Source organism: Choristoneura fumiferana, chromosome 16 (genome assembly GCF_025370935.1).
Source record: "Choristoneura fumiferana chromosome 16, NRCan_CFum_1, whole genome shotgun sequence".
NCBI lineage: Eukaryota > Metazoa > Arthropoda > Insecta > Lepidoptera > Tortricidae > Choristoneura > Choristoneura fumiferana.
This window is the reverse complement of record NC_133487.1, coordinates 4,055,182-4,125,807: the sequence shown is the minus strand read 5'-3', so window position 1 is coordinate 4,125,807 and position 70,626 is coordinate 4,055,182. Positions and strand designations below refer to the sequence as shown.

Genomic DNA, 70,626 nt, shown 5'->3' with positions numbered 1-70,626 from the left:
CTACGCTACTAAGCAAGCTGCTTCCAACCGAAGCAACTGGTCTTTGGGGGAGGCCCACAGATATAGATTACACTAGATAACTCAAACACCTCAATCTGTATGAAAACCAACCGTGTCACTTTTTTATATCTACTGTGACGTCTCAAGAGCGAATTAGCGATGTGAATTAGCGATCGATTGAAATGCGCCGCCCGCCCGCGCCGTGGGGCTCGAGTCAGTCACTAGTCAGGATTAGTCAGCGGTCAGTCTTTGTATGGGGCCAACCCCGACGTTTGGTCGGAGTTCGGGCACGCGAAGTAGGTACATTTGCGTAATCTAGTGTAATCTATATCTGTGGGGAGGCCTATGTCCAAACGTGGACATTCTATGGCTGAGACGATGATGATGATGTCATGAGTCAAAATTGTTTTTTTTTAACAAAATTTTATCACAGTGAAAATTTATGCTTGAACTACCGTCAACAGCGGCTCTAAGGGACACCTTTGCATCTTTGGACCTGAACGCCTTCATATCTGTCAAAAGCTCATTCCCTGAACGCGTCATTTTTCACTGCCTTGACCCACTCGGCGCACCTATTAATCTTGTTCTCATATTTCCTGCGGGAAAAAGGGGATTCCTTTTGTTTTACTCGAGATTTTTTTGGGAAAATGCCGGGGACAGGTAATTCCGGTTCTGTATGCGTGACGTTTTTGTGCTGTAATTAGTTTTTGCGGGGTGTAATGGAACGCGAATTATTGTGGAAGGGTCGGTAATAAAACGACTGAATGTGCAAAATGACCGTTCTGTACAAGGACTAAAAAAAACGACCAGCACGCACAGATGCAGAAGCGTATCTCAAAATGACAAAGCGTTTAAGATTTTGTTTTCAAATTGCATTAGTTTATTTTTATTTAACCCTGTCTCAGAAATGCGTAGAATTAACAAGCTGAAATAAAAACGAAATAAGTACCTACTCTAAATCAACGCAATCAAAAAATGAAGTCATTCAAAAGAGTGTTTCTATAAAAACTAAAGTAGGTGACCGAAAAACCTATAGGGTAGGTACTTCCGGTTGTTGTAGAAACTTCAAATGTGGTAGCAGGGGCAAAGCAATAAAAAAACACTTGGAATCTTATTTTTTTATGTCTGCCTTTCTAATGTCAGTAGCCATTTTAACCATACCTAAACTAACCCACAAAAAATTGGAATACTTTGTCACTTCAAAGTTCAATATCTCAAAAATGGCTAAACCGATTTTGATGAAACATGTCTAAGAACCATCGCTAGAAAACCTGATTTAAAAAAAAACTGCATTAAAATCGGTCCACCCGTTTAAGAGCTACGGTGCCACAGACAGACTCACAGACAGACACACAAACAGCCACACAGACAAACAGACACACATAGCGGTCAATCTTATAACACCCCTCTTTTTGCGTCGTGGGTTAAAAATTACCCCACATGGCATACATGCTTAGGAGAGCGCCTCTGCTAACACTGGATATTCTGCGGTGTGCGAATCCGACTCGCACTTGGACGATTTATTTGTCACTGTCATTAAATTATAATAAATAATATTTAAAATCGACCCAACAACAACAATTATTATTTATCGTGACAAAGTTCTATGTGTTTAGCTGCTTTTCAGTTTAACTTTACCTATAGTCTTAAAATGTATCGTTTCTATATTAAACAACACCTATTATCCTAGAGCTAATAAAAAAATATACTATTTAAATTACTTAAAATGAACTTGGATGCACTAACAAAAAAAAAGTCTCACTTTTTTCATTAAAATTTTAATATTTTACTTAAACAGCAAAAGCCTACTAAAACAGCAAATTGAAGGGAAAAAGCAGAATAATGNCTACTTCATACATTTAGCGGGTGCAAATGTATATTACATTTTAAAGGGAGCATAAACTTTGATATTGCAAATGTTTTTCGAGTAAAAGTGGAGTAAAAGTTACATCGGTAAGGTTCCTGACTTAAATACAAAATGCTCTTGTACAGTAAGCGTCAGAGAAAGGATCCCCCTTTGGCAATGACATCAAAGCGTTCAATATTTTTGTCATGATGCGTAGAGAGCGAGTTTGGTCTAGTGGATAGTGAGTTGGCCTCGACATGCTATGGTTCGCAGTTCAAACCCCGCACCTTGAAATCTTTTTTATTAGATTTTATTTATCACCTGTCGTTGATTTATATTATTATATAAGAGATCTTTGTTTAAGTAGGCCTGAGGTATAAAAAAATGATAGACATGTTGCAAACAATATTTGTTTATTTATCCATAGATTTCTAGTTCAGTAGGTATACAGTTTTCTATTTATGTTAAAAATATGATTATTTACTTAGGTTTTGAGCCGAACTAAATTTACTAATAAAACACAATACCTGGGGGTGACGTTTCGCTTATACATCATATTTATAAAAACATTTACAACACTTATTTACATAGACTGTTAATATTAATTGTGCTGTGATTACTGAGAAAGAACCAACATGCTGAACTATTATAGTATAGCAATTTACATCTTTCTCTTTTATCACGGTTTCTGATAACCCTTTTGAAACAACATTAAAAACAATACCTACGTGAGGTCAGATGGTGCATCATTAACACATGAATACTCGTCAACAAGAGTAACTTGACTGATCATAACAAAGGTCTGTTTATTATTAATTAACTACGAAATAATAGTAATAGGAAATATTAACACTTGCTCTTTCGTTCCAATGCTGCTTTATTGGTGGTGGTTTATCTTACTTTTAGTAACGGAGAGGATAGCCCTCACTATCTATTACTTTCTTGAAGCCGAGTTTTTCATGCTCGAAACCATATTGAAACACGTATCACTATTACGCAACAGTTCCCATGTTTTGTTTACCTCATTATCCAAATTCTTTTTAGACCTTATCTCACTGGAGTCCCAATTCAATACCATCTGACCCCACAAGTTTTCTATTGGATTTAGGTCCGGACTTTTAGCCGGCCATTCAAATACCGTTATGTCTTTTGGCTATTTAGCCAGTCTTTTGACGTTTTTGGACTTATGCACTGAAGAATTATCGTGAACCAGGTAAATTTGTCCTTCAGGATATGCCACACGCACTGACGGTAGCATTACGTCCTTCAACATTCGAGGTATCGCTCACTGTTCATGCGGCCGCCTATTTTCCACTAGCTCGCCTGGGCCATTGAAGACATCCATCCCCAGTAACCTAAAAACAGTTTACCTTTTAAAATCTGTTGCAACATGTGATCTAAGAAAACTTCAAAAGAATATTAAATACACGCCTTGCACGTGATTTAAATAAATGTGATAGTTACACAAAAATAGTAAAAAAGATTTATTATTACTTCTGTGGTTATTTACCTAGTGTTAAACGCCCGCTTGTTCTGAGATCTAATACGTTGTTGGGTTATACCTCTCCCCACTTCTTCTCCACAAAATTTTTCGCCCATCCTTATCTGACTTAAAGCACTTTTCGTCGAAAATTTAAGTAACGAGTGGCAAAGTTTACTCTGTTGGTTCGGTGATCGTCAGTAAGCTTAATTTTTCTGGCGGGTTTATAATTATGGATGTTCGCCGCGTGTAGATGTCGTCGAACCTTGCTAAGAGACACCCAAAAGTTTCAGCACTTGAACGTGTAGATTTGAAGGGTGCCACTGAGTGAACTTGTCACTATATTACGGTGTCGTTCTGATTCATCGGTGTAAGCCACTGGGCGAGGACCTTGGCGATCACATTTCACATCACCCGTCGCTTGATACCTTTGTATCCATCTTCGAACTGTTTTTCTCTGTATAAAAGAAAACAATAACATTAGAAATACATGAAACGTGCTATTTGTGAGATATATTTCAACAATAAATATATTATTAAAAACTTACCGTTACACCCATATCTCGTGCTATTTTCTTTATAGGTTGTTTTTGTTCCCAGAGAACAACAATTTTAGCCTTCAAAAAGTTGTTAATCGAACCATAATAAAAGCTTTTCGTGAACTTTTAAATCGGATAATATTACGACGTGGAGATATTCACACAAGGAGATCGACACGAAACGTAAAGATTTGTAAATTTCGTTATAAATATACCTCAGTTAAGTAAATGAGGCTCATAAAGTATATTATCCTACATTCAACCTTAAGTCGCAGTTTAATACAGCAGTCTTTGATACTTCCTGAAGTTACATTACGGTAGTGCAACAATCGGCATTAAACGCAATCTATCTATTCATATCTATACGCATTAGCTAGAACAGGATGCAAAGATTAAGTAAATATCTGCCACCCTCAAAGTCTCAATATGAAAATAAGTTAGAACCCAGTATATCTACAGTCGCTGCTTCTTTGAAAGTCTCTTTTACTATGCAAGAAGGTTGTGTTTGCTTTGGCGCTTTATCTACTAAGTAAATACTAATGGCACGCAACTAGCATCTATTAATTTTGCAACTATCGTTAAGTATTCAAATGGCCTAGCGGCAAATCGAAGTATTCGACCTGTGCACTACCTGCAGTGAATCGAGTTCGATTCCGAGGATTTCGATATGAGAAATTTGTGAAAAACGATATTTTTGAAAGTTGTTATTCACCGCTTGGAGAAGATTGACTGTGAGCATGAATGTAACTTGCAATGCGAGTATTGAATATTGAATTATAAGTTGTTGTCCGCTCGTGGAATAATAATAAAACAATTATTACCTACACAATTCGGATCGTATTCGGATATTATTACTCAGGTTCTCTTGTCTCACTCACACCTGCGAAGATCGTATCAATTCGAATGTGGTTAAAAAATATATTATCAATGATCAATGCCTTTTTAATTTTTTTTTACTTATTTAATTGATCAGGAAAATACTACAAAAAATAAATAAACCAAAACATAAATAAAACAAAAAGTGGATTTGAACCCGAGATCTCCCTATGAGCACTTGTCTCAGAGCTCGTGATAGTTAACCGCAGGGCCAGACAGTTCTGTCACGTGTCACACAGGGGGTTCCTTTTCTCTGACGCTTACTGTACAGTCGGCGGGTGCCCTAACATAACATATACAACCTAACATAAGTATTCTCTGGGTGCGCGGTTGGTTCCGAAAGAGTGTGACGTCTGTCGACGCAACATAGATGTCGCTAGTGCTGCTGCTTAAGTAGCAAAGTAGAAATAAGCAACCTGAGATATGTATGCATAGGAAAAATTCGTGTCTAGATTCCTGTCCAGCAGTGGTGTAGGGGTTATAGCACGCAGCACGGAATGCTAGGGACCTGGGTTCGATTCCCAGTGCTGTGTCTTTTTCTGGTTTTTCTGTGCATCCATGTCTCAGTTTGTATTTTCGATATAAGTATCCACTTTTCTATGCAACTAGTATGAAAAACTGTATGTATATAAGTAAGAGAACCGACCGTATATGCGTTATATAGACAATCATTTACTTAATGAACTAAAAGAATTTCTTTGCTCACCCGCGACCTAATGAATGCAATAGTTTAATGTCAACTGCACGTCAACTTTTAGAAAAGATTGCTTTTTCCGATGCAGAGACGTTTATTATTGAGGAGTCCTAGTGCTTCACTACCCATTCCATTCCACCATATGCATTACGAGGAGCATAAATTGCTTAGCAACTGTGATAAAGTAATTGAAATTCAACCCGTGACATATTTGTTATTGAGTAATAGCTCCGATGGTCAACTGTGGTCTTCATCATCAGTTCCAATTCACCAAATAATGATTTTCAAAAGCAAATGCACGAGTTACTACTAAATATATCAAAATTACCATAGGCGTCGCTACAACATTTGAAGAGTTCCCTCGATTCCCTTGGGATCCAATCATCAGATCCTGATTTGGTGGTTATGGGATTAGGTGAAAACATTCCTAGACGAACGCAAAAAATAATAATTCAAATCGGTTCATAAATGGCGAAGTTCTGAGGTAACAAACATAAAAAAATGCAACCGAATTGATAACCTCCTCCTTTTTTGAAGTCTGTTAAAAAGTTGGAAAACACCCCGACTTTGTCACTACAAAATTTAATATCTCAAAAACAGCTGAACTGATTTTAATAAAACATGTCTAAGAACCATCGCTATAAAACTGCTTTCAAATAAATAAAAAACGCATTCAAATCGGCCCACCCGTTTAAGAACTACGGTGCCACTGACAGACATACAGACACACATAGCGGTCAAATTTTTAACACCCCTCTTTTTGCGTCGGGGGTTAATTAAACGGTTCAACTCACGAAAATAAGACAGATATATTACGAACTGAAAAAATCGAACTTCGTATGTTGCCGTCCCGCTGACACTTATATAATTTAATACGAGAAAGAGAGGGACGGTACGATACAAATTTCGATTTTCTAATTTGATAGTAACCACCCCAGAACCGGTGCGACTAGTTTCGATGTTTTCGAAACATCTTAAAGGCTAGTGCTTTCACGACGGATATGAAGTTTACAAATTTATTTTAGTTAGCGGGCGTTTAAATTAACTACGCGAGTAGGTTTGAACTTGGTCGATTTTTACATAGCGTTGTTATACTCAACCGCATAAACTCGCAAGCCACGCCAGAAAACTTTTTATCAAAACGGGGGGTGATTCCGCTCGGATGTCTGGCCTAATGAATTTCTGAAGTGAGCCCAATCAAACTTTCCTCGTTTGCTGTGATGTATTCCGTCAGGCTTAGATCATGTGCGGTACCAGTTGGTGTGATAGATTGTCTAAAAGGTCACTTTTTTGCAAAGAAATGTGTCTGATTTAGAGTTTGAGAAATGGATTACATTGAATGAACTAAAAGAATTTCTCAAAAAAAAAGAAAAAGAACTAGAAGAAGAACACAACTCTTTTGCTCTGAAGATGAGAACTGGTTGAGTTCGAAACGCATCAGTGTAGTGTGGTGTTCTTACAGTGTGGAGGTGGAGGAACTGCATAAACACGCATATTTTGCATAAAAGCTATCATAAAGTCGCGGGTGAGCAAAGAAATCTCTTGCCGTCCAGTCAAAAAATAAAAAAAAAACATTATCGTATAACCTCGAAAATTCATCGACGTTTCAGCCACATTCCAGAGGCCGTAGTCACAAGCGAGTGGTCTAGTCGTGACTGAAACTATCTTAACTATGTTTCTACTTAACTATTTAATCTATCTACTTAAGTACTATGCTTATCCGTTGCCTAGTACAGTCAGCATCAAAAGTAGCTGCACACTTTCGTTTTTGTCGTTTTACTGCCACGTATTAAACGCCATGTAATATTGCCAATATTTCGATGCGACAGAGTAAAAAATGTTCCACTGGTTTTGATGCCGACTATACCCATAACACTTTGCGTTCTTTGGGATCGGGACTAGGTAAATTGGTATTAATTATCTCGTAATATTTTTTTTTCTAGCTGTTGCCCGCGACTCCGTCCGCGTAGTACTCGTTTATAACTATCCCGCGGGAAGTATGTAATTTTTCGGGATAAAAACTATCCTATGTCCTTCCCCGGGACTCAAACTATCTGTATACCGAATTTCATTGAAATCTAATGTCTTAAACTTTCGTGATTTTCACTCATAGTCAAAATACCACGCACAGGACTTATCACGCTAACACACACGAGTAATATTTACCTCGACGTTTCGGCAACATTACAGTAGCCGTGGTCACGAGTAGACTGAAGTGTGTTTAGTGTTGTGTGTCGGTGTGATAGGGTGACTAATAAAAGTGACCAAGTGCGGGTAGTTCGTGATACGAGTGCCGGCACTATTAGTGATCAAGTGCGGGTAGTTCGAAGAACTCGCGCTGCTAGGCAGACTTGACACCCCACACTTCAGTCTACTCGTGACCACGGCAACTGTAACGTTGCCGAAACGTCGAGGTAAATATTACTTGTGTAATAATAGCGTGATAAGTCCCGTTTCGTAGCGTGATAAGTTCGAAGTTCGAAGTTCGAAGTTAGATTATTTGTTACTCAATCACGTCTAAACCGCTGGACAGATATCAATGAATAGTCAAGATACCACGCACAGGACTTTTCACGCTAACACACACGACTAATATTTACCTCGACGTTTCAGCAACATTACAGTGGCCGTGGTCACGAGTAGAGTCTACTCGTGGTATTTTGACTATTCATTGAAAACTGTTCAGAGGTTTAGACGTGATTGAGTAACAAACATCCAAATATCCTTCAGAAACTTTCACATTTATAATATTAGTAGGATTATTAGAATTGTAAAATTAAAAAGTTAAGACAAACTTAATTAATTAAACAAATTCCAACATTGCACCCATACGTCTAATCAAAATTTCATTTCAAACTCCTGTCTTTAATACAAAGTATTACGAGTATATTGAATTGGAAGTACCTACAGCCAAAGAGCGACCACGTAGGTCGTATGCGTACAGAAATAGACGTTAAAATTGATTGAAACATGTTTACCGAGAAGAATGTTCGTTCCATTTCACGCTTCCTTCTTCATATGTTCGCTAAGAATTTGTAACGGCATAAGTTGAGGGAGAACATGAATAAGGTTGCTAAAACTCGGGATTTAACGGAATGTTTCTTAATTTCAAAGAGTGCTACGAATGTCTAAAAGTGTTTTAAAAAGATATGATGACTGATGATGTAGATCGAGTTCGTTATCTTTAGCTTTTTCCTGCAGCTTCGCTCTTGTAGAAGAATAAATAAAGATAGTTCCCGTTTCGAGAAATACGTATGCCAAATTTCAAGTTAGTTCCATTTTAAGTATTTTATCTAATATAGTTGAAATAGACAGATAAACAAACGATAAAAAGGTTCCGTTGAGCACTTTTTGGAACGGACCCTAAAAATGTCTAAAAAACAGACAACTATAACAATAGCGTTTAAAGTAGTCGATATAATAATTCTCGTAATAATTATTCACTCAAAGATTAAAACGTAACCGCATTATTTAAGTAATGCAAGAGGCACTGGTCTCTAAACTTACATACCGCCATTCTTCATACACCTCATCTGATTATAGTCTGGCGACTGATTTCAGATAAAAAAAAACAAAAAAAAGTGCGTAAGTCTGTTTCACGCAGAACAACCGATCCGGATTTATAGATAAGTAGATAAAACGTTTATTTGTTACTGCAAACACACAATCAAAATTACAGAAATTAAAAAATAACAGTCCTAACTTAAAAGTAAAAAAATATATATATTGTTTGTGGGCCATGGCTCAGTGTAGGTAAGTATGTAAAGTCAGATTCAAAAGTAGCTGCACACTTTCGTACTTTGTCGTTTTACAGCCACGTACTTAACGCCATGCAAGATTGAACGCGACAAAGTAAAAAAGTGATCCTCCACTTTTGATGCTGACTGTACCTACTAAATTCTAGCAAAATCTGTCGATTCATTTTAGCGTGAGAAAAGTAACAAACACATCCAGAACATTATAAACACGCACGCCAAACCTTGCATACGCAATTAGTGATATTAACAGGATATTAGTTAAGAGTTAAAGTCAAAAAATTCTATTTGAAACTCATCTGGTGCAGCGTGCTATTAAACTAATCCACGTTATTAAACAATCTCATCGCGCGCGAGATTGCACATGGGGTTTAAGTGTTACGGATATTGCTTCGCAACTATGCCATGCAGCTGGGGTGCGCTGAAAACTGAGATTTCGAAATCATCACGACTTGAATCAACAGGCTATTAACTAGATTAGCTTAGGTAGGTACAAGTAATAATAATCAAAAATTATATTGCACTAGCTGTGTTGCCCGCGACGCTGTCTGCGCAGAATTCGTTTATCGCTATCCCGCGGGAATTATGCGATTTTCCGGGGTCAAAACTATCCTATGCCCTTCCCCGGGATTCAAACTATCTGTATACCGAATTTCATTTCAATCGGTTCAGCGGTTTAGACGAGAAGTGGTAACAAACAAACAGACAATAATATTAGTGGGATTGTGAAACTGCAATGAGAAACCGATTTACTAAAGCGAACTTATTCAAAAAGTTAACATTTATACAAAAATTGTCCTTTATCCAGTTAGCAGTTGAAATTAACCTATTGGTAAAATTTCCATAGTTTTTTGGCGTCTTTTGTCTGTATAATATTGACAGGGCAAAACCAAATAAAAATTGCAACATCGGCAACCCTGTCCTTGTTTCAAAGACAGGCATTCAACATTTTGCCCTGAGCTAATTAAGGGCAACTTCATTCTGTTTGATGACATGCTATATTTACTAATTAGGGGAGTATGTTGTGTTCAGTTCGCTTAGCATTCCAAGAGTTTGCTACGCTGAGGGCTCCCCAGTCTTTTCAACTTGAATTTGAGTTAATTTTATGAGTGGTATGAAAAAGTTGAGGTTGCGTAGGTAGTTTAATTAATTTTAGGAAGTAACGAGATACGGGAGCCTTGTATTAGTAAATAATTTTATTTGTCTATAATAATGTTCAAATAGTCGATGCGGGGGCAAAGACCGTCAAACTCGAGTGGGACTCGATGGGGCAGGTCTGTTGAACGCATACGGATCGCCGGGCAAAAATTACCATCAATTGGGATTCATGCGCCGGGAGACGGAGCTATGGTAGGCCAAAAGGGAAACAACGGGACGATTGGGAACGTTCCGATCCAAACTGATAAGATTTTATGAAAGGGGTGAAAAGAAAAGGGGGAGAACTTTGCGCATCAGTGGGACCAAGGAGTTTCACAACCAAATAGCCTGAGCAGTAAAAGAGTATTAAGAATTGTAAGAAGAAAAGTTCTAAGAGCATCAAACAGTAGTAACATTTATTATTAAATCGCTCTTTAAGGTAGCATAGATTGATAGCAAAATGATGGAACTCTGAGGGCGTCTTTATAATTATAACTGTTTTTTTTTTTTGTAATATAATAATGTTTCCACAAAATTTTGAATAAACCTAGGTCCTACTATTTAGTTAGTAAATAAACATACCTAGGACCAAATGACTAAACAAATAAGCGCCTAAACAATAAAGTAAGCCTCTTTTGTTATATATTTTAGAACAATACCCAAATTAAATACAGTACTTGCCTGGAACAAGCCCTACCTCACTAGTTACCCGAACAAATATTTGAATAGTGGGCGTGCTACTAAATCTGATGATGAGAATAATAATTGTTGTGATGTAATCCCGGTGGATTCTCTCCAAGAATATTTGTTCAGTTGTATAAACGTTGAGGGAGAAAATTCCTCGAGTGGCAACATAAAACGGATGACAAAGCGTTTCCAGGTCTCCTATTAAGTAAAGTAAGGACATCTTGAGAGTACCAGGCAACCGGTGGATGCAAGTGGCGAGTTGTCGTTCAATGTGGCGTTCTAAGAGCCCAGCTGGATGATGATGAATTTGAATGACGAATATCGTAGGTATAACATTAGCAAACCTAACCTAATAAGAAAAGAGTCTTTTAGCCAATTAGTCAAAAGATTTTGTAGTTAAAATAATGAAAATCCATAATGGTTTACTTTTGATCCTTAAAAATTGCATAGACCTCGCAAGCATCAGCTAGTTACACCATAGACTAGAACATAGAACTAGGTAGAAGTTTTAAGAAACGGTGTAGAACTGAATCGAATTATGCATCATTTGGTTCAATAGTGCGAAATCCCCTCTACACAATCTCCATCGTAAACAGCGGAACTATTTAAGTACCTACTCGTAAACATTTGAATACGACTCTATTGACAATCGAGTATGTGCATGTTCAGGATATTGTTGAACGCCTAGACAGATTTCGCTAGTAATCGAAGTTTATATCTTTAATTATAAAAAAAATAACGACCTATCCTTAATGCACCTTTCAGTAACTCAACTCTTATTTCAAACGTATCTGCATTAACAACTATCTTTACCAAACAAATCCCTTATTTTAAATTTAAAAGTCGTTGTCACGAAGTAAAATTCCTAGCACTTACAACAACACAGTGTGACTATGTATTTAAAGCCTCGAATTCTACAACGTCCGTTTTAAAACAATAATGTTCTGCTGAAAACTACTCGCTTTAAAAACCCGGGCACAAGTCCAAGAGAATTAGGTAAATTGTCCAAAGCGGAACATGCGTTTTTATTCGTGTAGCTAGTCTACTTCAATAGGAAGTCGGAAGTTACAATTTTGACACACCAAAGAGCATTAAAGCTGGTCTTGGTGGAAGTCAGAAGCGTATGGTTCTTGTTCAAAATATTCCTTTAGTTTCAAGGTTGTGTCTATTTTGCCCGTTAATTCGTGACCTAAAGCTTCACTTCTGGTCCGTTCCCAAAAACATACTCGAAGCATATTTTTTACTATTTGAGTGAACTTATGTAGGTAATTATTTGCTGGGCCATCCTTGGGCTCATTTACTTTTAAGGTCGAAAGTCTTTCAGTGTTGTCAGTAAAATGATGTTGCAAAAAAAAACTTTTTGCGGTACGCCATAATCAATTAAATAAAAGCTTGGAATGGAAGTAATATTTATATTGCGAAAAAAGTCACAATCAAAAACTAATTTCTTACAAACACTCTATCACAGGACATAGCTCACTCTTAACAAAACTTCCACTGACAGATTTACAAAACTATTACAAACTTACAAGAAAGTAGGTCTTTCTAACCATTACTATTTGCACACCGCTGCCTGCTGTGTCTTAATACATTGTCAACGTAGCTCCGACTCCCCTACTAGGATGAAGGAACTCATTTGTCCTGGGTCTGATCAATAAACGGAATGTTTTAAGGTTTTATGATGATAAAGTGTACTTTGTTGTCCTCCGCCAAGAACGAGAAGTCATCCATTAAAGAAACGCTTCTGAAGAGGTAATTGAGTTATTTTTGTGATCGTAAAAGAGGAGTAAATATTAAGAAAAAAAAACTGTCTTATGAACAAAAATAAAATATTGTTATTCTTGAAATTTTGGTCAAAAATGCTGTCCGCGTTGAATGTGTTTTGATTTTATTTCGTACTCTTTTAAATCTGTAAAGAATTGGATATTCTTATGTGTATTATGTTTCTGTTTTCAAAAGATGTTAATCAATATTAATTTCACTTTCACTTAAATCAAAAAATAATAACAAATACTCAAAACACTAGTCTAAATAAAAAGTACAAAAAACTTCTGCACCCAAAAACTAGTCTAAATACAAAGCTAGGTAAAGTTATTTGTAAAAGGAGATCTTTAAATGGCTCGTACATTAAATAAGCGTCAAACAGAAAATAAAAAACGTTAGTTTTGAAATCATAGTAATAAAATACAAGTTATTATTTTGAATAAATAATTGTGTAATTCAGATAAAAAACCACCCGGTCCCACTGTATCAACCTGTAACGTAGTATCTCTGCCACCACTCTCTGCTAAAAGATGCTCATGAATGTCTCTTTATTTGATACTCTTCCAAACGTCATGCCTTTTCATTTCGGTCTGCCTTTACTACGACGGCCATTCTGTAGAACCCAATACGTAGCAACTTGAACCCATCTTAACTGGTGCATAAAGGGAGTCATTTTTCTGAACAAAAAGTAGCTTCCTAGTGCCAGCATCTACCCGTATTGCTTTTTTAATCCCTTATTCAGGGGCGAGGACCGGTGTGCAAATCCAATTTCCATACAAATACCCTGCAGCGCTGGCCGACAAAGTTACTTCAAACTGAGGCTGGCACCAGCTGTAATCAAGTTACCTGGGTCACATTTTCAGAATTGGTACGTAGTCGGTGACAGCTGGTCATTTAAAGAACCAATGTATCTATTGGAATTGGGGAATTATGATTATAAAATATGCATAATGTCACATGGGTGTAGCTGTGTTTCCTACGTGGTTAAAGAGCGCAAGTTTTAGTGCAATAACACCCACCATTTAGGTAAATACTTTACAATTTTTTAGAGTTTCATACCCCAAAAGGAAAAAGGAATGTATCACTTCGTTGTATTCTGTGTGCCCGTCTGTTTTTTGAAACTCTAAACTCTCTTTGTTATTTATTTCAACCGTCAACATTTTTATATACTCGTAGTTTATCGAAAATACAAACTGAAATATAGATGCATAGAAAAACCAGAAAAATAAGACCAGCGCTGGGAATCGAACCCAGGTCCTCGGCATTCCGTGCCACGTGCTATACCACTACACCACCACTGGACAGTGATACAGACACGAATTTCTAATATGCAGCACATATCTCAGCTTGTTTGTTTTCTAATTTAGTCACTTAAGCAGCGACACTAGCGACATCTATGCTGTAGCCCTCATCGAGAAACTTTCAGCACCCCATTGGAACTAACCGCTCACCCGGACAAGAGATGTCGTTATTAAGCAATCAAATTAAGATTGGTTTTTGGGAATCTTCTTGGGGTTTTACGGGATGACCGTAAAAGTAACAAAAAAAATTGGAATTGAAATAAAAAATACAAAAAGATTCCAAAAAACAATCTTAACTCGTAGTTTACTTGATCAAGAGACTTTTTTAAATCTTATTTTAGGAAAACTGAAACCCTTATTTTTTAAAAAGCATTGTTGGCACATTTTTTCAATATTAATGTTCAAAACCATGCAACTAACACTGAATCTTAGGATGGTAAAGAATTTTCTTGGTCAACTACCGCAAAATCGTCTAAGTTTGACCGCTTAAAAAAAAACTTTTGTGTAAGAACACACTTTTGTGTTTAGGTTAGGTTACACTAATGACGAAGCAGGTTGCGGATCTAAAATTTGTTTTGTTGACAAAGCCTGTTGCAGGTTGCAGATATTACGTTGTTAAGTAAGTTTATGGTGTAATTAAAAAAATAAATATAAAATTGATTGTGTGACTAACCTGACCAAAGTTGATTTTTAAATTAATTTGTTGATACTTATAGAGCAACTTATTTTCAGTGATGTACCTTCTTTTGTGTTAATAACACAATTGCTGCATAATACATAAATTATCCTTATTTTCAAATGATTTTAAGCCGCTTTTACAGCGGGCAAAATTAATTACCTTGTGTTTCGTCCATGTTAAGCCAATGACAGTATTTGCATTTTTTTAGTTTTGACCCATCAGAACACACCGGCACTTGAACGAGCTGTAAAATTAGAAATGAATTCTGAAGTGAAAATCATGTACTATTTTTGAAAATTTGTTTGAGTTTTTATTTGACCCATCGGGCAAAATACACATACGGCAGAATCGGATAATTAAACGGTACAAATGTATTTAGTTGACCTGGCAATTCTTAACAGTAAATACGCAGATAACCATACTCGCAACAAGTATGCCGACCAAATTCAGGTGGTAACCTTATCATTAACGTAATTGCGCCGTTACGGCTGCAGCCGTGCAAATGAAAAGGCCGGAGCTGTTAAATTTAATGTGATACTTTGTTTTGTGTGCATTTAACGTAGCGAGTTTGTAGCAAGTTACGACTGAAAAATAGGAGACGGAATTTCAATACACCTACTGGCTGGGTTTGTATTGAAAGGCCTGATAAATGAGTACCTACGGTGCAAATTTGTCTGTCAGCAATTTTTTTTCCTAAATATTTTATTAGCACTGACTTTGTTCATAGATATGATTAGACACTACGTAATTAATAAAATAACATATTTATTTCAATTTGTACTTGTCAGTTGCGTTTTAACAGAAAATCACCACAATTAAATTATGTAAATAATATGAGACTTCGCTAAAAAAATGTATTCATTTAATTTATTAACGCTTATATTTGCTTAAATTTACTTACTTGTATTTGTATACTGTCACACTGGGCAAAGTAAAAAAAGTATTTAAAAAACAACGCAACCTGGTACAAAGTAATCAATCCTCCTTTTGATTCTAAATAAACTATTTCAGATTTTCAGTTATTTTATTTAATAAATAAGAACTTCTATATTTTTATAAAGTGTCGCTAAACTTGACTGTCTTTAGTGGTATAATGGTACAATAATAATATATTGGTATAATGTAATAGTCAGAATGAAATATAATATATTATTATGTACTTATATCAAACTGTTTTTTATCATTGTTAGGTACGCATGAAATAACGTGTTACTCCAAACTTTCTCTCCCCACAACGCAGATAAGCTTACAACAAAATAAAATATCACTTTTCCTTCGTCTGAGGCTTTACATTAGTTATTCCGAAGGCGCTCAACATCCCCCAGTTCATTATAATGTGTCACGTAAAACAATTTCCAAGACTCTTAGCCGAGACCGAGTAATACACAATACAGTGGCCCAAAAAACCAACGTAATCAGACCCCCGTTTCTGTCTCTCGTCCTATTTGATTTCGTCAAAAGTGTGCACGGAAAGGGATGAGGAGATCTAGTAAGATTGGACGCTAGTTTCGAAATGATTGGTGAAACTTGAGATCTAAGTCTTCTTAGGAGTAACAACGAGGGTTTCATACTACAAACTGACTTGTATGTATTATTATACAAACAAGCTGTATTGTTAGTCGTTAGTGTTTCCTTTTCAGATTAAATATAACGGAAAGAAATAATGAAAATAATTTGGCATAAACACAAGATACAGTAGTAAATTACTAAAGAAATAACTGATTACCTAAAAGCCCAACACCACTGTGGAACGAAACTACAGCGCTGATTTCCAGCTGCAGCCAAAATAAAAATATATGAAAAAAATATATGTTTCACACCTGAAAAATATGTACAACACTTACGTACGCTATTTTGCTGAGTTTAATATTCTTTCTTAGACAAAATATTTTTAATTCAAGCATAATATTTCTGAAGGTATTTTTTTGCCACGTTGTAGTCGGATCTCTACAGAGGTATTAAATTTAAAGGCAAGCCAACCTCTGGAAATTATTAGAAACTAGCGTTTACCGCGGCTTCGCACGCGTAAATCATTAGATACAGCAGTTGATTTGAAATTCCGGGATTTTATTAAATTCACGTGGAAATTCCCTAAAATTACATCGCGGTTTTCATTGACGTTAAATTAAAACACCATGCCAAATTTCATGACTAAACCAGCGGTTGTTTTTCGAGATTTTATCCCTATTCCGTGGGTATATCGTGATAAAAAGTAGCCTATGTGTTATTCCAGGTGTCCAGTTATCTTCATACCGAATTTCATGACTCTAAGCACAGCGGTTATTAGTTCGGGATTTTAGCCCTATCCCGTGGGAACATCGGTATAAAAAGTAGCCGGTGTGTTAATCCAGACGTCTAGCTACCTACATGCCTAATTTCATGACTCTAAGCCAAGCGGTATTTTTTTTTTTTTATCCCTATCCGTGAAATATCTGGATAAAAAGTATCCTATGTTTTAATCCAGGTTATAAACTAACTTTTTGACAAATTTTATCCAAATCCGTCTAGCCGTTTCAGCGTGAAGAAGTAACAAACATACTCACTCACTCACAAACTTTCACATTTATAAATTAGTAGGATTCCATAATGACATTTAAAACTTTATAAATATACGAAATGAAGTTAATAAAATAAAAACGCTTAAATAACCTTATTAATACAAGCTTGTTTTGCTGTGCTTATTGTTTATTTTAATTGTATACTCATACCATTCCAACCTGATTATTATTATTTGACTTATAATAAGTATTAAACAAAATACAAATTAATAATAATAAGAACATATTTTCCTATGTAATTTCTATCGCCGTTTCCAGTTAACGCTGACCGTATTATACGCCCTCGGCGTATAAGTACGTTTTTTTATGATAGAGGCCAGATAAACGAAGTAGCGGGTCACCTGATGTTATTTGGTCACCACTGTGCATAAACACCCCCAGCGCTTTACGCGATGCCAGTGCGTTGCGGTCCCTGCAGAAAATTGTACACTCGCCTCTTAAAGGCACCCAGGTCGTAACTCGATGGGAAGTAGTAGTCGTAGTAGTCTTGTGGCGGCCTGCTAGACCGCCACAACCTAAGTCCGCGCGCCTGCGCGATGCAGCGGACGGTTGTGCAGCAACCGAAAATCAACAGAGCTGTCCAAAGGAGCTGTCCGATCTCCTAGCAAGAGAAAAACCTCATAAAAATTTGCGTTAAATATTTTATTTGTTGTACATATACCTATCTAATTGTAAATAAATTGTAAATAGTGCATCGCATCTTTTCTACCGACACGACAACCTTTTACCATAGTCTTTATTCTATGATACGTAGATTTCAAGGTATCGAGTTGTGAAGGGGTTAAAAGTAGTTCGTGTGAATATAATTATGTATACACGGCTGCGTCGAAAGTTTTTTTTTCTTTGAACTTGGCTACGAGTAGACACGCTACCGCGTGTCTAGATCCGAAATACCTATACAAATTTCCAAAGGTAACTGGCTGCATAATTGATCTTATAGAAATACAAATTCAATAAACTTCATGTAACACTACAAATTAGTAGAATAAAAGCGATCTTTTCCAGACATAAATCAATAGGTAATAACAAATCACTGATGAAATATTATCAAATGTAAAAAAGTGAGCTTTATTCTTCCAGTGTTCCTTGTTTCGTCTCATTTTGCTATACCACAAGTAATTAATCAATTTGTAAAGGTTTAGAAATAAAAAAATGTATTCCATCTTGAAAATGGTGCGTATGGAACGATCCATTAGTCCCTAATGTTCCGTTTCTTATACTTAGCGCTGGTGTCATAAAAAATACAATTTATTCTTTGTGAGAACCACGCAGCTATTTTGACGAGAGCAGCCTTTAACTTGATTACTGGCACTCCGTAAAAGCCTCTATAATGATGCGCAGCTGCTCATTACGAAAAAAAAATTACTAATTCCAAATTATCGGCGTACTTTTGTTTTTGCTGTCACTCGCTCTACGCTATTTGCAAAGCGAAAGCCAAAATTTGAACATGAAACTACCGTGAGACTCACTCATATTAAATTATACTATAACGAATAACTCACGTCTTAAACCGAGTTTAGCTCGACATGCCCGAAACATTACGAGCTAAACTCGATTTAAGACGTGAGTTATCCGTTATAATATCATTTAATATGAGCCAAAATTTGATTTATTTAATAAATAAACATATTATGGTATTCCTGCTGCCACTATGTATAAATTGTCTGATCCTTTGTGAGCAACGAAGCCTGATTCAAGACACTGCTAACAAGAGGCAGAAAACGACATCAATGCGGTGCTGCACCAAGCTCCGCAAACTTTTCTTGTCTGGCCTGTAAACGAGCATGTCGCTCTCGCATCAGTCTAGTCAGCCACGAAAGACGATGTGTACAACACGCTAGAATTTGTCTGAAATACACGCAAAGGCCTAAATGATGATGTACTTATTGTTTGTTTATTGTTCTTATTGTTTATTTTCTGGTATTACTTATTCTTTAACTATGTAACTAATGCTTTGTCTTTAATCTGTCGAAGTGACGACTTTGGTAAGGGTCAAATAAAGTCGCTGGCGTAGACTGACAGGGTAAAAATTGGGCAATGATATTATATAAAGTATATAAAGAGTAGTAGTAGATATGTCATTTAGCTCTCCGAAATGTAGCGAAAAAAGCGACAGGTGTTTTATTACAACGGACGAAGTTTTATTTGTTGCTCAAATTACCACGGCTTCACCAATCACCACAACCACAGCCACAACTCATCAAAAATTATGTCCACTGCGCTACCAAACAATGATCCTCTTTTCTTCTTTTCTGAATCCAAATATATCGGCTAGAGTGAATAGGTTGTTACTGAACCAGTGAGATAAACCTTTGGCCTCATTTGCACTTTACATCAGGTGAGATTGGGGTCGATCTCGGACAGTTTTAAGAAAAAGAAAATATCGAAAAAAGTGATCATAATGCACAAAACTATGCCGTTCTAAATTAGAAAGGATTTTATAAAGATTTTTCCAAATAAGTAAAAAAATATGCGTTAAGATATTGGCCCTTTTATCTTTTTGATAGTTCCATACATTTAGACATTAGAAATTGAAGCTTATTACTAAATTGAGATTTAATCATTTCCTGCAAGACGATCTAAGTAAAGGTAATTCCATGTATTTGTCAATATATTAAGCGATACATCACACGCAAAGTTCAGGGTGCGAGTAAGTATACCCAAGTTCATGTACGACCCTTGGAAGGGGTTAGGTTTGACATTGATTGACGATCAGCAATGATTTCAGGATCCCAATCAGCTAAAGTATGTAATTGGTGATTTAAGGCAGCTCACGTAAGTACACATAAAAATAAAGGAATGAAACTTGTGCCACATTTCGCTAAGTTTGATAGTGTGTGTCAATGTCAAGTGTTTCAATCCAAAATAAAAAGAGAGGGTTAAAATGTTACTTTGATTGAATAATGACATAATAGGTATTTTAAAATGTAATGCCCTAAAGTTTTGAGTTGGGTTGTGTCACTATCAAATTAAAGCAATGATTTCACGCTCTGAAGTGGATAAGTTTTTAAGCACAATACGCAACACCGTAAAGTCACCAGCATTAATAACTGCCACAGCGGAGCGTGCAAAATAATCTGACACGTCCTTCCGGCCCTAGAAATAGAGTCGTATCAGATATTTATGCACGTATGTTGTGTCAGATATTGGTGCTGGTGACTGTACCTACTTATGTTTATCTGTTGCCTAATTCCCATAACACTAGCTAGGTCAATTAGATATAATGTATATTTTTGTGCCTGAGTATTTTATTCCCATGAATTTAATTGTAAGTGCTTGTTGTGCGTGTATTGGAAAAATTATGTATGTTTATCGTAATAATGCAAAAGTTTGTGTGTATATTTGTTTTATTACTCCTCCACGCTAAAATATCATAACCGATTTAGATGAAATTTAGTATGTAAATAGCTGGGCATCTGGAATCTGGATAGGCTACTTTTTACGTCGATATTCCCACGAAACAATGATAAAAATGTATCTCGAAATTTCAATCGCTAGGAAAAGACATGAAATCTGGCGCGTGTTTATCACAACTTTATGAAATCCACTTCTTCAATTTCACATTATTTTTGCATCGGGGGTCAAAAAAAAACAAAGGTGAACAGCAGGTATACATAGTTACAAACAATAAGGATTGATAGCGTTAGTGGTAGTAAACGAGACAATTTTAATACACCATACTTGGCTTAGTGATTTGATCTACGGCCTCTCAAGCAGAGGATCGTGGGTTCAAACCCTGTCGCACCTCTTAGTTTTCAAAACTCATGTGTGAAATTACATTTGAAATGTACCTGCGCAACCTGCGAATAAATTCAATGTTGGTGTGTGTGAAGTTCCCAATCCGCACTGGGCCGCGTACGGCCCTAGCCCTTTTCTCCTGAGAGGAGGCCTGTGCCCAGCAGTGGGACGTATATAGACTGGGATGATGATGACAACATACTAACAAATGAACGCCGTATTCCTTCACCCATAACGCTGCCGCAGCATCAATTATTTTCAATTGAAATCAATTTTGTTTACGAAATTACAAATCGGTTTCATACGTTTTAATTCAATTATGGGGGTTGTGGTCGGAGCGGGGATTAAGCGGGCGCATATGATTGGCTAGAGGTTTACAATGGGATTTGAATCCTTTGTTCATCGATAAGAGATTTATTTATTAATGAAAATGAGAGCAAATGAAAATACTACGTGAAACAAGAAGAATTAAAGCCTTAGACAGCAGTGGCGTGGAGTAGACATTTTCGTTAAATAGGCATAGCGGAAGACGGTCATCGACGGCGAGGTGATGGCGTGACGATTTGGACGCGTAGCAAGGATTGGCTGCGCTGGACCGGTAGGTGTGCAGATCAGAAGGAGAGGTCTTTCTTGCCCAGTTACACTATTCCAGGCTATAGTTAAGGAAAAAAACGGAGAGCGAAAGAAGTTAGGGGAGACCAGGAACAAAAGGAACATTCGGCATTTGTGCTCCGATTACTTGCTATCTATTATGTATTTGCTCAAATGAATATGGCTATATAAAACTTTTCCTTATACTCTATATATATATATATATATATATATATATAGGCGTACGTTTTTATTAAATAGAGTTCGATTTTATAGTTACAAGGCTTTGGAAAATATTTGACGATTTTACTTTTGTTCTCTAGGGGTAGGACGAAAGTAACATGGTTAGAATCGAAAGTAAAACCCATGGAACACCACTTTTCCGAAGTTATCTGCATAACCTATATGATCACTTCTTTCTGTTTCATGTAAGTTTAGGTACTTTAATGTTTGGAATTGACGATGTATTTTTTTATCTGCAAAAAAATGCTTTCTGCTCTTCACAATCCTACGCGCCATTTAAACTCAATCCCTGTGAATATTTAGAGGGAGAACTGAGTGTAAGTTTATGATTTTTGGCGTACCTTATCACCTCAATGCAATTCGTCAGGTTTTTTTGGTCCAACCCAGGCGTTATGTTACTTTTGTACCCATCCCAGATTTCGCATTTCATCGTAACGTAGCAAAAAAACTAAATGCTTTGCATAAAAATAACATAAAAGACTGTATCGGGTGTGGCCTGTAATACGAGCAAAAAATTAAATCATAGATCGTCCTCGTCAATCTCAAGAACGTTAGTTCGAAACTTTTAAAAATAACGGAGTCTTTGCGTTTTTCTTTTTTCATACAAATTAAATACTGCTATCAATGTACGCAATCCTAGAACACAACTGACGTCGCCTGTCACGCTATAAACATCAAGCATTTTGCTTTACATTGCTTCTTCGAATAAACTTAAAAGTGTAATCAAAATTAAATATGTTTCATTGTTTACAAATTATCTATTTATGTAGTCTTATGTATAGTAATAAAACTGTGTAGTATATCTTTGTAGCGGTCCGAGGGTCACCAACGGTGCTGGCTGAAAATCAGCGCTGGGGTGTTTATTATTAACGCTTCAGCATTATGCTGAGCCAGTGTCCTATTCACAACCGCAATGACACATACTTTCCTACGTGTTGTCTATTTGTACTTAATACTATTGTTGTGTCTTGTGTTGTGAATAAATGTATTTTTTCCTTTTCTTTCTTTCTTTCTTTCTTTTCAAAATTAAAAAAACTAATTATTTTTAAAAGTCGCTGAACTAATGTTGTTCAGTTTGACAAGTATGATCTATGTTTAAATTATTTGCTCATATTACAGCTTAGGCCACACCCGGTATAAGCAATGTAATAAAGAATTACAATTAGTAGTATTCATATTGATATTATCGCCCTTATATGGTAAATAAGCGCCAAGTAGATGAATCTTAATACTTCAAAATCATGTTAGTGTCTGTAATTTTACTTGAGGTTGAGATATAGGATTGATACCTGGTTACAAGCAGAGAAATAGTGTTTGCTAGCTCTGAACGGCTGCATGCGGCATTTTGATCACTGCATAACACTAAAAAGCCCTTGTTAATTTCAACCCGCTGTTACTTTTGTCCCCGGTCTCCCCTACTTAAGTATGTCTTCGGATACAATTTTTCACTTCAGTCTTTGTCATACTTGTCATCACTGACGTCACATAAAAATCTCAGTAGGAATCGAATTGTTACGACGTCACGCCACAGATAGATAGCGAATTGTTTATTAACCAAAGGCTTAATCGGAATTCACTACTCTAGGTCTTAAGTACTAGCTACGAGGTTTAACAGCTTCGACAACTCCCAAAAAGCTAGTACAAAAGTGACTGAATCTCGTCTGAAACGCATTATCTGCGTCGTCAGTGCTTTAAAAATACGCTGTGTGCATAAACCCCTTATTAATATTTCATAAGAAATTACTAGGACGGACTGGAGCGACATGTTATATCGGTATCGGTCACTACAATCCTACAGCCAGTCTGTGCTTTTCGGGCCACGAAGTAAACATTCACGTAATGCGTTTACACTTGTTTTACTTCTGAGTAAAAATTTAATTGCATGCATGTTGGCATGTAATTTATTTATTTATTTATGACTGTATACTGTTTGTAATACGATCACGTCTTTATTTGCTGTCAGTATAGTTGGTCACACAAACAAGACGAGAAAAATAGTTTTCATTTTCCATACAAAGTTGTATGTGAAAGGACTCGTTGCGTTTGCTTACAACCATTCAGAATTTATGTATTATTATATTTACATTTTAATAAATTTAGTACGAGACTATCCGACATAAAACTAAAGTCATCGATATAGCTCAAATAATTCCCGTCTATCCCAGTCCCATTCAGTATTTGACTATTTTCGAGTACTGCCTTCTCGCAACGTAACGTTTGGAACGCTGTTTCATTTCGCAAACTCTAAAACTGTAAATATTTCAGGGTTTATTTCAGGGCCATCGTGTAGAACCCTTTAGGTTAGGTTAGGATAGTTTTATAAAAATCCTGAAATATTTACAGTTTCAGAAATATTAAACAGTTGGGAAATGAAAAGTTGCGAAATGAAACAGGTTGCCAAACGTTATTCGCCGAAACATTAGTAAACCGACTATTTTTTATATATTTTATAAATTAAAACTTCACGATGCCTGTTACCGAATAGAGAAACAATTTTTAAGCTATCTTTACAGATAACAAAGTTATGAAGGTTTGAAGTTCAAGATTAGACAGAGGAGACATACTTGCGTATGACGTCACACGCAAGTATCGCCATACTTGCTGCATAGAGAAAAGTGTTTGAGAAAGAGACAGGTATGTAGTTTTTTCAAAAAATCTCTTTAAATCCAATTTTCAACCGATTTAAGTTTTCTCTACGCTAAACACTGTCTGTATAATATTTTCATAATAATATATAAGACATGGCAAATTCAGGAGTTGTCAAATACCGTATTTGCAAGTGGAAGTAGCAGATCTGCCAAAGAACTGGCAACCGGTGGAGTGAACGAATTATTGAGTGACGAACGTAATTTCGGATACCTTTTGGCCAGCTGGAGTGACGATATGTGACAGGTTACTGAAAGAAGCTGGATGAGTGGAGCTGGAAGAGCGCAATAGTACTCATTGGGAGAGGCCTATGTTCGGCAGTGGACTGCTATAGACTACGTAATGATGATAATGACGATGAGCTTTTCGGTGAAAGGAAACAACGTGAAAATGTGCAATGACCTGCGGAGCAGTTCAATGGGTGTGCTGTTACCAATCAACAATGGGCATGCCATGAAGCCCCAGCCCAGTCTTCTAAGATATCTAAACCCAGCAGTGGGGCGTATAGGTCAGGGATTGAAAGAACCACCGGCAGAAATTTTACGAACTATTTTGATAGTTGATAATATTTGTGAATCATTTTCGTAACTATAATTGTAATTTTCTATTTATTTTCAAACTCACTTCGTTTATTTTGTGTTAGATGTTAATTCAGTCATATTGGCTATTAATTAAAAAAAAATGTTAAGTTTCTAGTGGCGCATTCTTAGCAAATTATGGTCTGTCCAAAAGCGTTGGTAGTATAAAGGGAAATGTAAGATTGCCATTTGCCTGTTCAGGCAAAACGTATATTCAAACGAATCTAAACGTATATATAAGTATTATCCATTTTGATTCCTTTGACAAAGAGCATTGAAAATTAAATTACTCCGATAGTTTTCTGGCCCGTTACCTGACATAAGAAAACACCCGCGTCTCAGGTGCGCCCCGGCGTGTTTGGACTCTGTCACAAATTTCAGCACGCTCGGTCACCTGCGAACGCAATCGCACCGTGTGACAATGTGAGTACCTATGCTAGGTTGGAATGTACCATATTCCATATAGAGTTGTCTTTTTGTACTGGAACCCTAGTAACAAATAAATATTACCATGGGATACTTTGACACCAATTGACTAAATTTGAAACGCGTCAGTGTAATGTGGCGGTAGTGTTAGTTGGGTTTGTTTTTTTTTTTGTATGATTAGTGTAAGTTCTTACAGTGTGGATGTGGAAAAACTGCATGAACACACATTTCTTGCTAAACGCAACTATCATAAGGTCGCAGCTGAGCCAAGTTATTGTTTTAGTTTATTAAGTGTTATATGACCTATTACAATTACAGTACTTTTCTTGTCTAGGTATATCAAGTTTGTATCCATATTACACGTTAGGTATTGCTATTTTAAGATTATCATTTTGTAAAAATTGTTATCTCTTATCTTTTTACAAAAAGTCACGAACTCCTGATAAAATCTGATCTAGACTTACGTTCGTTAAGTTAATGGAAGGATATTAATCAATATTTCATTATAGACAAAGACGATAAGAACGATTACGGATGCCATGACTAATTGCCCTTAGAAGAGTAAAATTGCTAATGAGCTTTTTAGTTTGTGTTCCCAAGAGAAATGTACGAGGATGTGTTGCGAGCAAACATAGCACTATATAGGGGCATTTTGCGGGTACGTCAATTGGTAACGCTTACAAAAAATACATTTGAATACACTAGTATCCGTACTAAGTACTTATAAATTACCTAGTATTTTAACCCGTTATGTCGAAATAATTTAATATCAAAATTATCTCAATCTTAAAACATTGCGTAATAAAATGACGGTCAAAAATTTTGAACAAATATTAGTGTATTCCCAAAACTATGCCAAGGTAATGTATAAAATCCAATCCATCCCATCCCAGCCTATATACGTCCCACTACTGGGCACAAGCTTCCTCTCAGAATCCCAAGCTCATGAATAAAATATTTATATAGTAATTAATATTACTTGTTTTATTTAAAACATATTGGCATTACCTAGGTACCTAACGTACAGCACCTAATAATAAGTAAGGAGTAAAAATACTAAGTAGGTATAAATACTTTCTTCTGACAACTCGAAAATGTTTTTTTTTTTAAACGTTACCTACTGACGTGCCTGCAAAATACCTCCTCTAGTGCTGTGTTTGGTTGCGAGGGATGTGTTGCTAAGTGCTCAGTCACTAGTAGCGGCCAGTAGCTCGCGCGCTCCGCTCCCCCCACACCGCATCCCTCTTGCTTACTTTTAAAGACCCCGCTAACACATCCTCGCTACGCAGTGTCTCCAACCACACCGTAATTATGGTAGATCTACCGTATTTTTTCTAGATTTACGAGTACCACCTACCGTAGACATTATCATTACGGTGCCACATTCTACCGTAATATTGTCCGTGTCCTTATTTCCATAATAGCAACAATTGATTTAGTCATGTATTATAATTTGAATAGGGCAGTACTGCAATGTGCGTGCGATTAAAGTAAGATCCGCAATTGTTGACCCGGAATGCACGACAATAATTGCTCGACCTGACAATTCAAACCTTAATATCATTGACATAAGCGTTTAAGTATCAAGTCGCGCAACGGTGTCGTTTATTCCAGGTCGTCAAACACGGAGTCGTACACCAACCGCACCAGGGAATAGGCTATTTTTTTGTCTACCGTAATATTTCTACCTCTACGGAGGCGTTCAAATAATACGTACCGCAACTTTTGGAGTTTTTTTAAATGTACCGCGCCGTAACATTTTTCTGTAACACCAAAAATAACCATTTCTATTTCATTTTTTAGCTTTTCTTTAGCCATTCTCCGAATTAAGTTGGCATTTTTTGGCACAGTCACATTGGCAACTCGGCATGAGAGCAGTTATAGGCCAAGAACAACAACTGATGATGCGAATTTCCCACTTTTGAGGACATTATAGTATGTACTTGTTATAAAAAACTGTAACAAACGGTTCTTTAGTCGAGGCTTATCCTGATAACCAGCTTAACAATCTCTTTATGAGTTTCTCTATCGCTGTGTCACCCTTCACAAGCTGTAGCATTGGTTTCGTCGGAGCACCTGAGTCCTACAGTGGCACCTATGGGTTGTACTCTGTGGTTGAAGATTGGCCTACTTCCCAAGTCAGTTTGACTAGAAAGAAGTTCCATATTACATTTATTCAGACTGAAGTAGTCTTTCCTACAGATGGGAAACAGTAATAGTACAGTAGGTATTGTGTAAAAGAGCGCTAAAAACAATTTCAAAAATGTATTTGAAATTTTTTTTTATTTTTTTTTATTCGACTGGTTGGAAAACGAGCAAGTGGGTCTCCTGATGGTAAGAGATCACCACCGCCCATAAACAACTGCAATACCCCTGGTATTGCAGATGCGTTGCCAACCTAGAGGCCTAGGATGGGATACCTCAAGTGCCAGTAATTTCACCGGCTGTCTTACTCTCCACGCCGAAACACAACAATGCAAGCACTGCTGCTTCACGGCAGGATTAGCGGGGAATATGGTGGTAGCAATTCGGGCGGACCATGCACAAGGTCCTACCACCTGCAAAATAATAATAATGATGGTGTTACATAATGATGTTTGGCTTAATTAAACTACTTGGAGATGATTACCATTTTTTTTCTCACCTGTTTTAAGACCATTAGCATCAGATTTGAAATTATGTGATTTCTTTCGTATGATCCTCTTTTCCAATAAAATACGTTATCGCTTACATTTATTTTTAGTCTTCATAAAAGTATCACCAGGCTTTATCAAATGTAACTAATGCGCCAACTACTTTAACGAATTCTCTAAAGTACTGAGGATTTAATTTATCTAAATAACTCACACTAGCTAATACCTGTACGGAGTCTACTTGTATAGAAATGGTTAGCAAAATTATACCTTTTTACGTAACGTTATCTTCAAATTACAGATAAAAATCTATGGAAATTTAATATTTAAGATACCGATCTTTTAGCCGCTGATAGCTAATATCATTGCCCTGAACAGTATATAAAAAGAAAACTATTAATAAAGTAAGCACATCATCTACAGTATTAATCAAAATGGTTTCTAAAGTGTTGGGATTGTTCGTTTTTGCTGCGGTTGCTACCTTGGGTAATCTATCATGATATTAAAAATCTTCGTCTTTTTGAAACTTAAATAGATATATTTTTTAACTACTTTTTAAGTGAATACCCAAGAATGCATCATAAGATTCATGTCAAAATAATGATAAATAATGCAGTATTAGTTTTTTGTAATATTGATTTTATCCCTCGTATTAGTGCAGTAGTGCCAGTAGAAAAGCATTATTATATAACCCAGAGTTTTTGAGCTACATTATTGTGATCTTAGTGAAACAACGTTCATTCCATCAACAATTTCTTTCAACACTTTTTTAACATACATAGGTATTGGATTCCGTGATCAACACTCTCGTTATCATTTCAGGTAGCTCCGAGCTGACCCAAATCTTCCTCGAAGATGAGAGCTTGACCTTTATCACCAACCCTTTGATCGGAAAGTCTTTAACCATCCCTAAGTTTGTCTTTGACACTCTCCAGTCCTGCCACGTCGTCCTTCCCAGCGGAGTCTTGGTCGAAGTTTTCCCAAACAACGAGCTGGACGATCCTTACATCACCTTCCTTGATGCTGTTGAGCCCTTCAGAAGCTGCGGTATCGGGTTCCATGGGGCACCTGTCTCACACAGTGGCACCTATGAACTGTATTCTATGGTTCAAGACTGGGCAAACAGCGGTCTAAGCTTGACTAGAAAGAAGTTCCATCTGACTTTGGTGGAGAGTGACCCATGGCATGGTGAAGTGAAACAATAAATTGACAGATTCAGGTGTTACAGCGACATTAAATTGACTCCGCGAAACGGCACATAAAAGTCTGCTTTAGGATTTAAAAAAATTGCAACTAAATACAATAAAATTTTAGCAATGAGAAGAGAAAGATCAATTATTTTATTAATGTATTTTTGATACAAATGCTTCAATTCATTATCGAGTCACGCGACTCGTGAGTCGTGATATTGTGAGTGACCTCTGTATCAATATCTGTATTATGTCTCTGTCACGCGGGGGAACGTATAAAAATAAATAAAGTTTAAAAAGCAAAATAGACGAAATACATCATGGTCACTTGATATAACATAGTTTTCGGCAAAAATATCGATTAAATATGCAGATTTTTAGAATCGTGTAATCTGCAGTTAGATTTCAGTAAGGTTTGTTTTATAAAAATCCTGTGTAAAGTTGAAAATTTCTGAGAAAATTGCATTTTATTGTTGTTGTTTTTTTGTTGTCATTTTATTGTCTACTCGTGACCACGGCCACTGTTATGTTGCCGAAACGTCGAGGTAAATATTACTCGTGTGTGTTAGCGTGATAAGTCCTGTGCGTGGTACCTACATGAGTGAAAATCACGAAAGTTTAAGACATTACACTATTATGTAGTTCGTCCATTAAGTATTCTTTTTAAACTTCATGTCATTTTATATACGTCTCACGATAGTTAAAATATATAATGTACGCTTACTTTATTAAAACTGTTTTGATTTGTTATTGAGTTATTCTTATTTCTTATTTTTTTTATTCGACTGGATGGCAAACGAGCAAGTGGATCTCCTGATGGTAAGAGATCACCACCGCCCTTAAACATCTGCAACACCAGGGGTATTGCAGATGAGTTGCCAACCTGGAGGCCTAAGATGGGATACCTCAAGTGCCAGTAATTTCACCGGCTGTCTTACTCTCCACGCCGAAACACAACAGTGCCAGCACTGCTGCTTCACGGCAGGATTAGCGAGCAAGATGGTGGTAGCAATCCGGGCGGACCCTGCACAAGATCCTACCACCTGCGAAGACCAATTATTGTAATAATTATTGGTAAGTCCGATGTATTTTTTCCAGATTTCATTTTTTGCATATAGAAAAGTATGACAATATGTTTGATAAACGGATACGATACGTTATTATTGAGTAAATGCAAGACTGATTTTTCCTCTTTTTACCCTTTTTCTTTGTAGTAAGAGAGTTGCAATTCAAGTCATAAATAACAACGACAGCTTGGATTTCTGTTAGAGACTGCTTCCAATTAAGTAACAGAAACTTATGAAACGAGATAACCAAAACAAAAGACAACAAGTTAGTTGGACACAGAACGGCAATCCGAGCTATCTCATCCGGGCAGTGTGTCTCAGATCGAATTAATAACTAGTGCGCGGCCCGCAGCGTCTGTCACAGTAGTTTAGAAGCGCCGTCTGCCCAACTTTGGTATAAAAGAGACGTTCACAGTACGCACACAGCCAATTAGAATCCCAAGGCCAGCATAGAACATTGTCTCGCTATAATTTTATCTAAAACAATGCTCATAATTAATTGATCATCATGATCATATCGCGTTGCTCCACGCAGGAACAAATCAAGGTTCTCCATTTTATTTTAAACTATGTTTATCTGCGGCTTCGCATGCGTAAACCATTAAATTTGGCAGTTGAATTGAAATTGCGGGATTTTATTATATTCCCACGTGAGTTCCCAAAAAAATACACCTTGGATTTCATTAACGTTGGACATAAAACAACTTTGCCAAATTTCAGTATTCTAAACTAAGCGGTTGAGACTTCAAGATTTTTTCCTGATTCCGTGGGAATATCGGGATAAAAAGGAGCCTTTGTGATATTTCACCCAAATTTCTTCCAAATCCATCCAGCCGTTTTAGCGTGAATGAGTAACAAACATTCAACACACACACTCATACTCACAAACTTTCGCATTTTTTTTTTTAGTAAAATCTATTCGTTTTGTTTTTACAAAATTTCGCTAGTTTGAGTAAAAGATAAAGATGGTTGGAAAAGTTGTGGAGTCAGTCAAGCAGTAGAACACTTACAGGCTAAATAAAATAAAAAACGGCCAAGTGCGAGTCGGACTCGCGCACGAAGGGTTCCGTACCATTATCTGTACCTACAACATTAGACATTAGCAAAAAAAAGGCAAAAAAAAACAAGTTTGTTGTATGGGAGCCCCATTAACTATTTGTTTAATTTTAGTTCCATTATTTATTTGTAAAGTGATTATAATCGAAAGATTCTGTGAATCTGTTGCCATCATTAATATCGAGCAAAAAATGGCCATAAAATCACGTTTGTTGTATGGAAGCCCCCTTCAAATATTCATTTTATTCTGTTTTTAGTATTTGTTGCTATAGCGGCTACAGTAATACATAATCTGTGAAAATTTTAAGTGTCTATTTAAATATTACGGCTTAAGAGATAGAGCCCTGTGACAGACGGACAGACAGACACACAGCGGAGTCTCAGTAATAGGGTTCCGTTGGCACCCATTGGGTACGGAACCCTAAAAAGCGCCTTTAAGACAAGTAAAACTCGCGGGAAAACATTTTGGATTGTCAAAGCGCAAGTCCAGGCTGGTCCAGCTGTAATTTTGTCCATTAGTTCTCGAGTAAACTCAGCTTAATGCAGTTTACCAAGTCCCGCCTGTGGACTAGACTGACATTCGTTGATACGTGGCCAGCTTGCCTTATTTATGTTTATATAAAAATACACGCGGCGTTGGCAGGCCTCCCACCAGGTGGACTTGCGACATTGTGAGAGTTGCGGGAGACCGGTGGATGCAAGTGGCGAGTTGTCGTTCATTGTGGCGTTCTGCTGATGATGATTGTGCTGATGATGAAGAATACACAGCACAGCATGAGTAAGTTAGTGTTAACACGTTAAACGCCATGGGGGTCACCAGTGACCTCATGCTAAACCTGTTTTCAAGACGCTGATTTGCGCCGTGTGAAGGAGCTATCAGCTATTATTTTGAAAGTATATTTTTTTTTTGTAAAATCTCAATTTTCGCTCTAGCGTTTAACGTGTTAAAAAGCAGAGAATAAAATTAGGTAACTGTCCCTAGAACACACTGGAACATTTCAGCAAGTATTAAATGACAGTTAATCCGGATCACGTCTTAAATCGATTTTAGTTCGACATGTTTCGGCTTAATTTGTAGCTCTTCCTCTAGGAGCAATGCGACTCAGTGGCTGCTGCAACACGCGGCCTACGTGCTCCCGAGCCCCGAGCTCCGTGTCGTCCGAAACATTGTAGAGCTAAATTGGATTTAAGACGTGACTTATCCGGATTAACTGTCATTTAGTATGAGTGAATTTAACGGTAGTTTCATCTTCAAAATATTTCAGCTTGCTTGACGGAAGCGGGCTAGAAATATTATTTCAGTAAACTTCGTAAACTTCTGAGCAAAAATTTGTCCAAAAATGTCTGAACACGCTTCTACGCCGTTAACAATAGGGTCGTGTTCACATTTTTTTATTTATCAAATGTTTACCCACATGTTTATGAACTCGACTTTACAAAAGCGGAGTGCGTTTTAACAAGCTTTTACTTAATTTATCCTGTTTATTGTTGATGTTTTTTGTTTGAGTTAAATCTTGCAAGTTCATTTTGATCCATTTCCGATGGTCAGATCAACTTGAATATTGGTATGCATATGTAAATTGTATGACATTGCAAATACAGTTAATGAAAAGTACAGCCAGCACAAAAAAACTGTATTTAAAATAAAAAAAATAACAAAAACTGATTTAGAGCGTAAACGTGAAAGCTTGTTTTTAACGTTTTTTACTTTAACATTTTTTACAAAGATTCTCACTTTAACAGTTGTAATAAATTAAACTCAAATGAACGTGTAATAACTGCAAAAACAATTAAATGCAAACAAAACTCTTTTAAGCATTAACTAGTTACTGAAATCGGAATTCGTAAAATCTGCAGAGTTGCCCTGCAACTGGCAGCGGTCACAACTTTTTTTAATTTTTTCCTTTTCCAGATGTCTGGCTCAAGTTCCATTAACATGTTTGTATAGTTTGCTGCCATAAGCAAAGTCTTGTCAGGTACTTTACCATTAAAGAGTTTAAGTGACCACTATGATTAGAGGTACTTTACGTAAGTTTCTGTTAAAAAAATATTTTTAAATAGCTGTTGCCCGTGACTGTCCGCGTCGAATTCGTGTATCGCTATCCCGTGGGAAAAATGCAATTTTCCGGGATAAAACTATCCTTTGTCCTTTCCTGGGACTCGAAACTATTTGTATACCGAACTTCGTCTAAATCGGTTCAGCAGTTTAGACGTGACGAGGTAACAAACAAACAAACAAACTGACAAACTTTCGCATTCATAATAATTAATCTTAAGCGGGATAGGTACAAGCTCTTTTAATGAAAGTACTTTTTCTTAATTGTACTTGCATTATCATTAATCTTCCTAACGACATAATATTATTATGTCCGCTCATATTATGTATTTACTAATATCCGCTCTCAGTCGTTGGACGTCCACTGTTGGACATAGGGCTCCCCTATAGACCGTCCTACGGCTGAGATGATGATGATGACGTTGATGATGATTCGCTCTCATTGCAGTTTAGATAAGTGTATGTACTTACCTACTACTAATTATAACCTAACCAACAAAAAGTTGCAAAACCCCGACTTTATCACTTCAAAGTTCAATATCTCAAAAACGGCTAAACCAATTTTGATAAAACATATCTAAGAACCATCGCCAGAAAAATTGCTGTCAAATAAAAAAAAACCGCCTTACAATCGGTCCACCCGTTTAAGAGACAGACAGACAGACCCAGACACACATAGCGGTCAAACTTAACACCCTTCTTTATGCGTCGGGGGTTAAAAATAGATTATCATGCCCTTAGACGTTATACGCGAATGAGGTCTCTGTTTTTTAGTTAGAAGGTTGTGACCAAATTTGCTTTCATATCACGACATCTTACGAGCAAGTGTGATTAAAATATTACAACGAAAAATATTAAAATATCAAAGGAGAAACATAAATTGTCTCAATTAAATACGCTTACAAATTTCTTGTCCGAAACAAACAAAGGGTTTTAAATAATGATACAACATTAATTGTTGTCTGTAAATTTTATTTGCAGAATTAAGCAGTACAAAATTACAAACGACTTAAAATAGGGTAAGTAATATAATACATAACAACTTTAATATAATACTCACGCTCTATATGTTTTTTAATTTCGTACTTTTACCTTTTACTACTTACCTAAAATGATAAACATATCTCATCACGAAAACAACATAGGGTATTACCACGTTTAAATTAGTCTAAGTAAGTTTGTACTATGGATTTTTTTAACAACAATTTTTATTTGTGTCTCAATCGAGAAAAACAAAATAAAATTAAATAAAAATGAAATTTACTGTGGGAGCACAAAACAAGTTATAATATATATTATGTAAAACTACACTATGATCCACCTCTTGGGCATGCAAATTGGCATGTATGTATGTAGAGCTAGAACATCGATAGAAAGTTGGTAAAAAATATGTACATTTAAAAAACGCCTTAACTTAAAACTTACAAAAAAAACAAACAGCAGAGTCTAAAACCAGTTACCTTCCAGCCACTTTCTAATCTTTCTCTCATTTTGAAATTGTACGTACACATCCTTCTATCTTCCCGGGATTTCAAAAGCATATGCGTAAATAAGGCTCCATCCACACCGTCCCGTTAATAGAATAGTCTTACAGGTGGTAATAACGCTACATAACCTAACGGCTGAGAAGGGTCGCTCGTATTTTGCGGGCAACGACGGTCCATGACCACAACTCTATGGATGCAAGAATTTACGTTTGCCCTTTTTATGTGCACGCAGCTTTATAAATTATTAAGACTGGCTGGTTTTATTGTAGCAAGGTTGCGTGGATATAAGACGAAAAAAAATTTGTCGTTATAAAAAAAGTAAAGAGTAAATCTATTGAAAAAAAAATGTTTGAAATGCTTAGCTGCGTTTGAATTTATAGTTCTTAAATATATTTCGTAGTATTATTTTCAGTTATTTATTTCAAAAACTTAAAATTAGGTAAATTTAAAAAACTTTGCATTTGGTGAGTGCATTTCTTTACTTTTTATGTAGGTTTTAGGTTGAAGTAAATAAACAAATTAAACACATTTAGAAGGGGTAATCTTTTTATAATTTTCATTGTTATAGTTAGTTAAGCTATCATAGGTTTGTTCTTTTTTATGTATGTAAACTCATAATTGTACAAAATAATATAATTACCTATTTGTATTTTGTAAATAAATAAATAATACAGAAAACAAAATAATGTAAATTTTGAAAACTGTTCTTAAATTACAATATTATTTTATTACTATAAATTTTAGTAAGAAAATTTAAATCGAGTTAAATGAATTTATTGATTTATTGATGAAATTGAAGGTTTCTTGATCTAACCTTTTCTAGATCAATGAACCTTTTGGGCAAATCTTTTCTCCGCTAGGCGAAAATTTATGACAGCAAATTAGTTAAAGTATCAACAAAGTTAGTCAGAATTTAATTTGTAACAATTTGTGCCGGAGGCAAAACAAATTAAATGCAAGCTCCCCGGCTCCGGGCTATAAAAAGGACCCTGTCATAAGCATCCGTTCCAATTGTCATAATTTGTACAACGCGGTTAAGTCTAGCAGTACAGTGGAATCCAGTAGGCCATTTTAAAGCCCTGGCAATACGTTATTCCACTTCTCACTCATATCCCACTAATAGTCAAATTACCACAAACGGGACTTATCACGCTAAAACACACGAGCAATATTTACCTCCACGTTTCAACCACATTACAGTGGCCGTAGTCACGAGTGGACTGAAGTGTAGGATGTCAAGTCTGCCTAGCAGTTAGTCTGTTTTTTTGTTTGTTTTTTTTTTATATGCTGGGATAAAATATAATTTATTTACACATATTATATAAACTATACATAGGATAACATTATTATATTTAATATTCATTCGACTAAATAAGGTATATTATGTACAATAAAATTAAATAAACTAAAATTATATTAAATCTAAAATGGACCCTGCGGCATGGTACCAAAGATGCTGGCAGCATTTCCCCGCTGGATCGCAAGACTGATGCGTTGAGCGAGGAAACTGCCAGCTCTTCGGTCTCCTGTGTATCTCTGAGTCTCTTCGATAGATCTTTGAAGAGATTCAGAGCGCCAGGGCCCATAGAAAGATACATTAGAAAGTAATAACAAATAAAAATAGAAGACTAACAAATTGATTAACTAATAAAAAATGGTCAAGTCAGTTTGTCAGTTGGAGTGTGGTAGGGCAGCACTATCATCAAAGCCAAACAGCTTCGCTGCTGGCTTCCATTTGTGACGGGTACATCAAATGCACATGTTAGTCGCTCTAAATATAGAAGTTATTATACGAGCTCTCAGCCAGCCCAAACTTACTTGTTACTTCATTAAACCGCTGAACCGATTTAGAAGGACATATGATAGTTTTTATCCCGGGAAATTACATAGTTCCCGCGGGATAGCGATAACCGAATTCTATGCGGACGGAGGCGCGGGTAACAGGCTAGTAGTTAATATAATAATCTTTGTCAATAGTTTTAATTTATAAATAAAGGTAATAATGATATAATAACGGCAATATTACCTTTTATTATAGAGTCTCACTCTACTTTTATTTCATATTTTAGATTTAGTTTTACATTTTAAATTTGATGAGATACAGACATTAAAAAGGCGTGTACAGAAAAAAATCCGCAGGATCAAAACTTAGTTGTTCTATTTACTCAGTAACCTAAAATTTGGCATGAGCTCTTATAACACAACCAATAAGACAAGTCTGAAAATTATATTTTTCGTGTCAGTAAATTATATGAAATGATCCCCACTGTGTACATTTCGCTTAGGAGTAGGGCTCTGCTAACACTGGATTATTCTAATCTAGTAGGTACATAGGTAAAAAACCGGCTAAGAGCGTGTCGGACACACCCAAAATAGGGTTCCGTAGCCATTACGAAAAAAATTAAATAATATTTTTCTAAGGATTTCGTATTTTGTACGGTATATTCCAAGTTTAGGTATATTTTATACCTTAGGCTGCTATTTAATCGCTCGATTTTAATGAAAATTTGCACTTTAAATTTGAATATTTTGCAAAAAAAACACTGAGTCGAATTATCGTTTTAGCAACCCCCTAATGCTTTCAAAGGACCTATCCAACGATACCCCACACTACAAGGTTTGATGAGAAAAAAAAACACCCATACTTAACGTCTATGGGAGGTACTCTAAAAAATTTTTTTTTTATTTTTTTATTGTAAGTACCATTTTTTTGGGATAGTTTACATATATATTCGTGCAAAATTACAGCTTTCTAGCATTGATAGTCCCTGAGCAAAGCCGCGGACGGACAGACAGACAGACAGACATGGCGAAACTATAAGAGTTCCGTTTTTGCCCTTTTGGCTACGGAACCCTAAAAAATTGGGTGCGTGAGTCAGATTTGTACATCGCCGGTTTTTTTATAATTAGAACAGCACAATTGCTGTATCGTTTGTGTGTTTTATGTATCGTTTACTATTTCAGGTATACAATAAAGAATCATTGTGTATTTTGTATTGCTTAAACATTTCCAGGTAAAAATCCAAATTAATTGTAATGACAATTACTTCAACACTTCACTATTAAGCTAAAACTATTATATTGCCTATTCTATTGGTCCTACTTTAGCACTAACATAAACAAGCAAAGCGCGTGCATGCCAGCATAACCGTAGTGATGTATAAAAATAGAAATGCGACACTTTCTATCCGAAATAATGTAACGTTCCCATGGGAGAAATAAATAAGCACAGTCGGGGCCCACTCGTATACGCAATACCCGGCTAATGAAACATTTGAAAATCCATTCGACAAGGTTTTAGTTCCGTTGGGGAGTGTTTAGAATGAGTAGTTATCAAAAAGTCAAGTTTTTATCTATATTATGTAACTAAATGATTTGAATATAAAAAAAATGGATAAAACACATAATGATTGTTTTAAAAAAAGTACAATTTTCTCAAATATTGTCGATCCAGTTACAAAATGAACTTAACCCAACCTAAATCAAAAGTTCTTACAAAAACATTCAAACTATTTCGTACAGAGAATCCAGCCCCCTGAAGGTTACAACAGGTGCAAAAAATGTTAAACTTTCTCATACTAAAAAGTGTTAGTTATGTCGAATTGTACTACATTTTTTTTAATATAACTGATCGCCATTGCCCCCTATCTCACCTGATGTTAAGTGCAGACGAGGCCAAAGGTGTATCTCACTGGTTAAGTAACAGCCTATTCACGGTTGTGATAAAAGCGCCTGCTGGAATTGTCTCCGGTCATTTGAATCAGTGTTTATCGTACATTTTATTATCGAATCCTCCTTTAACAGCATATCGGTGTAAACCATGTTTATGGCACAAACGGCGTGACAGTGTGACGGTATCTTTATGTGCTATCGATGCTTTCGTTAAATTGTTGACAGGATTATGTTCATATTAAATTTGTTCTGCAATTTTAAAGGCTGCTTGCTGAAGTTCAAAATACATGCTGAAAAAAAGCGATTTGTTTGTCCGACCAAGTATTCTATGAACTAAAATAATTTCCTTGCTCACCCGTGACCTTACGATAGCTAAGCTTATGCAAAATATGCGTGTTCATGCAGTTCCTCCACCTCCACACTGTAAGAACACACACAAAATCAACTCAAACCCATCTATCACCACCACCACACTACACTGACGCGTTTCGAACTCAACCAGAGCTCATCTTCAGAGTGACACAACCGTACACCATGCTACCAGTTGTTAGACTAACGAACCACAACCACCGTTTTAACTTGTCACTGTAACTCCCCAAGTACCCACATACGTTTTAAGTAACAAAACAAAACTACCCACAAATTATTAATAAAATTTTTTAACCGTGCTTCAAAACTACCTTGATTTTTATTTATTTACTGTCAAACAAACATTGCTCGAAGGACTGATGGCCGATGGGATCAAAAGGTTCTCAAATGGCGTCCGCGGACCGGGAGACGAGCTGTCGGTAAGCCTCTAACAAGATGGAGCGACGACCTGGTTAAGATCGCGGGATCGCGGTGGATGCGAAAAGCACAAGACCGGTCTGAGTGGAGAACCTTGGGGGAGGCCTATGTCCAGCAGTGGACGTCTTTCGGCTGACATGATGATGATGACATACATACTATTACATACATACTAATGTTATAAATTAAGCCGTGGTGGCCGTGTAGTCAAAACCTATGGCCTCTCAAGCAGAGGATCGTGAGTTCAAACCCCGGCTCGCACCTCTGAGTTTTTTGAAATTCATGTGCGGGGTTACATTTGAAATTTACCACGAACTTTACGGTGAAGGAAAACATCGTAAGGAAACCTGAACAAAACTGCGAAGCAACTCAATGGCATGTGTGAAGTTCCCAATCCGCACTGGACCCGCGTGGGAACTACGGCCTAAGCCCTCTCATTCTGCTCTCAGAATGAGGCCTGTGCCCAGCAGTGGGACGTATATAGGCTGGGATGACGATGATGATGATTATAAATGAGAAAAATTACCACTGTTACCACTTCACACGGAAACCGCTGAACCAATTTAAAATAAATGGAGATAGTTAGAGAACCTAGAATGGGCATAAGGATAGTTTCAACTCAGTAGCCGCATTAGCAAACGGAGTTACGGGCAAACAGCTAGTAAATTAAAAAATCACTCTTGCATATTCCGTTTCTAATCGTTCATGACCTGAAGGTCTCTATTGACTCGCAGCCTACGTCATAAGTAAGATTATCCACCCACGAAATGGGGATATATTAGAAACCTCTCACGCAAAAGTGTAGGCGGTTTATTGTTCTATGCCAACGTTGTGGATGCTTCCGATACTGGACCCTTAAGGCAGCATTACAAAGATTAAACACCTATTTTATCCTTAACCTTTTTTTCACAAAAAGTGGAAAAGCGATTGTGATTTCAAACGCGATAGAAAAATATGGCCACTGATGAAAGTTGCTGGAATCGCATAGACGCGGGTGACGCAGCACCGGTCGCTGACACTACTGACAGTCAATGGTTGTCGATGATGACGATTATTAACATCTTTCAATCTTGTTAGTGTGACTAACACTGGTGTCATCATCATCATCATGTCAGCCGAATGACGTCCACTGCTGGACATAGGCCTCCCCCGAGGCTCTCCACTCAGACCGGTCTTGTGCTTTTCGGATCCACCGCGATCCCGCGATCTTAACCAGGTCCTCGCTCCATCTTGTTGGAGGCTTACCGACAGCTCGTCTCCCGGTCCGCGGACGCCATTCGAGAACCTTTTAACCCCATCGGCCATCAGTCCTGCGAGCAATGTGCCCCGCCCACTGCCACTTCAGTTTCGCAATTCTTCGGGCTATGTCGGTAATCTTAGTTCTACTGCGGATATCATCATTTCTGATTCTATCCCGCAGAGAAACCCCGAGCATAGCCCTCTCCATAGCCCTTTGAGTGTGTTCAATAAAACCTAATTAACTATCATCATCATCATAAGCCAATAGATGTCCACTGTTAAACAAAGGCTTACTTACAATGCCACAATGAACGACAGCTCGCCGTTTGTATCTGTCGGCGGCCGATCGTAAAATCCGCCACATCACGAAATGCCTAGGCATAACGGTTAGTTTTGAACGATATGGCGGATGTCCCTTAGCCAATTCATGAAATGGCGCTATTTCACGATATGATTTCAGATCGCAGTCACCACTCCAGCCGCCAATTAACTAACCCCCCCCCCCAACGGCTAATTAACTGTACAGTGATTGACTTATCAATATATAAATTTTATGTTGTACTAGAGTTTACCTGCTGCTTTGCACGCGTAAACTATTCGATCAGGTAGTTACAATTGAAATTCTGGGATTTTATGAAATTCCCCTGGTAATTCCCAAAATTTAGATCGTGGTCTTCATTGAGGTTGTGTTCAGAACAACTGTCCAAAATTTCAAGACTTAAACCAGCGGAAATTTCAAGATTTTATCCCTATCCCGTGGAAATATCAGGATAAAAGTATCCTATGTCTTAATCCAGGTTATAAACTAACTTTTTTCCAAATTCCAGCGTGAAGAAGTACACATTCAAACATACTCACTCACTCACTCACAAACTATCGCATTTATAATAGGAGTAGGATTTAACGAAAATAATTTAATAGTTTAGCCACAAAACTTCGTGTGTGTTACTGTCACATAGAAGTTATTAATACTTACATAATGAGAAAAAAATTGTTTTCATGGGTTTTAATTACTCACCCAGCTCAATTAGGTATACTAACGTGTAACAGCCAGTGCGTGCCTATCTTTATACCATTTAGCGCTATTAAAAGGAACTTAATTATTCCATTTTTTGATGAGTTTTTAAATTCGCTGAGTACTCGTTAGAGTCACTTGCAAACACTGAGTAATGTTTTATTTTGTAGCGGGATCGCTTATAGTTTTGAAAATAATAGTTATCGGCATCGCAACAGTACATTGACTAATTTGAATGGAAGTATCTAGTCGCATTTGATAGAACTCCCTTGTTTTTTATTTATAAAACTCTCATTTCAATTTTTATAAAATAATTATCATCAGAAATCGGATAGATTAGCGTTATGGTTCGCAATAATGTGGACATGGCTTTAAAATTTATTAACAGGATAATTATTAATTACTTCATTTCTTGAAATTACATTTGAAATGCTGTGTAAGGTTTTATAAATAAATTTGAACTCATAACCTTCAATCCAAATACTCTTTAATAATATTCTTCAAATAATATTATATTGAAGACAACACCTACTCTTTTCTAAACTATTATAGCTTTTCCTGCTTTTAATTCCGGTAAATGACAACGTTCCCAATAATTACGTATCTGCTGTCCAAACGAAGCTAAGGACAATAGATAATTAACTATCCTATGAGTATGTTTGTTACACCTTCACGCTGAAACGGCTTGACGGATTTAGATGAAATTTGGTATGTAGATAGCTGGACATTTGGAATAAAACATAGGCTACTTTTTATTCCCATATTCCCACGGAATAGGGATAAAGTCGCGTAACAAGAACTGCATTAGAATCATAAAATGTGATATGATTGTTTTTAATGTAACGTCAATAAAAACCACTATTTAAGTTTCGGAAATTCCCGCGGGAGTTTTTGTAAATCGCCTTATTTCAAATCAGCTGCTGGATCTAATGATTTACGTTTGCGAAGACGCGGGTAAACACTAGTGAATTCATAAATACATATCACTAAATTAACGAGGCATGTAAAGGAATGATGAGCAAATTAATTAACGAAATTAAAAAAAGAATAGACTTGCTAACACATTCACGCGTCTGCCGTGGTAGCGAGGTGACGTGCAGTTTAAAAGAGGAGTTCGTTAAAGTAAATGAACAAAATTAGATATCAAGAGCTGTCATGGAGTAAGTAATTCCTCTTGACTATTTTGGGTTTGAACGAGTATGAGGTGACCAATATTATTCGGTAGCTAGGTATTTCTTTTTGACCCCATACAACTTTATATTTTTTTACGTAATTTTTATTTTTGTTCCAATATTATATTTAATTTGTAATGTTAGCTTTCATACTCAAGATAATTGTAATTATATATTTTGTTTCCAAAAAATGACTTAAGCGGCGATTAGACTGAGTCTTTTACCTAACGCGGGCGCCGAAATTGTTTCAAACTACTTAGGCCAACGAACGTCGTCTTCACATTAGTCTACACTGTCCGCCTAAGGCAATTTACCCGATCAATGGCAGCTGTCGCTCGCCGAATGTGGCCGACTACCGTGTTCTTTACACTTTTGCGGTCTCTGCATGCAACATGCGGCGAACGATTTAAATAAAGTAATTGCCGATTTATGAGTAAAATATATAAGTTTCTTCTGAGTCACAACGGAACGAATATGCAGTCAGCTGTTTTGTAGGGTAAACTGGGTTATTTAATAAAGCGACCCAACTTTTTGAACTTCACTTACATAGTATCTACGAGTGAATGGCTCAAGATAGGTATGACTTGTTGTGTGTGAGGTTTATTTAGAATTTTAGAGTATAATATAACACCTATCATAGACAGTTGATTATCATCGGCTTATTTTTATGAGAAACTAGCTGACTAGACTCCGTCCGCGTAGAGTTTGTTTATAGCTATCCCGCGGGAACTATGATTTTTTTCCGGGATAAAAACTATCCTTTGTCCTTTACTATTTGTCTGTCGCGGACTTCCAAGATTCAGGCTCAGCCTAGTTTGTAGTCCGATAGATATTCAAATTTTGTAGAACTGTTTCATGTCAAATATACATTGATTATTATTATTATACCGAATTTTATTTAAATCAGATCAGCGGTTTTGACGTAGAAGAGGTCAACATTTACGAGTACATAATATTAGTAGGATTTATCAAATCTGTTGATATTCTAGATCCGGAAATGAAAATGAGCGGGCCGGTGTTAAAAGGAGAGTGCGTCGCGAGCGCAGGCGGCTGGTAGCGGGGGAGCTGATGCAAGACTTTGCACAAAACACCACGCTGCACGGCCTGGGGTACATCGCGGACAAAAAACTCAGCACCATAGAGAAGTAAGTTGTTAAATACTTAGTCTATTTATGATTCAGATGTTTTGAAAGTAAATAAAGAAAGAAACTGAAAAAATGACAACTTAAATTTTCTTAAAAATTCTTGAACTTCCTACTGAAATAATTTAAGCAGATTTTATTACGTTTCGAAAAATATCGATTTTGTTTTCATCTTCTTCGTCTTCTTCAATGACATTGGATTACAGCAGAATAATTTCATAAGCTAAGGCTCATAAGAACCTCTGACCTATTGCAGAATATTTTGGACTGTATCATTCGTGACAAGTGTGAGCTTGTGTGCGATGCTGATTTGGAATGTGTGGGTGAAATGGCAGTCAGCTCCGATCATCGTGACAGCGAGTGATGACCTTATTTCCGTTGAAGAGGTAAGATCCTGGGGCGCGCATTGAGGGTGGGCAGCACTAGTGTTACCTACCCTGCTGCGGTGGGATTGCGCGCTGCTGCAGGCGCAAACTAGCAGCGGCCAACCCTGGCATTTACTCACTGCATGCCAATGTAAGAACAAAGTCACTTCAACAAAAGCCTAAAAATACTTAAGGTTTTCATTTTGTTAAGTATGTGTAGTGGCACAGGTTAACTTACGAGGATCAAACTGAAAGTTCTTAGAAAATCAAAAACTGGACAAACTAGCAAGTTATTAGTTTTATTATATCTTTTCAAAATAGTGTCCATTCACATCAATATACCGCTGCATCTGATGGAACCACTGAGAAAAGCACTTAGCCCACTCGTCCTTAGGGGTCTCTTCGACGGCCTTTTGAAACGCACCCACTGCTTCCTCGGTGTTCATAAAAAGTTTTCCTTGAAGTTTTTCTTTTATTTTCGGGAATAAATAAAAATCGCAAGGTGCGAGGTCGGGGCTATACGGCAGGTGACCCAGTAATTCCACGTCTGACGTCACTAAATAGTCGATCGTTCGCCTGGCGGTGTGCGACGAGGCGTTGTCGTGGTAAAGAAGGATCCTACTTCGAGGTCGTTTCTCTCGAACTTTTTCCAATACAAGTGGCAAACAATTGTTAGTGTACCACTCTGCAGTAACTGTTTTTTGATCCTCTAAAACAATTGTCGCATTTTTTTCCCACGCTTCGACCTCTCTTCACTTTAGTTGGCAACTCCTCGAAAGGAAACACCCATTGAGCAGACTGTCTCTTGGTTTCTGGATCATAACAGTAAACCCAGCTTTCGTCACCCGTAAGTATGTCGAAAACAGCATTTGAGTCACCTCTGTTAAATCTTTGAATCATTTCACGGCACCAAATAACCCGACGGAGTTTTTGGGCCTTGGTCAAATTATGAGGTATCCACCTCGCACAAAGCTTCCTGACCGCTAAATGTTCATGGAGGATTTTATGCACTTGACTCATACCGATGCCTAAGCTTGTCCGAATCTGCTGATATGTCACTCTTTTGTCAGTCTCTATCATACGCCGCACAACACTGATGCTATTTTCAGTCGTCGCCGTAGAAGACCGTCCCTCACGCAGATCATCGGTGAGATTAGTGCGACCACGTTTAAACTCATTAAACCAGTTTTAAATGGTCGCACGAGATGGGGCTTCATCATGAAAGGCCAATCGAAGTCTATCATAGCTTTCTTGTTGACTTAAATGACATCGAAAGTCATAAAAAATCATTGCACGAAAATTTTCTCGCGTTAAATTCATGTTGACGTGACACAGACAATTTTCAATTTGCCGCCAAATCGTAAAACAAATGACAAATGAATGAAATACATACTCAGTAATATTGGCAAAGAGTTCCATTTTCAAAATTTAAACTTACCTTTTTTACTAATATATATTGTTTACAAGTGGCCAATTCTAAAAACTTTCAGTGTCGACCTCGATACAAAAAATCTGTGCGCTAAAGCACCAATGAAGGACCGCTTCGTCACCACACCAGTTTACAAAAAGTTATTTTTTATTTATTTCATTTTTAATAAAAACTTTTTGCTGACTAAACTTGCATTGTCATCTAAACTAACTTTCCTTACCAAATTTCAAGTCCATGCCATTAACTCTTGAGGAGTAAAGTTCCCTTTCCTGCGAAGACGATCCTGGCCGGACAACCATAATTTCACTACTAGATTAATCCATTGGCACCGGACTTACATAACTATGTCAAATTTTAATTCAATCTGACTACTGGAAGTGGATCGAAATTCAGTTGCAAGATTTGACCATATAGGTAGTTAAATAAAATTTTGTAATAATAAAAAGAAATTTAAAAATATAATATTTCATTTATGTACCTCTTATTAAGTAATAGTTCTGTAGTGTTCATTTACAACCTCAAAAGCATTCTTCTTTAGAACTTGTTGAACACTCGCAGGAGGGTTTTTTTTTCCCTCATTCTAAAATGTTTTTTGATTTCAGGTGCCGTTTCCATCTGTTACAATCTGTCCTCATTCAAAATTGAAGAAATCTATTTGCAGTGAAGATAGTTACAGTGATATGTAATAGAAACGTTACTTTGATAATTATGCTAAATATTTTAAAAATAAGTTTATCAATACGAGAAAGAAAAAAAAAAGTCTATCTGCCTGCTTAGGTGGTGTGTAGAGTGGTAAAGCTACTGTGATGATAAAGAGCAGCAAAGTAGCTAGTAGATTTTCCACAGGAACAATAGGCATTAGGCATTTTTGACTTATTTGAACCACCATTTTATTACTATATAAGGTGTTCATTAAATAACTGAAAACCAGAAAGTAGTTTGCTCAGAATCGAAAGTAGAATCGATTACAATATGTTTTAAATTAGGTTGTGTTTGTGTTTTTAAATCCCTTATTTACTGGTCTAAAAGTTACGACTGCAACAGGCGCTAATGAAATATTTTAGCGAGGTTGCATACTATTTCGATAATTTAATACTGGCCATTTTGCTGTCAATGTGTGATTTTCTTCTAAAAACGTCAAAACGCAACTGACAAATAAAAAATATGAGTGTAGAGTTAGAAATGAAGTAGATTTACTAACTTGGCAAAACACACGAATAACTTTTAAAACAATGAAGGTATTCAAAAATAAATGCAATCGACTGACTTAAAATTAAAAAAAATTTTGGGGTGTCAGATTTTCAGTTATTTAATTAATACCTTGTATACGGACACCATAATTATATACTTTAAGTTCTAATATATCGTACAGTTAATCAATTTTATTTTCAGATCCGTGTCGCAATGGTATTTTACGTCATTATGATAAACATAAATAAAGATAAATAAAATAATTTACTATGATAAGATTCCATTGTAGCCAAGGATTTACATTGATTAACTCTGCCTTCTGGTACACGCAAGCACGCCTTTGGACTTCTTTGTTTCATCATTATCATCATCTTGTCAGTCGTACGCAGGACGTCCACTGTTGGACATAGGCCTCCCCCATAGGCCTCAAGTTGTTTCGATTGGAAGTGGCCTGCACCCACTGTGTACTGCGGCTTGAGCCAGAAGCACGGTTCTCGGCCACTCTCATCCAGTTCTTGCCAGCCACTTTGCGAAGATCATCGCTCCACCTAGTCTGAGGGCGTCCCACGCCACGCTTGCCGATCCGCGGTCTCTATTCGAGAACTTTTCGACTTTGACTTGAGATTCTTTTACAGCAAAAGTCCAATAGTCAAGAAGCTGTTCGAAGCTGGTTGTCTTGTTCTTGGGGTACCGAACGATAGAACACCAGAAAAATTCAATGTGGAAACCGTAAGGAGAATATATGACGAGGTATATCTATTATATAAAGATTTGTCGACGCGCCTAATAGAGGCTTCGGGCGACCAGAGGGCTGGCCACTATTTCGCACAGCGAATAAGTATCGCTGTACAGCGAGGAAATACGGCCAGCCTTCTGGGCACCTTGCCCATTGACGGTGATTTAAGCCAAATTGTCTAGCTATAGTTTAAGTTTTATTATGTTTTTTTTTTGTTTATTATTTTTATCATTTATTATTATTTAATATGTAAGTTGCCTATCTAAAAACGTAACAGTAAAAATTCAGAAAGGTTGTCTCGTCTGAACATCCGTGTTAAGGGTGCGCCGAGCTTTTAGCGCATTTATTTCATTCATTTAACCACTCATTCATTACTAGCAAAGATTTTGTTAGCTTTAGCATGAAAACACAATGTATTAGATTGTTTAGTGCGATTGTCAAGTCAATCTATTTATTTAAAACATAAAAGATTTTTAATATTCATATGGTAATTATTAAGATGTTATAAGGTTAGCTAACTACGTAATAACTTAAGACAGCAAGACCCTTAAGTAGGGACTGAATAATTAAACTACTTGATATTATATGGATCTCACAACTTTTTTCGGTAGAAGAAATGAGTTGCGACGAAACTTTGACTATTTATCATTCTGAAACTAATGGTTCAAATTGAATGAAATTTAAAATACTTATACCGTGTTTATACGATGCCTGCTTGTTTACTGAAAACTCAAGCTTCTAGTTTTATTCACATCGTAGTTATAGGGGTTCGAAAATGGCCTGAACTGCTTCGAGAAAAGGATGGTATGTAGCCGTGCCGCTTTTTGCTCGACTTGGCGAGGGCACTGCCTTGCCCCCAGATATTATACCCTTGGCGTCGTTAATATTACGCGACAGGTCATATTATATTATATTTTTAGGGTTCCGGAGCCAAAATGGCAAAAACAGAACCCTTATAGTTTCGCCATGTCTGTCTGTCTGTCTGTCTGTCCGTCCGCGGCTCTGCTCGCGGACTATCAATGCTAGAAAGCTGTAATTTTGCACGAATATATAAGTAAACTATGCCGATTTTTTTCAGGGTCCCACCCATATACGTAAAGTGGGGGTGATTTTTTTTTCTCATCCAACCCTATAGTGTGGGGTATCGTTGGATAGGTCTTTTAAAACCATTAGGGGTTTGCTACGACGATTTTTTCGATTCAGTGACATATTTGCGAAATATTCAACTTTAAAGTGCAAATTTTCATTAAAATCGAGCGTCCCCCCTCCCCTCTAAAATCTAAACCGGTGGGTGGAAAAATTTGAAAAAATTCAGGATGGTAGTAAGTATATCAAACTTTCAAGGAAAACTATAACGGTTAAGTTTGCTTGAGAATTATTAGTGGTTTAAGAGTAAATAGCAGCCTAAGGTATAAAATATACCTAAACTAGGGAAGATTCCGTATAAAATACGAAATCCTTAGAAAAATATTACTTAATTTTTTCGTAATGGCTACGGAACTCTATTTCGGGCGTGTCCGACACGCTCTTGGCCGGTTTTTTAAATATGAAATTGCTTTAGTAATACCAAGAAAATACCTAAAAACGCGTGCGTTCCGACCAAGCTGTCCTTGCGCTTTGCGGTACCAATCCTTATCCGCTTTTTGTCACAAATAAAAAAAATTGCGCTAAAAGCTCGGTGTTAATAGTTTTATACGATTATTTTAGTGATTGATAAACGTAACGTAATTGACAGAATATGGTTTGGCAAATTAGTTTGTGACACATAGAGATCATATCAATCAGCGTCGCTTGTTGCTGCAACTTGCATATAATAAAACAAGACTAAAACATATACAAGATAGCTCTACGCAAACATAAGTTCATCGATGGGCAGTTATTGGATGTCAAGCCAAACAAATAGTAGAAAATAGGGAAAGTTTAGTACCGTGAAGTCAGTGCTTTGATTAATTAATTTTAGTAGTAATACAATAAATATAAATACCAACCGAAAACGGCATTTCCCCTCTGATCATGGGAGTAGCACCGACAAATTGGCCAAGCTATATGTCTAATATTTTTATTAATACGAGTAATTTAGTAATTAAACAAATATTTCTGCTTTTAGGTCTCACCAACTGTAAGACAAATATTTCATATTTGCTATTTCTACGGACACCTTAGCAATTGCGTTGAACTATTTAAACCAGTGCTTACCTTAGAAGGTGTGTGTTATACGATGAATTCGTTAGCAGCTAATGAAATACTACGAAATGATAGGTAAATGTTCAGTATTTTGTACTGTATTTAATGAAACCCTTTACTGTTACGAATAGTATTCTAAAATAAGTTTTTTGTTAAAAAAAACCATTTTTATTACAAGCTTTTTTGCAGACTGTACTTCTTGTTGACTGTACTTTAATTGTCATCCAAACTATGTACATTTCCGTACCAAATTTTAACTCGATGCCATAAACCGTTGAGGAGTTCCGTCCTGCAGAGACGATTTTGCCTGGACCACCAGGATGTCACTGCCAGATTATTGAATTGTCGCCAGATTTACACAAGTCCAAATTTCAAGTTAATCAGACTACTGAAAGTGGGTCAAATTCAACTTGCAAGACTTGACCCGCACATACATTACGAGTACTTATAGTAACATACATACATTGCATGTTAAATAATAGCTTGTAATAAAAGATCATTTTCACTTCTCATGGTCATAAAGTTCGTATTTATTTTATCCTGTATCTAGGCAGATCTAGGCGACATAAAACGACTTTTAATGCTCTAGTGAAGTAAAAACTCTTCGTCTAAGACCAAGGCATTCAGGTGTCAACAGCCATGAACAAGAAAGTTTCTATACCTATATTTTTGCTATAAATTTTAATATTATAAAAAACTAAAAATCCATTAAATCAATCAAAATAAAAATTTATAATTATAAAGCAATGCATGTACAATAGAAGGTACCTTACCTAGTAAGTGAACAATTGTTTCCACTGTTGATGTTTAATTCTTCTCAATCGAAGTGAAAAGCAGAGTGTAAAACTCGAGCATTAAACCCATTTTCCCCTCGACGTGTCTATCCACCCTCGCTTTACCGGTTCGGGTGGCTATATGAACGTCTTGGGTAAAATGGCTCGTTTTATGCTCTTATTGTACAATCTACTATTGTTTATAAATGTTCATCCTTGTTCAAGCATACAAAGTGACTATTCTTATATGCGTACATCGCAACAGAGTGTGGGCTGGTCCCATTCTGGTGGTTACTCTCACTTAAATACCAGCGATGATGTCTATCCCAGACCAGGAAGAGTAAGTATTACTGGTTGATGTATTTTTATCAACCGATTTTATATCGTCATGCAATGAAGTTTGTACGTACAAGTACATTAAAGTTTCCAGCATCATGATAGGAAGTAACTTTATTGTGTGACAAACCGAGTTGTAGAAGATTTTTTTAAAATATGTTAAAAATACGAAGATACATTAGTTTTTAATTATAAAGTAGACGGAGAGATCCGACATGTGTCTATTATATATGTAATAAAATATGACACTATGTACATTCTATTTTTGTAGAAAGAGATAAAATGCAAGTTGCATGTTTTCCAGTCAAAGTCAAAATATTTTATTCAATTTAGGCTATAACAAGCAAGCAGTTTTGTATTACGTCAGAGTATTTAAGAGAAAATTCGTGTTACAGATTCCTTCTTTGCAATCCCTTACCAGTAAAAAACGGCAATATTATGAATTTTCAGCGCACCGTCTTCACTTTTCAAAATGTATGGATAATTCTCAGACAGGAACGTGAAAGTGTCGTACGCGCCTACGATTCGAACGACCACGGATTCAAAGTAAGTCAACCGAAGCCTGAGGCCAAAACCAGACGAGTAGATAAGTTCTTGATATTTTTTTTGTGTCTTCCGACCATGGTCCCATTGTCCCGAAAGCAAGCGCCGCAAACTCATGATAGTTTGTTAAAGCTGAGTATTTGTGGCGTTTGTTTATCTGAGCCTGTTCAGCAGCCGCCCCAGCTCTGAGCGTGGTGCTCTGGATGTGAGACGCGGCAAGAGTGTCGACACACGTCGCGTCCCACACCAGAGTTCGTCCCAAAGTCCAAGGCACTAAGGTGGCACCATCCGGCCTTTTTCCGTCGTCCCTCAACAAACCGCAATTTTACGTAGAGAAAACTGATGTATATTTTATCATAGGTGTACCTGCATCACCCAGCAGACTTACCTCAATCTTCAGTGTTCTACTACGCAGCTCCAAGCGAAAAGAGTATATCGTTGGGACTCAAACTAAATATAGTGAATACATCAAGCAGCCTCAGGAGTTATTCACCAGATACGTAAGCATATATATTTTTTTACTTTCGTGTGTAATTAATTTAATAACTAGCTTATGCTTGCCTTGTTCCAATATCTGGTTTCTAAAGTGATTTAAATGCGCCATCGTACAGTGGAGTCGAATTTATCCACCGAAGTTACCAATAACCGTATAACCTGTTGGCTCAGTACCGAATCGTCTATGAATCAAAATTACCACGACTACAGATGGTATACAAAACACATAATCAATTATATAAATTGCCCATTGTGTGAAGACGTTTTAAAAGTAAAAGACCCAATAGTGCCCGAATACATAAACAAATACATAAATAAATAAACGCCACGAAGGGGCACAGCCAGTAAGCACCAAGTCTAAGCATATCAATTCTCTAATGATTGAATCGTCTAAAACGGAAATTCTATACTGTCGCCCATAAATCTGAAGGCATAAATTGCACAACCTTCAAAACATATAACGTCACATAGGTCATGATGTAGAGAGATTGCGTTTGAATGGTGATAGTATGATGATTTTCGGACGCTTTGCTTTATGGCCATTCTTCTACTCCGATTAACTGTTTTTAATACAATTTGATGAACATTTTGCTATAATAGACGAATCGACACCGATTCAACCTATTGACGTTAACGAAATCAATTGTGTCCAATATAGCCGGCGTTGCTTCTTTCCTGGAGAGCGGTATTTGAGGTACTTCCACACGTACACCGACAACAACTGCAAATTGGAGTGTCTCACCAACTACACCCTACAGCTATGTGGCTGCGTCTGGTTCCATATGCCACGTTAGTGAAAATCCTATTTTTTTTTTATACGATAAGTTGTCTCTCCTTCTCTCCCTCTCTCTTTATTATTCCGGAATATTTAGGCACGCAGAGGGTCGTGGGTTCAAACCCCGGCTCGCACCTCTGAGTTTTTCGAAATTCATGTGCAAAATTACATTTGAAATTTACCACGAGCTTTGCGGTGAAGGAAAACATCGTGAGGAAACCTGCACAAACCTGCGAAGCAATTCAATGGTGTGTGTGAATTTCCCAATCCGCACTGGGCCCGCGTGGGAACTATGGCCCAAGCCCTCTTGTTCTGAGAAGAGGCCTGTGCCCAGCAGTGGGACGTATATAGGCTGGGATGATGATTTAGGCAGATCATCATCATCATATCACCCTTAGAAAGTTCACTGCTGGACATAAGCTTCAACCCTATGATGGGTGAAGCCCTAAGGGTGAGGTCTGTACCTGCAGTTGCTTCAGTTGGGATAAGCCTATATCCACCGTGAACCCGCGGATTTTCCAGGCCATCCGTCGATCTCCTTGGTGGACATCCTACACTGCGCTTTCCAATCCACGGCCATCTGTTCTCATTGCTATATGGCCTGACCATTGCCACTTCAACGAGCTAATTCGGTGTCCCTCATTCTTCTACGTACCTATCTCCTCATTTCTAATTCAGCATTTTTAATTAAGTTAATTTAACTGAAGAAAGATTATAACCAGAGATTCAACTCATATCCGGCTAGTATTCGGTGTCAATAACATACAATTTTACTATTCGGCCGAATACCGGATAGTTGCGTACTATCCGGCCGGATACCGGATAATAAAAAAACTTTTAATAATTATAAAAACTGGTGTTTAATTATGTATTTACCAATTATTGATCAGGCCCGCTGGGAACGTGCGTGCAGGGCGTGCACCGCACAAGGGTGGCATTATCAAGGGGCGGCAAAACCAGTTATTATAACGTTTTAAACTTTCGTGATTCTCACTCATAGTCAAAATACCACAAACGGGACTTATCACGCTATTATTACACAAGTAATATTTACCTCGACGTTTCGGCAACGTTACAGTTGCCGTGGTCACGAGTAGACTGAAGTGTGGGGTGTCAAGTCTGCCTAGCAGCGCGAGTTCTTCGAACTACCCGCACTTGATCACTAATAGTGCCGGCACTCGTATCACGAACTACCCGTACTTGGTCACTTTTATTAGTCACCCTATCACACCGACACACAACACTAAACACACTTCAGTCTACTCGTGACCACGGCAACTGTAACGTTGCCGAAACGTCGAGGTAAATATTACTTGTGTAATAATAGCGTGATAAGTCCCGTTTGTGGTATTTTGACTAAAACCAGTTATTGAAACGAAAATGAAACATTCTCATAATTAAATCAATTATAATCCCAAACTAAGCAAAGCTTGTACTATGGACACTAGGCAAGGGATAAACATGCTTAAATTGATAGATACATACTTAAATACACATTAATTTAAACGTCCAAGACCCGAGAACAAACACTCGTATTATTCATACAAATATCTGCCCGGCCGGAGATCGAACCCGGGACCTCAAGCTTCTTAGTCAGGTTCTCTAACCACTTGGTTTTATCCGGTCGTCAATTTGCATGAACTTGTACATGGTGCGGCTTAATCGGTTTTGCACGCGGGCGTTCAAACAGCTAGTAGCGGGCCTGTTATTGATACCACACTGAAGTAAAAAGCGCGCTTACTTTCGTTGATAGTATACAAGTCCTTGAACAAGTTGCAACCTACATTAACTGTCCTGCCGGAATTCGGTATCCGGTATTCGGTCAAACAACTATCTGCTGTATCTCTAATTATAACCGGGGTTTCCGATATGTTTTTAACGCTCAAACTTTTGTAATGGAGATAAAATTGATTTTGAAATTGAAAGTTCATAAATTTATTAAGTAACGCAATTAAAGTTAATGTTTCTTTCAGATAACAACTCCTCAATTATTTGCAGAGCAAGTAGAGCTAATCATTATTGTTTTCAACGTGCTGAAGGTAAGTTTGACTGATCACGATTTAGCTAAAAACGAAAATTGGGGAGGGGAAGAGGGTATACTTATTCCAAGGCATTAAAATTGTCTCAAATTTTTTGGTAGCATTCATTTGAAAGCTCATAATAGCCTGGTCATTCTACAGTATATTTATTCGATATAAGGCTAAGTTTTTGTATACGGCTTTTACGTGAATTTTTAGAATCTATATTTTTGAATCCACCAAAATTTTATTCCGGAAGATGGAAAAAAATGGACCTTACAATAGGTGATTTTTTTCGCAAAAATGTTAATTAGTAAATTTACTTTCAAAATATGTTTGAATAATTCAGTTTTTAGACCCGTAAGCTGAATCCACCAATATATCTAACAGGAAATAAAAAAAAAAACACTTAAGTGATTATTTCATAATTAATACGTCTAATTCCTATTAGGAGAAAAATGAAATAAGATTTTTTTGATGTCACATATTGTCAAGAAATTGGATCTTAAATAATTATTATTTAACAATCCAAAATAGATATGATTGGAAATTACGATTTTTTTAAACCGATATAAAATTAGCAGCAAAAATAAGTACAAAAATTTCAAGGCACGTTCAAAAGACATACTTAAATCTTAATTATACTTACATTCTATGCCACTATCGTAACTTAATTTTTAATTTGTACTTTTAAAAACATGAAGCCTTTTTTTAGGTTCTTTTAAAAAAATTAGTGGATTTTACATGTCTTACAAAGAACATATAAATTAAACTAATAAATTATGAAGTAAATAGGCTTATAGCAATTTTGCCAGATTTTTACAGAATTATTAAAGATTCTTTTATATAAAGTTTTGTTGTCGCGGTGATAAATTTTGGTGGATTATTGAAGAGTATATTCGCAAATTACCTACCTGACCTAATTTTTAATGCGAAAAATTGCTTTTTTCAATTAATGTTGATTTTACTTAGAGCGAACGTTTAGGTGACTGGGGTATAATTTATTTTTAGAACAATTTGATGAGCAAGAAGGTGATTACAACCGAGGTGGAAGATGTCGGTGCTATCCGTTATGTCTAAATGTTCAGTACGAAGCAGACATTGTCAAGATTTTTAACTACGACGAGAGCCAAGTAGAATATCGCAGTTTAATGCGAGGAATTATGGACTTTTCGCAGTACAGGCATGTATTTTGTTGAATTATTTAATTGTGTGCGTATTGCATATTTTTTTTATTTTTACTTTCACTAGCATCTTCAGCCTATTCGCTGGGTGCGAAGTACTAGGTAATGAAATCTATCGCAGCGCTCATAGTGTTCAAAAATAGAAATAATGTAGGCTCTGTCATATCTGGTTATTAACAAAGCAATTTGTTTAAATTTACGTAACTGCCGGACATGTCCAGCAGATACCAACAATTTTCCTTTTGAAGCGTTTTGTGGTTGATTTTTTTTTATGTGAGTGCTTTTTTAGTGTGAGTGTGAGTGATTACTACTTACCCAGTCTTCAAAATGATACTAATTTCGATCTGAAAACGATATAAATTTATTAATAGCGATACAAGAACAATTATAAATTAATACGTGATAAGTTTGATTTTTGTCATGAAGTCGAGATGAAATTTCAAAACGTCAGATCCTCAGAGCCAACAAAGTTGCGGACGCTAGGTGACGCTGATGTCGTGCACAGAGCCAATACACCTTCTATGTTTTTTGCACAAACTAATAATTATGTAGTATAGCCTGTGCTAAATAATATATTATGGTCTTCTAAAAAAGCGTCAAAAATAAGAAATTGCATTGTTTTACGGTGCATAATTATTAGCTTACTTTGACCTCTTGAATAGACGGAAGCAAAAAGATAAGTAACATGTTGTATATGAAAGAGACTTCAAAAATAAGTGAACATTATACTTACATGTAAATTTACTGAGTGAACGAGGATAGATTTTAAATTTAGGAAACAGAAAAATCTTTTTTTTGTGTGTTTTTTAATACGTACATAACCCAAAAATTTAAATGGCTCTTTCTGACTTCTTTCTAATGTTTATTTGTTTCCCTTTCATATTTTTGGGGAAAAGACACAATGTCATTGTGATCTTCAGGCCTGTCAACTAAATAGAACCTATTTTGGATTTGGCAATCAATACAATTTCCGCTTAATCAGATCAGCAACTACTAACGTACCTACTAAACTATGTATTGCCATACGCAAAATTGGCAAAGTTTTGTGTTGATGCCGCTAATAAAAATAAAGTGGAAATCAAGTTCAAAGGTTCCTTTATATATAAATACGTAGATAGGTACAAATGAAGTTATTAACATGATCGTGTCAATAACGCAGAAACTTATTTTTCACTTATCATCATGCTCGTAAAAATCGTATTTATGCTAGATCTAGGCAACATAAAATTAATTTTTATACTCTAGTGCATAAAATAAAATCTTCGTCTAAGACCAAGTCAATCAGGTGTAAACAGCCACAAGAAAATAAGTTTGAACATATTTTTTTTAATAACTTTTAATTTATATAAAACTAAAAATCAACCAAATCAATCAAAATAGATCAATAACATAAAAAAAATATAATGATATACTAATGCAAGAACAATAAAAGTTACATAGTAGGTGGAGAATTGTCTCCACTGTTGCTATTTCATTTCCTCGCCATCGAAGTGAAAAGTAGAGTGTAGAACTCGAGCAAACCCCTTTTCCTCTCGTCGTGACTATACTGGTTCGGGCTGCTATATGAACGTCTCGGGTAAAATGGCTCGTTTCATGCTCTTGTTGTAGAATCTACTATTTGTGTTTGTGTAACTTATATTTTGTTATAGGTTTACTTGCATAGAGCTATTTTATAAGGCCCCGAAGTTTGTGGCGATGCATCACTCGGAGCTATTCGGGACGACGGATTTTCTGGCAAACTGCGGCGGGCTGCTCGGTCTCTTCCTCGGCTGCTCCTTTCTCAGCATCGTCGAGATCATCTACTTCTTTACACTGAGGTTGCTAACTTTATGTTTTACTAGGCACTGCATTCATCATCATCATCATATCAGCCGTAGGAGGGACACTGTTGGGCATATGCTTAACTTGCAGACCTCTAGTTGCTTTGGTTGGAATCGGCCTGCATTTACCGTGAACGCGGCTTTAACCAGATCATCCGTCCATGTCGTTGGTGGACTACTTTGCGCTTGCTGAGCCATTCGAGAACTTTTTGGTCCCAACAGCTATCGCCCTTCATTAAGAACACACTACGTTTAGGCACTACATTTAGATTGATATATTATTTTATATGAGATAACGATATTTTGACGCAGATATTTTGATGCACATAAGGTGACTCGGGGCTATTGTAGCTGGGGAATATTGCATCTGAGCCGTCTGATGGTGTCCTAACGACGCCATGTTCTTCTCGGCCGTTTTACGTTGTGTTCGCCAGAAGACTGTCTTCGCACAACACCATGTTCGCCATGTTCGTCGTGGTAAGGACGCCATCAGACGGTGCAGATACAATATCCCCCCAGCTACAATAGCCCCGGGTTACCTTATCACGATCACAGTATCCTCCTGGAAATTCTTCAATCTACCCGTGATCATTATGCGTGGAACTGCGCAGAAATATCGGGAGCTTATTAAAGAAACACGGTCTATATCCCGTAACAAGATTTAACCAATGTCAGTAATCATGTATAATTGAAAACCGGTACATTAAGATTGTCACGCAGATCTTCAACGGCAAGAAATCCTGATCTGAATCCTGAGTATCCTGGTGATTACTACGGAGTAATCTGTGACTTGCCGACGCGTGCGTTCATCTCAACGCAAGAAAGCTATATCAAGTCTCTCGATCCATTGGTTTATGTTGAGCTCCTTATCAGGTTCCTTTATAAGGTTTAGATTTATTTTTTGACAACTATTCATTGTTTTTCCAGACTGAGCTGCTCTTTTCGCCGAAATACGCAACAAACCGAGTATATAATTGAGAAGAATGAATAGATGCCTACAACTGACACCGAGAATACAACTGAGAAGAATGAATAGGTGCCTACAACTGAAAGCGAGAATACAACCGAGAAGAATGAATAGGTGCCTACAACTGAGACCGAGAATACAACTGAGAAGAATGAATAGGTGCCTACAACTGAAACCAAGAATACAACTGAGAGGAATGAATAGGTGCCTACAACTGAAACCAATAATACAACTGAGAAGAATGAACAGGTGCCTACATCTGAAACCGAGAATATAACTGAAAGTTCCTATCTCGGGCCTTTGAATTAGACGCCTACAATTGTTTTTACGTTTTTTTAGGTTTCGTATTTAGATATTAATGGCAAAGATGTATTGAAAAATGCTATCATAATTTTATTTATCTTGCTGTCTCATCTAGCTTACTGAAGTTTAATGAAGCTAATTGAGATAACAAGATAAATACGAACTTATCCGATAAAATACGACGGAAAAACATTATTCAATACATCTGATCCTTATTTTTAAGCGTTCGCACGACAGTGGGTCTTGTCACGGGGCCATATTTAAAACTGTAATACCTTTAGCTTAAAATTTCCATGCACTGTGTATTGTTATTCTATTATACCTAGTGCGCTAGTGCCATCCACGAAGACGCGTGATTTTTGAGAGAAGTTTCCCTGCCGGCCGCGCGGCTGCGTTAGGTATTCGTTTGGGCTGCCTTTATCGCTCGTGACATAAGCGCTCGCAGCCGTCCCCCCGATGCCTTCCGCAACTACGTCCGTAATTTCTATCGAGATAGATGTAGGCTTTTCAATATTTAGGTTTTGTTGTTCTCATATTATACGAAAAGTATAGCACATAAATCAATGATATTTTATAATCAAGATATTCATTATACATTGTTTTTCGTTTTGTAGAGCTTTATTCGTGTTTATCATGTAAGTTGACATTTTAACGACGAACTCTTGATCTGATATTACACATTTATATGAAAATCTGAAAAACAACAGGCCTAGATAATTACGTCTAGTCCATACTTACAAAATTTTATCTATTTCTGTTGCCTAGTTTTCAAATGAGACCGGAACTACGTTTGTATGGAGAATGGAACGAAGAGACTTCTCTTAATGACATTGTAATAAGAACCACGGCACGCGTCATCGTGAATGACTACCTATACGTAGTAACTTAATGTCATAAACGTATGCACACGTAAACAAGTCTTATAAATTTTATTAAATATTGTGTCTTATGTAAAGACGTTTATAAACGTTATAATGTCAGTTCCATTGTACCTACTCTTTGTGTCTATGTAAACATTAAATCGTTAATAAATAAAGACTTTCATTAACTGTAATGGATTCTAATTTATCTTCACTTTTTCAGTCGTCAATAATGTACATATGATCAAATGTAAAGTCGTCGTAGCCTAGTGGTTTGATCTATGCCTATCAAGCAGAGGGTCGCGGGTTCTAGCCTGGTATCGGATCTCAGAGTTTTTCGAAACTTATAGAAATTTAACATTTAGCTTTACGTAAAAGGACGCAGTGACCCAAAATGGGTCTTGGCCTCCAATCCAACACCAGATTACGCTAAACCTTGATATTCACTTCTCATTCGTTTCAAAGGAAGTTCCCAATCCACATAGCCCACGAGGAAGTAGTTCTAAGAGAAAGCCTTTATGCAGTGGGACGTATAAGGAGATGATCGGATTATTTTTTTAATTTATTCGAGTGACTTAGATAAACCAGATGGCCAGTACTTGCTTCGTTTTTGGCCCGGGTAAGATTGTGTCGTGGACCATTTTCATGACGAAAATGTTACGTTTTTAGTCTACGTGGTCTTAGTTCTATGCTTTTTCCGCATAGAAGGTGGCGCCATTCTCTTTATTCCAGTTTGTGTATTGACCATTTCGCCGATGCGATTTTGTTATATCTGTGTCTGGTTGGAAAAAACTACTTACCGCGAAAACTTTGAAATTTTTGTAGAGCGTAAATCATAAACGATTAAAATAAATTGATTATTCACACAATGTCGTCAAGCGATAGTAAAAATTATGATGTGGAGTAAAGAGCAAAAGATATAATTGATAATCTTTTGCCACCGAAATCTAGAATAATTTATTTAAAAACCTATGAAAGTTTTATGGACTGGAGGAATATGAAATGCATTCATTCTTTCAGAGTTTTCACCTCGAGACTAAAAGTCAATATTAAACCCTCGCTAAAGCTCGGGTGGCTAACCACTTCGGGATATTGTCTTATTTTAGTCCCTTGATAAAAAATATACTATTAAAGTTCCCTCTTTCCTTTATAAGGTCCGGAACCTGGGTTTAGGTCATGAAATTTTACAGTTGTTCTTAACGCAACATAAATAAAGATCACGATATACAATTTGGGATTTCTCAGGGGAATTTTGGAAAATCCCGGAATTTCAATTGTTACTACCACTCTAGTATTTAATATGTTTGCCGCAACGATTTATTTTCTAACTCGCTAACATCATCATCATCATCATCATCCCAGCCTATATACGTCCCACTGCAGGGCACAGGCCTCCCCTCAATATGAGAAGGGCTTGGGCAGTAGTTCCCACGCGGGCCCAGTGCGGATTGGGAACTTCACACACACCATTGAATTGCTTCGCAGGTTTATGCAGGTTTCCTCACCACCGTGATGGCCGAGTGGTTTGACCCATGGCCTCTCAAGCAGAGGATCGTGGATTCAAACCCCCGGCTCGCACCTCTGAGTTTTTCGAAATTCATGTGCGGAATTACATTTGAAATTTACCACGAGCTTTACGGCGAAGGAAAACATCGTGAGGAAACCTCGCTAACATACTCATAATAAACTATAGGGTCCTGTTTAATCAGTATAATTAAACTTTTTGTATTAAATAACAGAGTTTTCAATAATGATCGAAATGGAAAATAACATTTGTTATAACGTTTTGGAGACATAAAATCATTTTACATAATCAAGTTACTAAACAAGTGACTGAAATATAATGACGTGATATATTTTAAGAATCGGCTTAGTAAGCCCTTTCATAATACCAGACACAATCAGTTTCAGAACAATTTTATTTTTTCATATATAAAAAGATGACGTCATAACTCCTCCCCCTTTTTTTTTCGTGTTACGGGTCAAATTGATTTTTATGGCCTAGAGATCAATCGTTCCGATTTTAATGCTTTAAACACTAACTGTAGTATTTTGAAAGACACGGGCTCAAAATTAGGAATATTTAAGTTTGGTTAATAATGTAAGGTTTGCCTCGTTAATCAAATAAATTATTTTGTGCCATTTCGCAATTATATTTTCATCACACTTACCATGTTATCTTGTCACAACACCTAGGCTTGGCTGTAATAGCTTAAATGTAAATAGCCATTAGGTATTTAATTAACTAAAACAATTACTTTACTTACCCGCGACCTTTTGATAGCTACGTATATGCTAGAAATGAGTGTTCATGCAGTGGAAGAACTGCATGAACACTCATGGAAGGGAACTCCTCAAAAGTTGATGGCACACACAAAAGACTACATGATCATTAAATTTCAATGACAATGCGTTTATATTATATATACCACCTGATGCTGCAGCCAGGGTCATCTGCTGATGACGGAACTCCTCAAGAGCTGATAGCACAGATACGAAATTTTACATGTACGTTCAATGAACTGACACAATTACTTTACTCGCCCGCGACCTTATGATAGCTACGTTTATGCAAGAAATGAGTGTTCATGCAGTTCCTCCACCTCTACACTGTAAGAACACAGACAAATCACATAAACACATCTGTCACCACCACCACATTACACTGACGCGTTTTGAACTTAATCAGAGCTCATTTTCAGAGCAACACAACCGTACATCATGCTACTAGATATAAGACTAACAAACCAAAATAAACGTTTTAGTAAACGGTACAAAATAGATAAAAAAAATCTTAACTTAAAAAGTTTTAATAACATCTGGTAACATCTGTAAGTCTAACATGTGGTAGCATGGTGTGCGGTTGTATTGCTCTGAATATGACCTCTGGTTGAGTTTAAAACGCGTCAGTGTAATTTGGTGGTGGTGATTGAGAGGTTTATGTGATTTTTGTTACGCCTGATTAAATAATAGGTCAGCTAAATAAGTGGTGTCAAATTTTAAACAAATCCCTATATTTTCCTATGAAATGAATATGTCGCTAAAGTCGAACTTTCGAGTTGACAGACATGTCTATCGGCATTATTGTTTTATGCCATGCAAACGATTAACAACTTTAAGTTGGTAGACCACATATTTGGCTGATGGTGCCTATAGTTTCAACGGGCGCACTTTAAATGTTTTTTTTTTGCTTATAAAATTACGGGGCACAACTATTGTGCTCTAATTGACCACATAATTACTTAGTCTTAATTGGAGGTGATGAATTTTCAAATTTCATGACTGTATAAGTTATAGCCAGTTTATGCTGTTATAATAGTATAACATACAGCATAAAAATATCTGTTTAGATACGTAAGTATAAACTTTACATAGTACCTACTAAGAGTACTACCTACTAATAAAAGGATACATTTATTTTTTTACCTGGAGAGTAGGACCTGCATTTTACAGCGATTCCCGCGTAAGGGGATCATTATGTACTACCATCCTCTGATATTTTTAATAATTACCCGCTGGTACTTTGAAAACCAAGTTTACGGTGGATGCAAGCCGCTTTCAACGGAATCAACTGGAGGTCTTTGGGGAACGCCTATGGCCAACAGTGGACGTCCTTTGGATGATATAATGATGATGATGATTCATTGAAAATAATAAACCGATTATAAACTTATTCGCAGTCAAAAACTTTCTTAAGTTTTGTTTCTTTTAATTCTTCTAAGTATACAATATTCTTTTCACACCTCTCTTTCAGAAAAGTAACTTTCCTCCCTGATGAGAGGGAGCAAAGTGCAACTTTTCTGTTCAAGGCTTTTCTAAGTATTTTATTGCAAATGCCATTTTTTTATGTTGATAATTGTAAATCCACGCCATTTTCTATGCTGTTTGTTCTGTTATAATATTAAGAATATTTTTTTCCAAGTTTCTTAATGCTCGGTGTGAAAAGTTGTATGAGCCACTCGGGAGCAAAATTATTTTCATTTTGGGCGTTAACACTTAAATCCCTCATTACGCTCAGGATTCTACTTTAGAATCCCTCGCTACGCTCAGAATTCTATTATAGAATCCTTTTGGTAAATTTTGGATTCAATGTACCTACGCCTTCGCCGTAAATAGATCATTTTGCTCCCTGTGACACAAATAACTATTTCAATTCTCATGCTCGTAAAGTTCATGTCATTGTTTATGCTGGATCTAGGCGACATAAAATGACTTTTTAAGCACTAGTGCATAAAGTAAAATCTTCGTCTAAGACCAAGGTAATCAGGTGTCAACAACAGCCACAAACAAAAAAGTTTCTACATATTTATTAAAATAATTTCTTATTTATTTAAAACTAAAAATCAATCAAAATAAATCAATAAAAACAAAAAATATATATAATAATGCATGAAAAATAAAAGGTACATAGAAAGTTAACAATTGTTTCCACTGTTGCTATTTCAAAAACAGAGTGTAAAACTCGAGCATTAAACCCATTTTCCCCTCGACGTGTCTATCCACCCTCGCCGTGCCGGCTCGGGTGGCTGAACGCCTTGGGTAAAATGGCTCGTTTCATGCTCTTGTTGTACAATCCACTATATTGCACATAGACCAAGTTCAGGGTATGAGCTAGTTAATGATGAATTCATTAATTTATATTCATTAAAAATTTAACGCGGTATGGGAAGGACCGCTGAGCGAATTAATTAACGATTAACAAATATACCCTTGACAACACATTAATGCGTCTGTCGCGGAAGCGAGGTGACATGTAGTTTAAAAGAAGAGTTCTGTTCGTAAAAAATCGTTAAAATAGATGAACAAAGGTCAGATACCAAGACTTGAGATGGAGTAAGTAATTATTTTATTATTTTGTGCTTGAGGGGCTATACTCGGCCGCAGTCACTGTTTTACCATCGTTTTTATTTAAACTCTGTTTAAAAATTAAGTTTCGAAGGCATTTACCTTGATAATTGTTTTTTACCTTGATAATTGTGAAACCGTATCACTAGAAAATATCTTGAGCTAAATAAAATCCGTATTTATAAGCTCCCTTATCATGCAACGCTTAGACACAAAACTTTAGCCAATACTGAATATACTTTAAGTCTGCGAATTTTTCAAGGATACAAAGTTTTTAAGAAATCATTACTATTGAAATTCCTGCGTTGTCTGTCTGTGTTGTCTGTATGAACCTCGGTTAGCGGGTGTCTGCAGAGGCCGTTGGACGGTGAACCTGTACGCGTTTATTTTCCTATGATTAAGACTTGAGAGCAATGTTTTTCAGTATTAAAATAAAGTGAACAATTATTTGTAGTACAACGCTAGGATTTGATCCTGCACAAGTTGCAAAACTGACTGACTTTATAAAAACCTCTTTTGTAGTATTTTTGGTAATTCTATGGTCCTTCAATTTGTTAACTGCGCAATCGTTTGATGTTTAAAAAAGTGAGTAAAGCCGCGAAAACTGGATTTCAGTGTATTTATTTTACTCCTAGGCGACTAGGCGACACATTTTTCGAGTTCTTTTTTAAACGGAAACGAAAAATTTCTTCAGTACCAGAACGGAAAGATTGAGTCGGTCGTTTTGCATGGTCAACTGTGAGTTTCTTAATATGGTCCAAGTATTTGATTTTGTTTACTCTTATTGTGCGCGCAAAATAAGAGTAAGCGGATCACATTAAGATTATTCTGCTAAACGTAGCGTTGGGTCAGCGTACGACGGTTTATTTAGAATAATTATAACACGCGGCGTCTGTGGCTGATTGTCGTCGGCTTATTGACACTTTTTTTTATTTGTGACTATTTTAGTTCCAACAATGAAAAAGAGCAGGCCAGTGTCAAAAAAAGAGTGCGTCGCGAGCGCAGGCAGCTGGTAGCAGGGGAGCTGGTACAAGACTTTGCACAAAACACTACGCTGCACGGTCTGCGGTACATCGCGGAGAAAAGACTCAGCCTCGTAGAAAAGTAAGATCTCATCATCATCAAAGATCATCATCAAAGTGAGATCTTAGTCTATTGAAGCAGATTTTTGAGAGTAACAAAAAAAAACTCAAAATGTCTGATTGATGGTGTAGAGAGATAGATATGGCGTATTTAAACCAAACTGAAAAGAGGTGGTTGAACTTGAATTACCACTACGGGCACTGTGATTTTCTGTCACACGAGACAAGGGCATAAGAAGTTCATAAAAAGAACATCATGCAATTTTATGGGTGTTCTACCAAATAATAATACAATTTTATTAAGTATGAAATGTTTATCTACCTGGACATCTATTCTAAATTGTATCATATATTGACTAGAACTAGAATAATTTATTTGCCCATAATAACTATTGTTTGTGTAACTCCTATAGTGAATAATAACTAAGTACTTGTATTATTATAAAAAGGTAACAAAGTGTATTTGGACGCATTTGTGTTAAAAGCAAATAAAATATTTCAATTTGAATTTGAATGCGATAGGCCTTTAAATCGTGTTTTACTTGCTTGCACTAAACTTATCATTATGTACCGTCTTTTCAGAGTACTTTCAGGCATGTTTCTGGATCATATCAGAAAGCTGACATTCTGTTCATCTGAGTCTAAGTATATTCATTAGAACCCTTAACTTATTGCAGAATATTTTGGACTGTATCATTTGTGACAAGTGTGAGCCTGTGTGTGATGCTGATTTGGAACGTCTGGGTGAAGTGGCAGTCGGCTCCCATCATCGTGACTGTCGACGACGACTACGTTTCGATTCAGGAGGTTAGAATGAATTTATTTCAACGACTCACGAACCTTAAAAATATTTAACGTTTATAATTTTTTTTATATGCCGCTAAGCTCCTTCCTTAAATTTCAAAATAAATGTGTATTACAGATCTCTTTAGTTGTTATCACAAAGTTGTCTTTTTAATTAAGCGCATTATAGGTACTCTCTTAAAATTATATGATTAAACGAACTTACCTGAAGTGAAGTTCTATCATAATTATACGAAGCTCCTTGTCCGAGACGATTTACAAGTAGTAGCGCTGACGTACCAGCGCCTGAGTCACTGTTTTAAAGCTAAAAAAAAAAAGAAAAACCTCTCTCGTTTGACAGATGTTTGACAAGTCATTACGTTTAAAGGTATGAACAACCCTATATTTGGGATAATGCTTAAGTATTAATGGGAGGGATTGGGAGTGTCGTCTCGGACAAGGAGCTTCGTATAATTATGATAGAACTTCACTTCAGGTAAGTTCGTTTAATCATATAATTATACTTTTCTCCTTGTCCGAGACGATTTACAAGTAGCTGTTTTAAAGCTAGGGTTGTGAATAATATTCAATGTAAGTAAAAAAAAAGGAATACTCATTTATTCTTTATGAACAACGATTAAGAATATTATAAAGGAAACAAAAGTAAAATATCTTCTTGGATTAACAATTTAAAAAGTACTAATCAACGCAGTACGTATTAGGTAGCCATAATTATATTATAATTAATATATATTATATGACTATGCTAAGGCATATATGGAATCACAGAAATCAGATGTGTTGTTCTTGATAGGCCTATTGTAATGTCGGGCAAATGTTGCCGAATTTGCTGACCATCCAGCAGTCTTATAAATTTGTTCTATACTAACTCCTGCTCTGAGCGCAGCCGATGTAGAGGCGTGACGAGTGCTGTGCGCTGAGAATACTTTTACATCAATCCCCGATTCTTCAAGGGTCTTTTAATCCACCGACTAATTGTTTGAGAGGAGGCAGGATGGTGTGGTTTCTTATATGTTAGGATTAGTTTACTATTATCTTTTCTTAACAGTTCTGTCATTTGAATGTAAGATTTTAAGGTGTTAACTGGACAAATATGAACCTTATGTTCATAAGTATTAAGCTCAAGAACCGGTTGCAGGCTACCTCGCCTAGAGGTCTTTATTGTATCTGTAATGTGAATTTTTGCCATATTTTCAGAGAATGATATGTTATTTAATTTAATTAACGACAAGGTCTGTACCCTTTGGCCAGTGGCTAGTGCCAGCAGGGTCACTAATTTTTTGGTAAGATTTTCTAAAGTAAAGTAGTCATAGAAAAAGAGGCTAAGTAGTTTAACACTATTCCGGGATCCCAAGTAAAATTATATTTAGGAGTAGGTGGTTTTGAACGAAAAACACCTTTCAGGAATCTTTTCAGTCTGTCATCTGTTCCAACTTTAGGACTTATTAGTAAAGCTAAGGCTGATCTTGCGGAGTTCAGTGAACCATAAGAAGCTCCCTTCTCAAAACAATCATTTAAGAATTTTAAAATGTATGGATTGATCCCTGATAAGGGTCTACATTATGATTCTGGCAAAAGGTCCACCAAAGTTTCAACGAAGATTCATAATTGCTTCATTGTACTGCTTGCGAGTGAATTTAACATCACACCAAGCACTGATGATGGTGTCCCTCGCCTTATGTAAGCTTTCGCTGATAGCAGCCCTGCAGCCAGGGAAAGCTGGCGGCAAAGTGGGTGACTTTCTCTGTATGGGGAAGACAATAAATATTCGTTAGGTTCAAATATGATGAGATCACCAACTAAAAGAGACTTGACTATCGGGAACCACGGTTGTGATTTCCAGTAAGGGAATACTAATATTCCGGTGGCTTTATCAGTCCTAATTTTATGTACGCATTTTAGTACCAGAGAAAATGGCGGGAAAGCATAAAAAAACATATTTGTCCAGTTAAGTGTAAATGCGTCAACAGCAAAAGGCTTCTGGGTCACATTTCCAGATACAAATTTCAAACATTTTCTATTGATTCTAGAAGCAAATAAATCTATGTCTGGAGTGCCGAATCCTTTACAATTTTTGTATAAGCTTGGTGACTCAACTCCCATTCAATGTTGATTTTTCTAGATTCTCTATCTGCATAGAAATTATCTTTAGTATTATGTAGATACAAATACCCAAATATTTCTCTCTTCACACCATTGCCAAAATTTTCTTGTTATGCTATTGAGGTGTGGAAATTGGATACCTCCCATTTTATTAATATAAGCTACTGCTGTCGTGTTATCAATTCTTAACAACAGCTCACAATTAGTAAAATTTTTAGAAAAACATTTGAGTCCTAAATATGCAGCTTTCAATTCTAAGAAATTAATATGGTGTTCTTTTTCCTCAATTGACCAGGAACCCGATGCTTTTTCATCTCCACACACAGCGCCCCAACCTGTCAATGATGCACTGTGTGTATTTCTATTGCAAATTTGTGTTCTTTAATAGGGTTATATTTATCGATATTCTTACACCACCAATCTAGCTCTGAGTGCATATCATGAGGTAAGGTCATTATTGCGTCGTAATTGTCACTATTTTTTAATTAATGCTAGATATTTTCCCTTTCAAGTAATTTGGTATATTACCCAACCATATGGTACGGCTGGACAAACTGAGTTGAGTAACCCCAGTATTTGAGAAAATTCTCTAATGGTAAAGTGACGCTTTAGCTTAAATATATTTAATTTTTCTACTATTGAAAGCTGCTTTTGTTTAGGCACTGATAGAGACATGTTAGAAGAATCTATTTGAAACCCTAAATATTTACATTTTACTAGGAGAGAGTACACTCTTTTCGAAGTTAATAATAAATCCTAGATCTTGAAGCACTTACAAGCAAGATTTACATTTTCTTGCATTCTCTTCAGAGTCACCAAAGTATAAGCTGTCGTCCAGATAATATGTCAATACAACATCATATTCTCTAAGATAGGCGCTAATAGGTTTGATAATTTTTGTAAAAACAAATGGAGCGTGCATAAGCCATAGGTAGAGCATTGAATTGATACAATTGTTCATTAAATTTAAATCTTAAATATTTTTTAGAATTTTCTGCTATAGGTACTGAAAAATATGCCTCTTTAGGTCTATAGATGCTAAGTAACAATTTTGGACATTAATTTACATGCCGTTCTGATATCCTCTAACTTAAAATGTTCGGTATCAATAAATTGATTTAATTTCTTTAAGTTAAGAATAAATCTATATGTACCATTGGGGTTTTGGTATCAAAAAATTGGTGAGGTGAATTGGTCAGGGTCATATGTACATTCAACAATTGCTTCTAGAGTCTTTAGTTTTTCTATTTCCTGACTATATTATTTCAATTTCTTTTTTAGACAATTTTGTGTTTGCTGATTGGTATGCTGGTGGTTTCCTACTAAAGGGAATTTCATATCCTTGAATCCAGTTTAAAATAATTTGGTCATCCGTTATTTGATGCCAATTATTCAAAAAATATTAATCTACCTGCGTGTACCTGTGTAACTATCGACGATGATTGGCATACGATGATTGGGCATACGACGATATTTCTGTCGCCTCTGGTCCCTGGTCTGGTTCTGGTTTGAAGCTGTACTGTCTTGCTCTGATGCTGGTGCTCGTATGCCCGCCACGCGCACGTTGATGTTGCTGCCGGCGGGCCCCTCCAGGTTTACCTGTTTCTTCACTGGAGCATGTATTAATTTTTTGATGGTAATTTAGGAGCTTTTCCTTTATCTGCGTGCTTGCTTTTTTTGATCATTTGTGCTGCTTTAATTTTTTCTCCACAGTCTTTGCCAAGAGGAATTCATCTGGCATTGCATCCTTGACTGCTATT

The 70,626-nt window shown here is 36.6% G+C and overlaps 3 protein-coding genes across 4 annotated transcripts; all 3 read left to right on the top strand.

Moving 5' to 3' along the window:
- The first annotated feature begins 28,581 nt into the window (after positions 1–28,581).
- LOC141436083 (uncharacterized) lies at positions 28,582–30,111 on the top strand. Its single transcript, XM_074098930.1, has 2 exons — positions 28,582–28,657; positions 28,994–30,111. Exons 1-2 carry the CDS (start codon positions 28,606–28,608, stop codon positions 29,374–29,376), a joined length of 435 nt encoding a protein of 144 aa, XP_073955031.1. The 5' UTR covers positions 28,582–28,605; the 3' UTR covers positions 29,377–30,111.
- Positions 30,112–30,193: 82 nt separating this feature from the next.
- On the top strand, positions 30,194–59,760 carry LOC141436082 (pickpocket protein 28-like). 2 transcript variants are annotated; one of them, XM_074098929.1, is made up of 14 exons: positions 30,194–30,435; positions 43,901–44,056; positions 44,310–44,439; positions 46,450–46,529; positions 47,674–47,788; positions 49,882–50,033; positions 50,957–51,071; positions 51,518–51,613; positions 51,971–52,110; positions 52,764–52,894; positions 54,854–54,919; positions 55,910–56,081; positions 57,732–57,899; positions 58,830–59,760. In XM_074098929.1, the coding sequence occupies exons 2-14, from the start codon at positions 43,980–43,982 to the stop codon at positions 58,891–58,893; spliced, it is 1,506 nt and encodes a 501-aa protein (XP_073955030.1). In that variant the 5' UTR covers positions 30,194–30,435; positions 43,901–43,979; the 3' UTR covers positions 58,894–59,760. The 2 variants fall into 2 exon arrangements, with proteins under 2 accessions (XP_073955030.1, XP_073955029.1); XM_074098928.1 differs by lacking the exon at positions 30,194–30,435 and adding an exon at positions 42,814–42,899.
- A 4,951-nt stretch (positions 59,761–64,711) lies between these two features.
- On the top strand, positions 64,712–66,917 carry LOC141436542 (uncharacterized). The gene is made up of 4 exons (XM_074099546.1): positions 64,712–64,865; positions 65,826–65,981; positions 66,637–66,766; positions 66,882–66,917. Exons 1-4 carry the CDS (start codon positions 64,831–64,833, stop codon positions 66,915–66,917), a joined length of 357 nt encoding a protein of 118 aa, XP_073955647.1. The 5' UTR covers positions 64,712–64,830.
- Positions 66,918–70,626: the final 3,709 nt, after the last annotated feature.

Bases quoted from the DNA above. Each gene is read 5' to 3' on its own strand.
- LOC141436083 (XM_074098930.1), top strand. From the start codon at position 28,606: ATGGTTTCTAAAGTGTTGGGATTGTTCGTTTTTGCTGCGGTTGCTACC. The intron at 28,658-28,993 runs GTAATCTATCAT...TTATCATTTCAG, and splicing joins TGCTGCGGTTGCTACCTTGG to GTAGCTCCGAGCTGACCCAA.
- LOC141436082 (XM_074098928.1), top strand. The intron at 44,057-44,309 runs GTAAGTTGTTAA...GACCTATTGCAG, and splicing joins AAACTCAGCACCATAGAGAA to AATATTTTGGACTGTATCAT. The intron at 47,789-49,881 runs GTATATCTATTA...TTCTGCTTTTAG, and splicing joins TAAGGAGAATATATGACGAG to GTCTCACCAACTGTAAGACA.
- LOC141436542 (XM_074099546.1), top strand. From the start codon at position 64,831: ATGAACAAAGGTCAGATACCAAGACTTGAGATGGA. The intron at 64,866-65,825 runs GTAAGTAATTAT...TGACTATTTTAG, and splicing joins ATACCAAGACTTGAGATGGA to TTCCAACAATGAAAAAGAGC. The intron at 65,982-66,636 runs GTAAGATCTCAT...AACTTATTGCAG, and splicing joins AGACTCAGCCTCGTAGAAAA to AATATTTTGGACTGTATCAT.